This window comes from Equus caballus, chromosome 12, assembly GCF_041296265.1.
Source record: "Equus caballus isolate H_3958 breed thoroughbred chromosome 12, TB-T2T, whole genome shotgun sequence".
NCBI lineage: Eukaryota > Metazoa > Chordata > Mammalia > Perissodactyla > Equidae > Equus > Equus caballus.
In genome coordinates, this window is record NC_091695.1 from 25,756,266 (window position 1) to 25,827,248 (window position 70,983).

Below are 70,983 nucleotides of genomic sequence, written 5' to 3' on the forward strand. Positions count from 1 at the left end.
AATTCTGTCCTCCTGGAGGTGGGAGGTGAAGAGGGTGGGGAAGGTAGGGGAGTGGCTGGAATCACATTACTGAGAACCGTGAATGCCAGTCTGGAGTCTGAGCTTTGCCCCATGGACAGCAGGAAGCCTTGGAAAGTTTTGGAGCAAGACAAGATGAAAGCCGTTCACGAGCACTCTGATGTCTGTCTTCAGACCCAGGTCCCCAGGCCCCTGGAAATTACGCTTCCAGCAGTTCACAGAAGACCTGTGTTCCAGCCCCTTGTGTATCTCTGTAACCCCAGCACCTAGGACAGTGCATGATGCATTGTAGAGGCTCCATAAACATTAGCTAATGGACAGACTGATTGGATGAATGAATCTGCCTGCCAGCCCCCTCCCCCTCACTGTCCTCTCCCGGCCCCTCTCCAGGCTAAGTGGAAGAAAACACCTGTTGTATTCCAGATTGTCCCATCTCGCCCACCTACCATCTCTCTCCCTCCCGGTCCCTCCCCTTCTCCCTCCTTGCTACCCCTTTCCTTTCTGGTCATGAGGAAATGAAGGAACAAATGTGCACGTGCTCCCACCATGGGCTAGGCAGTAGCAATTACTGTAATTTCCCACTGTTGCCCTCAGGGATAGAAATGATTCATTGCTTTTTGCAGGTGAGGAAGTTGTGATCCAGAATGGTTAAGGGACTTGCCCAGTTGCTGGGTGGCAGAACTGAGACCTACCCGGGGCCCTTCTGATTCTATCTAGTGCTTCCAGCTGGGGGTGTGGAGTATTGTGGTGGGGAGTGGGATGGGGTGTGGAGGAAGGGGAGGCAAAGGAAGGGACTCCTGGGAGGGGGTGAGGGTGCAGGGGTGGAGGGGCTTCTCAAGCCCATCCTAGAACCAGGTAGCTGGATACCAGTCTGAAGTCTCCTACCCCACTCTGGGTCCAGCTGCCACATCAGGATGCTGCTGCCAGATTCCTCACTCCACTTCTGAGTCCACTCCCCAGGAAGCTGAGGCATGAGGCAGGAGCACACACACGCACACAACAGCCCCAAAGCCTGAAACGGTGAAACAGTAGTTGCCTTAAGCAGAAGGACTTTATCGTTCTACAAAATTCTTCTCCCGAGAACATTTTTATACAATTCCCGAAGTAAATCATCATCTCCCTTCTTGATGAGGAAAACATCCCTAAGAGGTTTTGTCAGAAATCCTTCAGTCGAGCAGGCCAGATGGTACCCAAGGCTCTCTGGGTGGCCTGATTCTCTGCCATTCCTATTAAAACCTTCTAGAACGTTAGCTTCAGAAAGACCCTCCAGCTCCAGAACCCTCTCATTTTACAGATGGGAAACTGATGAGGGTCTGCTCAAGGGCCTCCAGCATCAGTAGCGGAGCTGGATCTCAGGCCCAGGGGACCCCCACACACTACCCCGTCTCTCCTCTTTCTCCCAAGGCTCTCTAAACAAGCCTTTGTTGCTGCCACTCTCTAACCAAGGCTGTGCCTTTGAGGGAGAGCTGGGCACCACCTCCAAATGCCAGGGGGCATAGCTGAGGCCATGACAACCTCACCCTCCACCTGGAAATTTACCTGGCGGTACAGGGTCCAGGCACACATGGGCTTCAGGGCCAAAGAGGCCTAGAGAAGCAGGTGACACACCTCCTCTCCCATCACATCATCTCCCTTTGGGTCAAGGCTCTACCAAGGCCATGTGCTTCCTGCTCTGGGACTAAGGAGAACTTCCCCAAGCTTTTGCTTTGGGTCTGTATGGTATCAATCAGCTTGGCATTGAAATTCCTTTCTTGCCTATCAGAAGTCTCAGCTAGCAGTTATGTGTCTTCTTTTTTTTTTTAAGAAAAAGTAATGTCTGCTTAATACAAGTAGCCTGAGTGAGCAAATACTGCCTGGATAAGGGGTCCTCAAAGGTAGGGGAAGATTAGCAAAAGCATCCGCAGAGGTAAAAATGGAGGGCTTCCGAACTAAGCGATTGCAGGGGGGCCTTCTTTCCGCTGGCACTCGCGGTACACCAGGAAGGGGTGAATGAACGTGAGAAGAGTGACGAGCACCAGCATCACGTTCACATGGAGAGGGACAGGAAGGAGGGAGGTGAAGTCCGGGAACTCTGAACAGTGCCCACGACCAATGAGGGGACCAGAATTCTGCCTAGTTTATCTTCCACTTTTCACTCAGACACTCTGGTGCCCTGGAGGAAGGACTCTGCGTTACTTTTCATTCTGCCCTGTGGTGCCAGGTGGGGAGGGATATTGTGCCCAATTCATGGATGAAGAAAGAGAGGCCCAGGCGGCATTCGGTGACCAGCTCAGGGCCACACAGGAAGCTGACGGAGGGACCAGAGCTACATCGTATCTTTTGAATATTCAGTAAGGGTGCTCCGATATCACAACAAAGTAATTCTCCTCAGTCTTTCACTTCACGGATTTTTTTTTCTCCCAATGACTGATTTAAACTCCTGTTCTACACTTTGCTGATCATTTCAAAATGTGGCTAAAGGGCTGTGCCATGGTCAGAACACTGAACTCAAAGTCAAAGGACTTCTGCTCCTTTGCTGTGGGCTTCTGAACATAGAAGTCCCACAAACCAAATCTTTGAGCCTCAGTTTCTCCTATCTGCAAACAGATGGAGAGTCATGCCCACCTCCCAGGGCTGGACGGCTGAGCATCCCTGGTGGTGTGGGGATGTAGGGGCGAGAGCACAGACTCCTGCCACTCAGACCAGCTGTGGAATCCAATGCATGTTGCATCCCTAGGGCCGAGACCAAGGTCCACCTGTGCTCGTCGCAAGCAGGAAATATCTTTCAAGTCTTAGGTTTTCATGAATCATTGTGAGGATTTTGCATTCTCCTCCAGAATAAGATTACTTGTCTCCACACACATAGAAAAATATTTTCTCCCCAAGTCTCTGAGGAACCTGGACCCTCTGGGCAGCCACCCCATGATAACCCTGTGGTTTCAGGTACCCACAGCACGAGGCAGGGTGCTCCCAACTGATCCCAGTTTGAGAAGTAAGACCAAAGATGTACCCGTGTGCAGCAATGTTTCTGCAGGAAATACCTCAGCCAGATGTGGGGCGCCCCCTGATGGGTGCCCATTGAGTCACCCAGATCCGGGTGTCCTTGGTGGTCTGAGGCCCACAATACTCACGTAGAACGGGTCATTCTGGAGGGGGCCCTTGATGAAGGTGAAGATGGGGAACTGGAGCAGAGACACAATGGCTGACAAGGCCATCACTAGCCCAAAGATCTTCCCAAAGTGCTCCGGAGGGAAACTGGGAAAGAGACAAATGGGGTTCCAGTGAGACTCAGGGACCCTCCCTCCAAGCAGGGCCTGATCTGGGTGGGCCTTTGTCAGCTACTTGCTCACAACTCCCCTGTCCTCGGCCTGCCTTCACCCACCCTCACCCACACAGCCCTGTCCCCTTTGCCTTTGGTCAGGCTTTCAAACCACAGAACACAGAGAAGTTATTGTGCTTGACAGTGGGAAAACAGCAAGGACCCAGACACACGCTGCATCCCAGGGAAGTTGCAAGAAAAAGGTGAACACAAAAACACATCACTATATGCCAGATGATGTGTGCACCATCAAAGGCAGCAAGAATAGAGTGCCCAGAGCACAAATAAGGGAAGACACTTTCTTTCCAACTCTTCCCTGGGAATGTTGGAACAGAAGTGGACCTCGGAGTGTGAATAAGCATTCACCAGGTAGATAAAAGAGGCAGAGGGAGAGCTGATACGAAGGCTCAGGCGCATGAAAGCTCTACTCCTCCTGCCAGCCTCACCTCCAGGCACCACCCCCTACACCTGCTCCCAGACACTGTCTCCATCACCTGACCATCTCAGGCCCATCTTCGCCTCCCAATTTCTGTACCTCCAGCACACTTCCCTTTGCGTCGTGTGTCCCCCATTATGTAATGCACCCCAAGCCCACTTACACAAGGTTCAGGAAGGCAGCATTGCCCCCATAGAGGAAGGAGCTGCTGATCACTTGCAGGATGACGGTGACGTACTAGAGGGGGAGGACAGGGACTGAGGCACAGAGGGCGAAGCCCAGGCACAACAGAGACGTCAGGGCCAGAGAAGGAACCGTGGAGCAAAGGGCCACCGCCGAGACTGAGAAACCTGGTCCAAAAGTAAAGAGGAGAGGCTGCCTGGAGGCGGGCACAATGGAGGGCAGGAAGGAGGCAAGAGAGATCTGGGTAAAGGGAGGAGCCACCATCCATCTAACTTTCCAGGCAGAAACCCAGGGGGTCATCCTCGAATCCTCTTTCTCCCACATGCCCCATCTCCAGTCCATCAGTGAATGTTGATGATCCACATCCTAATTATCATTCAAATGTATCCACTCTTCTCCATCCCCACCAACTCATCCTACTTTTAAACCACCATCACTCACTCACAGATTACACAAATTGCAATGGCCTCCTAACAGGGCCACCTGCTCTGGCCCTTGCAACCTGCAGCCAGGCATTTTGTGTAGCACGACAGGTACTAACAAAAGACAGGGGCGATCCAAACAGCCATCCGGAGGGACAGCTGTCTTGGCTGTCCTGCAGCCCCGTCACGGATAACTAGGCAGCGTGAGAGGAGTGAGGAGAAGGCCCTGCTGGGGAGCATCCTCGGGACAGAGAGTCACATAGCAGGAAGACTGCAGAACAGCACGTGCAGTATGTGGCCTTTATCTGAGAGTGAAATTATGTCCATATAGTCTGTCTTTAAGAAAAAGATCGTTGCCTAAAGACAGAGGGAACGAATAGGGTGCAGGGAACAGAGAGGAAAACTAAACTTCTTTGAATGTATACTGTTTCATGGTTTTGGCTTTGGGAAAATGTAAATGTTTGATATACAAATATTTAAAAATTAAATTAAAATAATAGGAAGAGAACAAGCAAAGCAATCCTCCAAAATCAGGAACAAAATGAAACCAATGAACATAACTTTGTGTCAAGTTGGTGATTCTTAAAACAGTAATTTGACTGTGCATCGTCTTGTGGGACATATGCTAAGGAGGAGAATGGAAGGAAGGATGGAAGGACGGAGGGACAGAGAGAGAGAGAGGGACAGCATTCAGCAACAGTCTTGTTATTAATAGTATCGATATTGCTAAAACCAGTGATAATATATAAAACATATTTTTAAAATACTATACAAGTGTATGTCTGTATAGTATTGTTAAGAACCAACAGTTCCAGAGGAAGAGAAAAAGAGATAGAAATGTCAAATTTGAATTAAAGTATCATTATTAGGCATTCATGATGTATTTTTTCTTCCAAAAAATTATGTGTGCTTTAACTCTATCCAAAGCCCAAAAGCAATGACAACCCAGGAGAATTAGAAATGCTAGCATCCAGACTACAGTCTTTAAATACCATGTCCCATTAAAGGGACCCAGCGTTGCTTGGCGAAATGGCTGGTTTCAGTTCTGGGATCGGAAACATACCCCATGAGATGGACGTGAATATCCCATTGTGCTAGAAAGTAAAGACACTCTCTAAAACGAATGGGATTATGTCTAAAGGACACAGATACTGGATTGGTAAAGTTCCCAATGGCCAAAGATGTGGCAGTTTGAACATCAAAAGGAATCGTGGTGAAAATGGATTGAAACACATCAAGTACATTTAAAATGAGACTTTGAAAGAGAAACAATGAGTAGTCACCCCTGAAGGTTGCTAGGGCATCACTTCATTATTATCAAAACTGGTAAAAAGAAGAAAAACCAAGCATTTATGCCAGGGTAACAAAATAGTTAATAAGGGGAAGTTTTTCTTTCTAAAGGAATTCTCACTGTTGAAAGCAGAGGGAAAGATGGAAACAGGAAATCACCACTTTGCAGCCATAATAAAATAATGGGTCGAGGCATTGATCATCAATGGCTGCTACAATCATCAGGCACACAGTCGATGGGAAACTTTATAATAACTGGATGAGGCTGACAATGTCTGAGCCCATTGACCAATCTTAACATGATAAGAACAGGACAATAGGTACCAGGGGCCTGCTGACAGGAGCCCACAGGAAGCCCACAGCTCCACCTCTGAATTATTCTTGAGAAAAATATTAAACTGAGTCTCCTTGAACTTCCAACCTGTGTGATAACAGAAAATAGCCAAAGAAACATTTTAAATGACACCAAATGGATGCTAAATCCAAAATGTGGGAAATGTGACAGAGCAAACCACCCCATTTCTTCAACAAATAAACAAGGACAAAAAGCATGTGGGAGACGACGCTTATACGTTTACAAAGACATAAAAGGCACATCAACCAAATACCCTGTGTGGCTCTTAATTTGAACAAATCAACTGTAAAAAGACATATTTGAGACAATTAGGGAAATTTGAGCAGACTGCATAGTAGATGATATTAAGAAATCATTGAGGGTTTCTTGTAGATGTAGTAATGATCCTATGGTGATATTCAAGTAAAAGAAGACTTATCTGTTAGAGCTACAACCTGAAGTATTTACAGATGAAATGGTTTGAAGACTGAGATTTGCTGTAGAATACTCCAGCAGGGTAGGAGAAGCAGGGCAGGGGAGTCAGGGAGGGGTGTAGATGAAAGTCATAGGAGAAATGTTACTCTCTACTTTTGTCCCTCCCCATCCCCAACCCCTGCAGGTTAAAATACCTCAGCACCCCTCTGTTCCTTGACTCATGTCCAAGGAGCTTGTCCAAGCTCCTCGGCATGGGGCACAGCCTGCCCCTTCTCATGGCTCTCTCTCTGACCCCTTCCATACTCCTTTGTACCCTGGCCAGCCTGAATTACCTTTTTCTTTAAATTTTTTGCTGAGGAAGATTTGCCGTGACCTAACATCTGTGCCAATCTTCCTCTATTTTGTATGTGGGTTGCCACCACAGCATGGCTGATGAGTGGTGTAGGTCTGCACCTGGGATCCTAACCCACAAACCCGGGCTGCAGGAGCAGAGTGTGCTAAACTTAACCACTACACCACCGGCCAGTCCTTGAATCACTTGAAGGGATTCCTCGGATTCCTCAAGGTTTCCCTCTCTCCTTCACAACCTTGACCCCACCTTCAGCCCACCGTATTCTTGGGCCACTCTCCCAGGGCCCTCCTCTTCATCTCCTCACTTCTGACTCATCCTTCAGGTTTCAGCTTAGATGCCACTTTCTCCAGGAAGCCTTCCCATGCACCGATCTCATCCTCATCTGGAACAGGCTGTGTGCCCTTATTGTGTCCCCACAGCCCCCTGTGGGTTTCCTTCCTGGATTGTAATGCCTAATGACTTGCCTTTCTCCACTCTCTACACTGAGAACAACGACATATCTGTCTTGTCCGTTGTTGAATCTGGATCTACGTCTGGCCCATATTTGGCACTCAGTGACTAGTGGTAAGACAGACAGATGGATGGATGGATGGAGGAATGGAGGGATAGACGGATGGATGCAAGTAGAAAAAGATTAAGAACAAAAGAGAAGATGGGCAGACAGGTAAATGAAGATCTCTCCTCTCCTGGTTCCCTGATGCTCCCAAGCCCAGGTCTCACCTGTCTTGCTCGCTTTCTTCTGGTACCTCTGTTTAAGCTGGTCCATGAGCAGGCCATTCCAGGGGGCACAGGGCACTCCAAAGAACTGAGTGATGGCAAAGGCATTTGTGTAGATGCTGACTGCAGAGGGCAGAGAAGGGTTGAGAGATAAGAAATTTCCAGGACTACCTTACAGGAGGGGACCCACCCACCCTGCCCTCCCTGATCATCCTCCCCACATCCCTGCTCAGACCTTTCTCTGGAGCACATAGCCCTACTGGGCTTAGCACCCCGCGCCCCTCGAGATTCCAAGTCCCCAGCTGGGATGCACAGATGGGATGCCTCCCAGCCCCACCACATACCTAGTGCCCTGTCTCCCTTGGCCAAGGTGGTGAGTAGAGAGTTGAGGGTGCCAATAAAGAGGTAATGCCACAATTGTATCATAGACAGCCACATCAGGTGCCAGGCAAAGTGCCGAGAGAAAGCGTAGCTCCAGAAAGAGCAGAGCTTCTTCTGCAGCCCTGGATCTGGGAAGGCTGATGGAGAAAGGAGGATCTGGGCATGAATTACAAGGAAAGTGGAACACTGTGGTGAGGAAAATGAAGCTCCCCTCCCACAGGAATTCACACAACCTTAGCCCAGGGTCTCGAAGTCTCCACAGTTCAATCCCCCAATCCCCACCCCAACCCCACAGCCATTTGAAGACTGGAGATCAAAACATAACTTCTGTTTCCACATGATCCACCACTCTTATCCCCCTTACCCACATCTAACACCTCTCAGGGCCTCAGCCCTTGCTGACACCCCCAGGGTCCTCAGTGAGGAAAATAACCAGTGACACAGAGGCCGGAGACATCCCCCTCCATGCCCTCCTCCCCGCTCCAGGTCTCAGCTCAGGCACAGACCACTCACCTGAGTTTCATCATATGTCATGGCTCTCACCAACACAATAAAGTGGCAGGTCTTGCATCCAGGGATGTCTTCCAGTTTGACTGTATCCTCTTCCTTAGGACACTGAAAGTCTTCGTCCACTTCTTCTAGGGCTGAGACAGACTTGACAGCCCCTCTTCCTCGGGGTCATCTTCGCTTCCAGAGCCCCCCTCCTCCTCTCCCTCTGGCAGCATCATTCCCTCCGTAGGAGCATACATTGCCCCATGTTCTGGCATCTCCCCATCCTGAGGCAGGGTGTCATCCCCCAAGGGGCTCTCAAAGTTGGATGTTTCAGTCCCTGACAGAGAGAAAAGCCAAATGCTCATCCTTCAAATCTCTCGCCATTCCTCCACAACCATGGACAGTTTCCACCTTGCCCTAGGCATCTGAGAGCTCAGCCTTGGAAAGACAAGAACTTGAAACAAGGCTCCGTGAGGAGAACCCAGCCTCCCACATGAGTCATGGTGTTAAGAGCAAGGTGTTAGCGTCATGGTGTTGCAGGTTTGTGTACCGATTCCATCATCTACTAGCTTTACTTTACTTGTGATATGGGTGTACAAATGGGCAAGCTCCCAAGGGGAGCTCATGGGGATGATATGAGGATTAAAGGAGATGATGCACAGAAAATGTTTAGCACAGTGCACTCAGTGAGCTCAAAGGAAAAGGAAGTCATTATTGTGATCATCATTAACATTATGAAGAAAGGACAAAACTGAGAATGTCATACTATAACCAAGACTGCAGATATACGGATGCCCTGAAGAGTCCCTTTAACTCCAGGCTCTAGAGACCCTGCTCCTCTAAATGCAGAGATCCTGGAATAGGGGATAGCGAGAGAAGGAGGTGAATTTTTGACTCTCACCTTATGTAATGCAGAAAGGAGCAAAGGAGAGAAAGAAAGACTGAAAACCAAAGAGACTTACTTAGATGAAGGGCTGAAACTGCCCCAAATAGAAGAGCCAGAAGTAGGGGGAGTTTCATCTTGACTTTGTCCTGAAATGGAGAACACACTTTGTCATAAACACACAAACATCACAGCCACACCATTAGGGGAACTTGGGAGTGAGGTGGAGAAAGAGTAGGCATGAATAGAAGTCAGGATGGACTAGAAAAGCTAATGCTGAGCCCAGCCCCTGAGGCTCCAGGATGCTAGAATAGAATGAAGCAGACCATGAGGGAGAGCCAAGTTTGGCTTTCCTGTGGACCTGCGTGTGAATAAGGGAGGTATTACTTTTACTTTTTGTACTTAATGGGCCCCTCACAGACTATGAAACAAAGAGGATCCAGAAACAATGATTTTTGGCCTTCCTAGGAATACACAGCACTTAGAAAGTGGGTTCCCTCCTCAAAGCTCAAGAAGCCACATGTGCATCACTGCCTTCCCCAGACAAGGAGAGCTTTGGCATACGTCAGAAGGAACGTGAAAGGTAGAGGATGAGAATTCCTGTCCCTGCTGACACCCATGCAACCTGACAGCTGCACACAGTCCCGCCCAACCCTCCAGAACCTCCCAGTCCAGGCCAGATGTGTCCCAAGAGATTGAACATTTACTTGGAACCAGTTACACTACACCAGAAAGCACGTACCTACGAAGAAGTGTTCCCAGGTCCTGAGGTGTTCCCAAATCCCAGATCTTCTCTTGCTCCATCCCGCAGTGACATTTTATATAGTGGCCTTGGAGGAAGTTCCCCAGAGGAAGAAGGGTTTGCCACAGCCTGAGGGTTGTGAGAGGGATGAGAAGAACCCTGCATTTCTTCACTTCCATGGGGGGCCCACTCATTGCCTCCCAGCATCTCTCCTGTCACCCTTTCCAGGAACCTGGGGGCCATTCTCAGATCGCTTGGAGCCAGTGGTTCCTATCCTGTGCTGCATTGCAGAATCTCCTTGGGAGCTTGTCCAAAATGCACAGCTCTCCTGCTTTACTGGTGGGAATGTGAACTGCCACAGACATTTTGGAAATGAGTCTGCCAATATCTATTACAACTAAAAGTATCACTTGATCAATTTCAGTCTTTGGAGACTCTCCTTTGGAAACAAAAGCATCTATAAGTAAGAACACTTTTACAAAGTTGTGTATTGCTTTACATTTTGAAGAAACGAAAGTTCCCACGGCAAGAAGGAGCTGACTCCCCTCTAGATGGATTGGTAGTGAATAGAAAGGAAAGAAGCAGGGGCATTCCAGGTGGAAGGAGCAACATGAGCAAAGGTGTGGAGGTGGGGCGACCTTGACACATGCACAGGACAGTGTCCTTTCCTTCATAAGTGATGCTAACAGTGTACACATTGGAAAGGACTGGGAAGAACAGGGAAGAATACATCCCATCTTAAGCCAAGGAATGGAAATACCCTTCCTCTGTATCCACTGACTTAAGGAGATCGAAGCAGAAGTCAAAGGAATGACTCAACAAGAAACCAGACAGAAGCTTTGAGCTGGCTTCTGCTCACTCCCCTCCCTAAGCCCCGCCTGCAGGGCCACTTTGCATGTTGGATAGAGCTACTGCAGTCAATGACAAGATGGAGCTGATTCTTGTTGGCCAGTTCGCCGCTCAGGCACCTCTACCCCAAGGAAAGTCTCCTTTACGTCACACAATCCACAATCAGAAAGCCACAGCTTACTGACCCTGGAAATTCCATTTCATGAACATCCAGTGGAGGTATGGAGCAATGGCTGAGGGTGTGTGTTCTGGAGTCTGACAGTCCAGGTTTGAATCTAGGATCTATCACTTACTAGCTGTGTGACCCTGGACAAGTTCCTTCCCCTCTCTGTACTTCATACCATCGTTTATAAAGTGGGCATAACAGTACCTACCTCACTAGGCAGTCAGTGTGTAGTGGACATACTGTGAGCTGCCTGACTACCTTACCACCTTCCTGAGGTTTCTGGAACTCCTCCTCCTATGGATCTTGATGGGGAGCGGGCCTCTCATTATTGAAGACGAAAGAGCCAAATAGGTTCCCAGCCTCCTTGACAGCTAAGGGATATGACTGGACTCTACTAAACAGAAGCATCCATTCAAGCCTTTGAATCTGGACCTAATGACCAAAAGGTGGGGGCCAAGAAGACCTCTCGCTGGTTGTGGCAGTGGCAATATCACATTCCTGGCACTGCAGTGGCCATAGTGTTAGAAGATGGATCCAGAGTCCCTATGGTCCCAGCCACAAGGTCTGAATTATAGCAGCGGCAGTGGGGTCCTCCCCAGACCTGTCCTGTCTCCTGGTTTTGGTTCCAAGTCGGCTTCTGTAGCCCTTTCTGCACTTTTATTAGCTACCTCACTTCCTTTTAACAAACTCACTTTTCTACTCAGATCAACCAGGGAGAGTTTCTTTTGCCTGCCACTAACATCCCTGACCGATGCAGGAACTGACATTTACTTATTGCTCAACAAATGACAGCTACTCATATTAACAGGCAGAAGTGATCAGGGTCTTTGGGGCTGACCTACATTAATCAAACTCTCAAGAGACCAATGTCCATATCTTGTCCCAATAACATAATTTAGGTTGACCTATGCCAACAAGGGGCCCACTTCCCTGGGGCCTCTGATCAGCACATTCTCTCCTTGTATCACAAGCTACAGTGTGCTCAGTAGACCTACATGTTTTTGATTGAGGTTATGATAGTTTACAACCTTGTGAAATTTCAGTTGTACATTATTATTTTTCAGGCATCTTGTGGCGCACCTCTTCACCCTTTGTGCCCAACCCCGACCCTCTTTTCCCCTGGTAACCACTAATCTGTTCTCTTTGTCCATGTGTTTGTTTATCTTCCACATATGAGTAGAGTCATACAGAGATTGTCTTTCTCTATCTGGCTTGTTTCACTTAACATAATACTCTCAAGGTCCATCCATGTTGCTGTGAATGGGACTATTTTATCCTTTTTCATGGCTTAGTAGTATCCCATTTTATATATATACCATATCTTCTTCATCCAGTCATCAGTCAATGGGCACTTATGTTGCTTCCACTTCTTGGCTATTGTGAATAATGCTGCGACGAACATAGGAGTGCATTCATCTCTTTGAATTGCTGATTTCAAGTACCCAGTGGTGAGAGGGCTGGGTCATATGGTATCCCTATTTTTAATTTTTTGAGAAATCTCCATGCTGTTTTCCACAGAGGCTGCGACAATTTACATTCCCACCATCAGTGTATGAGGGTTCCTTTTTCTCCACAACCTCTCCAACATTTATTTTTTGTTTTGGTTATTTTAGCTATTCTAATGGGTATAAGGTGATGTCTTAGTGTAGTTTTGATTTGTATTTCCCTGATCAGTGATGATGAGCATTTTTTCATGTGCCTATTGGTCATCTGTGTATTTTGTTTGGAGAAATGTCTGTTCCTATCCCCTGCGCATTTTTTTTAGTAAGATTATGAAAGTTAACAAACTTGTGAAATTACAGTTGTACATTATTATTAGTCATGTTGTAGGCACACCACTTCACCCCTAGTGCCTTCCCCCCACCTCCCCCTTCCCCCTGGTAACCACCGATCAGTTCTCTTTGTCTATATGTTAATTACCACCTATGAGTGGAGTCCTACAGAGTTCGTCTTTCTCTGTCTGGCTTATTTCACTCAACATAAGACCCTCAAGGTCTATCCATGTTGTTGTGAATGCGATGACCTTGTCCTTTTTTATGGCTGAGTAGTATTCCATTGTATTTATATATCATATCTTCTTTATCCAATCATCAGTTGCTGGGCACTTAGGTTGGTTCCATGACTTTGCTATTCTGAATAATGCTGCGATGAACATAGGGGTGCATGGGACTTTTGGAATTGCTGATTTCAGGTTCTCAGGATAGGTACCTAGTAGTGGGATGGCTGGGTCATAAGGTATTTCTATTTTTAACTTTTTGAGAAATCTCCATACTGTTTTCCATAGTGGCTGCACCAGTTTGCACTCCCACCAACAGTGTATGAGTGTTCCTTTTTCTCCACAGACTCTCCAACATTTGTCACTCTTGGTTTTGGATATTTTTGCCGTTCTAACAGGCGTAAAGTGATATCTTAGTGTAGTTTTGATTTGCATATCCCTGATGATTAGTGATGATGAGCATCTTTTCATGTGTCTATTAGCCATCCGTATATCCTCTTTTGAGAAATGTCTGTTCATGTCTCCTGCCCATTTTTTGATTGGGTTGTTTGATTTTTTGTTGTTGAGCTGTGTGAGTTCTTTATATATTATGGAGATTAACCGTTTGTCAGATAAATAACTTGTGAATATTTTTTCCCAATTAGTGGGCTGGTTTTTTGTTTTGATCCTGTTTTCCCTTGCCTTGAAGAAGCTCTTTAGTCTGATGAAGCTCCATTTGTTTATTCTTTCTATTGTTTCCCTCGCCTGAGGGGTTATGGTGTCCGAAAAGATTCTTTTCAAACTGATGTTGAAGAGTGTACTGCCTGTATTCTCTTCTAGAAGACTTATTGTTTCAGGCCTAACCTTTAGGTCTTTGATCCATTTTGAGTTTATTTTAGTGAATGGTGAAAAAGCATGGTCAATTTTCATTCTTTTACATGTGGCTGTCCAGTTTTCCCAGCACCATTTGTTGAACAGACTTTCTTTTCTCCATTGTATGCCCTCGACTCCTTTGTCGAAGATTGACTGTCCATAGATATGTGGTTTTATTTCTGGGTTTTCAATTCTGTTCCATTGATCTGTACACCTGTTTTTGTACCAGTACCATGCTCTTTTGATTATTGTAGCTTTGTAGTATGCTTTGAAGCCAGGGATTGTGATGCCTCCAGCTTTGTTCTTCTTTCTCAGGATTGCTTTAGCAATTCTGGGTCTTTTGTTGCCCCATATGAATTTTAGGATTCTTTGTTCAATTTCTGTAAAGAACGTCATTGGGATTCTGATTGGGATAGCGTTGAATCTGTAGATTGCTGTAGGTAGCATGGACATTTTAACTATGTTTATTCTTCCAATCCATGTGAGTGGAATGTCTTTCCATCTCTTTATGTCGTCATCAGTTTCTTTCAAGAAAGTCTTGTAGTTTTCATTGTATAGATCTTTCACTTCCTTGGTTAAATTTTTCCCAAGGTATTTTATTCTTTTTGTTGCACTCGTGAATCGGATTGAGTTCTTGAGATCTCTTTCTGGTAGTTGATTGTTAGCGTATAGAAATGCTACCGATTTATGTATGCTGATTTTATACCCTGCAACTTTGCTATAGCTGTTAATTGTTTCTAATAGTTTTCCTATGGATTCTTTGGGGTTTTTTATATATATAAGATCATGTCGTCTGCAAACAGCGAGAGTTTTACGTCTTCGTTGCCTATTTGGATTCCTTTTATTTCTTTTTCCTGCCATATTGCTCTGGCCAACACCTCCATTACTATATTGAATAAGAGTGGTGAGAGTGGGCACCCTTGTCTTCTTCCTGTTCTCAGAGGGATGTGTTTCAGTTTTTGTCCGTTGAGTATGATGTTGGCTGTGGATTTGTCATATATGGCCTTTATTATATTGAGGTACTTTCCTTCTATACCTATTTTGTTGAGGTTTTTTATCATAAATGGATGTTGGATCTTTTCGAATGCTTTTTCTGCATCTGTTGAGATGATCATGTGGATTTTGTTTCTCATTTTGTTAATGTAGTGAATCAGGTTGATTGACTTGCAGATGTTGAACCATCACTGTGTCCCTCGTATGAATCCCACTTGATCATGGTGTATAATCTTCTTGATGTATTGCTGTATTCGGTTTGCCAAAATTTTGTTGAGGATTTTTGCATCTATGTTCCTCAGTGATATTGGCCTGTAGTTTTCCTTCTTTGTGTTGTCCTTGTCAGGTTTGGGGATCAGGGTGATGTTGGCTTCATAGAATGTGTTAGGGAGTGCTCCGTCTTCCTCAATTTTCTGGAACAGTTTGAGAAGGATAGGTATTAAATCTTCTTTGAATGTTTGGTAGAATTCTGCAGAGTTGCCGTCTGGTCCTGGACTCTTGTTTTGGGTGAGGTTTTTGATTACTGTTTCTATTTCTTTACTTGTGATTGGTCTATTCAGATTCTCTATTTCTTCCTGATTCAGTTTGGAGAGGTTGTATGAGTATAGGAATTTATCCATTTCTTCTAGGTTGTTCAATTTGTTGGCATATAGTTTTTCATAGTATTCTCTTACGATCCTTTGTATTTCTTTGGTATCTGTTGTGATTTCTTCTCTCTCATTTCTAATTTTATTCATTTGAGACTTCTCTCTTTTTTTCTTAGTGAGTCTGGCTAAGGGCTTATCGATTTTGTTAATTTTTTCGAAGAACCAACTCTTTGTTTCATTGATTCTTTCTACTGTCTTTTTTGTTTCGATTTCATTTATTTCTGCTGTAATTTTTATTATCTCCCTCCTTCTACTGACTTTGGGCTTTGTTTGTTCTTCTTTTTCTAATTCTGTTAGGTGTCGTTTGAGGTTGTTTATGTGAGATTTTTCTTGCTTATTGAGGTGAGCCTGTATTGCAATGAATTTCCCTCTGATCTGAAAAGATGCTCAGTATTATTTCAACCCTCTTGAATTTATTGATGCTTGCTTTGTTTCCCAAGATATGGTCTATCCTTGAGAATGTTCCATGTGCACTTGAGAAGAATGTGTAACCTGCTGTTTTTGGATGAAGTGTTCTATATATATCTATTTATATATCTATTAAGTCCATCTGGTCTAATTTTTCATTTAATTCTATAATTTTCTTGTTGATTTTCTGTCTGGATGATCTATCCATTGGTGTTAATGGGGTGTTGAGGTCCCCTACTATTATTGTATTGTTGTGGATGTCTCCTTTTAGTTTTGTTAATAGTTTCTTTACAAATTTTCGTGCTCCTGTGTTGGGTGCGTATATATTTATAAGTGTTATGTCATCTTGGTGGAGTGTCCCTTTTATCATTGTATACTGCCCCTCATTGTCTTTCTTCATCTGCTTTGCTTTGAGGTCTACGTTGCCTGATATAAGTATGGCAACACCTGCTTTCTTTTGTTCATTATTAGCTTGGAGTATCGTCTTCCATCCCTGCACTCTGAGTCTGTGTTTGTCTTTGGGGCTAAGGTGTGTATTTCCTGGAGGCAGCATATTGTTGGATCTTGTTCTTTGATCCACCCTGCCACTCTGTGTCTTTTGATTGGAGAGTTCAATCCATTTACATTTAGAGTGATTATTGAAACGTGGGGGCCTACTGCTGCCATTTTATCACTTGTTTTCCAGTTCTTTTGCATTTCCTTTGTTTCTCGTCCCATGATTTTTGGATTCCTAATTCAAGTAGGTAAATTTCTGTATTGGCTTTCTTCTTGTTTGTAATTTGTGTCTTTATTCTTATTATTTGTTTAGTGGTTACCAGGCGGTTTGTATAACACATCTCCTAGATGAGATAGTCCTTTTTCTGATAGCCTCTTATTTCCTTAAAGTAAAACTTTCCATCCCTTTTCTCTTCCCCTTCTAGGCTGTTATTGTCAGATTTTTTTTTCCTCTTCCTTTCTGTGTTGTGAGTTTGTGGTTAAAATGACCAGGTTATATTTATTCTTGGTGTTTCCGTTCCATTTATCTTTAATGTTTTGTTTAACTTTTGCTAACCTGTTCTGATGGAGAGCTGCTACTTTCTGTTATTGTCCTTCTGCTTATCTCCTTTGTTCTGGGTTTTGTAACCCCTTTCCTTTTTTTGATTTTTCAGGTATGAGATTCTTCCTGAGCATTTCTTGAAGAGGAGGCCTTGTGGCAATGAACTCCCTTAACTTTTGTTTGTCTGGGAAAGTTTTTATTTCTCCATCGTATTTGAAGGATATTTTCGCTGGGTAGAGTCTTCTTGGCTGCAGGTTTTTGTCCTTCAGAGTTTTCAATATTTCATTCCAATCTCTTCTAGCCTGTAAGGTATCTTCTGAGAAATCTGCTGATAGCCTGATGGAGGTTCCTTTGTAGGTTATTTTCTTCTGCCTGGCTGCCCTTAGTATTTTCTCTCTCTCCTTGACTTTTGCTAGCTTCACTACTATATGCCTTGGGGTTTGCCTTCTTACATTGATAAAGTTTGGAGATCTATTGGCTTCTGTCACATGCAGTTCCATCTTGCTTCCCAAGTTTGGAAAATTCTCAGTCATTATTTCTTTGAACAGGCCTTCTGCCCCCTTCTCCTTCTCTTCTCCCTCTGATATACCTATAATCCTTATGTTGCATCTCCTAATTGAGTCAGATAATTCTCAGAGAGTTTCTTCATTTCTTTTTAGTCTTAGTTCTCTCTCCTCCTCTGTCTGCAGCATTTCTGTATTCCTATCCTCCAAATCGCTAATTCTGTGCTCCATATTATTGAGCCTACTGCTCAGAGAGTCCAGATTTTTCTTAAGCTCCTCCATTGTGTTCTTCATCTCCAGTATTTCTAATTGGTTCTTCTTTATAGTATCAAGCTCTTTTGTGACATAGCTCCTGAACTCATTGAGTTGTCTATCTGAATTCTCTTTTAACCCGTTGAGTTTTTTAATAATGGCTGTTTTGAAATCATCATCATTAAGGTTATAGATTTCATTGTCTTTGGGATTGTTTTCTGGTACTTATCATTTTCCTTCTGTTCTGGAGATTTAATATATTTTTTCATACTGCTTGATGGCGTGGATTTGTGCCTGCGCATAGAGATAGAGTTTAGTTACTGCTTCCACTTGTTGCAACTGCTGTGTGGGGGGGGGGGGAGCAGCTGTTTAGACTGCACCGACCAGGAGCCCTGTCAGCTGTTACTGACTGGATCTGGGCCCCTCCTCGTAGTCACAGTGGTCCTGTGGGGTCCCTCATCAGTTGTGGGGGCAATCGCAAGGGGGCCTCAGGCTGCTGGTGCCTACTGTTGCAGACCACCTAGACACGCTCCCTCCTTGCGGTCTGCAGCGGTGTTATGGGCTTTACCAGCAGCCAGGAGCAGGATCACCTATAATTGCAGCTCTGTCACTGTCACAGCCCACAAGATCACACTTGTCCAATATAGATCCCAGCAGAACTATGGGTATCTTCTGCAGTCTGTGGTTAGCTCGCCTAGCTGTGCTACTTTTGCCCCAGGGCCTTCCAGCCTCGTGATTGCTGTTCAGGACCTCTCCACTAGTGCTGTGCAGAGACTTTCACTGAGACTGCTGTGGGAGCCTGAAGTTCCCCCCTGGGCCATGTAGCCATTCCACTGGAGCTCCACCCAGCCCCAAACTACTCCCACGGAATCTTTGGGAGCCCCTTTCCCCATCTGGGACATGGCCAGAGTGCGTGGGCCCGGCGGCGGTTGGCGGGCTGCTGCCTTGCAGGAAATTCTGCTCTTTGGGAGCTTCTGGGCATTCTGAATGCTGGGCGGGGCCTCTCTGCTAATGGCGAGCAGAGGCTTTCCTTGCTGGCGGTGCAGGACCCTGGAGTTTCCCCCTGGGCCGCGGAGCCAGGCGCTGGAGCTCCACCCAGCCCCCAAACACGCCCACGGGAACTCTGGGTGCCTCTTGCACAGTCCTGGGGACAGCTGGAGACCATGGGCACAGCAGTGGCTGGCGGGCTGGTACCCTGCCAGGGTTTCCGCTCTTTGGGATCTTCCTGGTGTTCTGAGTGCTGGGCAGGGCCTCTCTGCTACTGGCGAGCAGAGGCTTTCCCTGCTGTGCCCTGCCCATTTTTTGATCAGGTTGTTTGATTTTTTGTTGTTGAGTTGTGTGAGTTCTTTATGTATGATGGAGATTAACCCTTTGTCAGATATATGATTTGAAAATATTTTTTTCCCTGTTGGTGGGTTGTGTTTTTGTTTCAATCCTGTTTTCCCTTGCCTTGTAGAAGCTGTTTAGTCTGATGAAGTTCCAATTGTTTATTCATTCTACTGTTTCCCTTGTCTGAGAAGACATGGTGTCCAAAAATATCCTTTTAAGACTGATGTCAAAGAGCGTACTGCCTATATTTTCTTCTAGAATCCTTATGGTTTCAGGTCTTACCTTTAGGTCTTTGATCCATTTGGAGTTTATTTTTGTGAATGGTGAAAAAGAATGGTCTATTTTCATTCTTTTACATGTGGCTGTCCAGTTTTCCCAGCATCGTTTGTTGAACAGACTTTCTTTTCTCCATTGTATGCCCTCGGCTCCTTTGTCGAAGATTAGCTGTCCATAGATGTGTGGTTTTATTCCTGGGCTTTCAATTCTGTTCCATTGACCTGTGTGTCTGTTTTTGTACCAGTACCATGCTGTTTTGATTACTATAGCTTAGTAGTATATTTTGAAGTCAGGAATTGTGACACGTCCAGCTTTCTTCTTTTTTCTCAAGATTGCTTTAGCAATTCTGGGTCTTTTGTTGCCCCATATGAATTTTAGGATTCTTTGTTCTATTTCTGTGAAGAATGCCATCAGGATTCTGATGGGGATTGCACTGAGTCTGTACATTGCTTTAGGTAGTATGGACATTTTAACTATGTTTATTCTTCCAATCCATGTGCATGGAATGTCTTTCCATCTCTTTATGTCGTCATCAATTTCTTTCAGGAAAGTCTTGTAGTCTTCACTGTATAGGTCTTTCACTTCCTTGGTTAAATGTATTCCAAGATATTTTACTCTTTTCATTGTGATTGTGAATGGGATTGTGTTCTTGAGTTCTCTTTCTGTTAGTTTACCTTAGAGTATAGAAATGCTACTGATTCACGTAAGTTGATTTTGTACCCTGCAACCTTGCTGTGATTGTTAATTACTTCTAGTAGCTTTCCAATAGATTTTTTAAGGTTTTCTATATATAGGATCATGTCATCTGCAAACAGTGAGCGTTTCAGTTCTTCATTGCCTATGTGGATTCCTTTTATTTCTTTTTCCTGCCCAATTGCTCTGGCCAAAACCTCCAGGACTAGGTTGAATAAGAGTGGTGAGAGTGGGCACCCTTGTCTTGTTCCTGTTCTCAGAGGGATGCTTTCAGTTTTTCCCCATTGAGTATGATGTTGGCTGTGTGTTTGTCATATGTGTCCTTTATGGTGTTGAAGTAATTTCCCTCTTATCCGTTTTATTGAGAGATTTTATCATAAATGGCTGTTGGATCTTGTCAAATGCTTTCTCTGGGTCTACTGAGATGATCATGTGGTTCTTGTTCCTCATTTTGTTAATGTCATGTGTCAGGTTGATTGACTTGCAGATGTTGAACCATCCCTGTGTCCCTGGTATCAATCCCACTTGATCATGGTGTATGATCTTTTTAACGTATTGCTGTATTTGGTTTGCCAATATCTTGTTGAGTGGTTTTGCATTTATGTTCATCAGTGACAAGGGCCTGTCGTTTTCATTCTTTGTATTGTCCTTGTCTGGTTTTGGGATCAGGATGATGTTGGCCTGGTAGAATGGGTTAGAAAGTGCTCCATCTTCCTCAATTTTCTGGAATAGTTTGAGAAGGATAGGTATTAAATCTTCTTTGAATGTTTGGTAGAATTCTGCAGAGAAGCCACCTGGTCGTGGACTTTTATTTTGGGGGAGGTTTTTGATTACTGTTTCAATCTCTTTACTTGTGATTGGTCTATTCAGATTCTCTTTCTTCCTGATTCAGTTTTGGGAGGTTGTAAGAGTCTACGAATTTATCCATTTCTTCTGGGTTGTCCAATTTGTTGTCATATACTTTTTCATAGTCTTCTCTTATAATCTTTTGTATTTCTGTGGTATCCGTTGTGATTTCTCCTCTTTCATTTCTGATTTTATTTATTTGAGTCTTTTGTCTTTTTTTCTTAGTGAGCCTGGTTAAAGGCTTGTCAATTTTGTTTATTTTCTCAAAGAACCAGTTCTTCGTTTCATTGATTCTTTCTACTGTCTTTTTTGTTTCGATTTCATTTATTTCTGCTCTAATTTTTATTATTTCCCTCCTTCTATTGACTCCGGGCTTTGTTTGTTCTTTTTCTAATTCTGTTAGGTCTAGTTTGAGATTGCTTATTTGAGACTTTACTTGTTTATTGAGGTGAGCCTGTATTGCAATGAATTTCCCTCTTAGGACGACTTTTGCTGCATCCCAAATGAGATGGTATGATGTGTTTTCATTTTCATTTGTCTCCAGATAATTGATTTCTTCATATTTCTTCAAGGATCCATTAGTCATTCAGTATTGTGTTGCTTAATCTCCACATCTTTGCCCCTTGCCCAGCTTTATTCTTGTAGTTGATTTCTAGTTTCATAGCATTATGGTTGGGAAAGATGCTTGATATTATTTCAGTCCTCTTGAATTTGTTGAGGCTTGCTTTGTTTCCAATATATGGTCTATCTTTGAGAATGTTCCATGGACTCTTGAAAAGAATGTGTAACCTGCTGTTTTTGGAAGGAGAGTTCTATATATATCTATGAAGTCCATCTGGTCTAGTTTTTCACTTATTTCAACAATTTCCTTTTGACTTTCTGTCTGGATGATCTATCCATGGGTGTTAATGGGGTGTTGAGGTCCCCTACTATTATTGCATTGTTGTTGATATCTCCTTTTAATTTTGGTAGTAGTTACTTTACGTACCTTAGTGTTCCCATTTCGGGTGCATATATATTTACAAGTGAAATGTCTTCTTGATGGAGTGTCCCTTTTATCATTATGAACTGCCCCTCTTTGTCTCTCTTTACCTGTTTTGCTTGAAGTCTACTTTGTCTGATGTAAGTGTGGTGACACCTGCTTTCTTATGTTCACTATTAGCTTGGAGTATCATCTTCCATCCCTTCACTCTGAGTCTGTGTCTGTCTTTGGGGCTGAGGGGTGTTTCCTGGAGGCAGCGTATTGTTTGGTATTGTTCTTTAATCCATCCTGCCACTCTGTGTCTTTGATTGGAGAATTCAATCCACTTACATTTAGAGAGATTATTTAAATGTGGGGGCCTAATGCTGCCATTTTATCACTCATTTTCCAGTTCTCCTGCATTTGCTTTGTTTCTTGTCCCAGGAATTTTAGACTACCAATTCGGTTAGGTAGTTTTCCATGTTGAGTTTCGTCTTATTTGTAATTTGTGTCTCTGTTCTAATTATTTGCTTAGTGGTTTCCATGTGGTTAGTATAAAACATCTCATAAATGAGATAGTCCATTTTCTGATAACATCTTATTTCCTTAGACTAAGCTGGTTCCATCCCTTTCCTATTCCCCTTCTAAGTTGTTATTTTGACATGTTCTTTTCTTCTTGTGTTGTGAGCTTCTGGTCAAAATGACCAGATGATATTGATTCTTGGTGTTTTCGTTCCCTTTCTCTCTAATGTTATGCTTAAGTATTTGCTAACCTGTTATGATGGAGAGCTGTCATTTTATGATTTTGCCTTTCTACTTGTATCCTTTGCTCAGGGTTTAGTAACCCCTTTCCTCTTTTTTTTCTTTTTTCAAGTATGAGGGCCTTCCTGAGAATTTCTTATAGAGGACGTCTTGTGGCAATAAACTCCCTTAACTTTTGTTTATCTTGGAAAGTTCTTATTTCTCCATCATATTTGAAGGATATTTTCACTGGATAGAGTGTTCTTGGCTGCAAGTTTTTGTCTTTCCGAATTTTGAATATATCATTCGACTCTTTCCTAGCCTGTAAGATATCTGTTGACAAAGCTGCTGACAGCCTGATAGGGGTTCTTTTGTAGGTTATTGTCTTCTTCTTTACTGCCCTTAATATTTTCTCTTTTGCAATCTTCACTACTATCTGCCTTTGGATTGGGCTTTTTACATTGCTAAAGTTTAGAGATCTATTGGCTTCTGTCACATGGATTTCCAGCTCCTTCTCCAGGTTTGGGAAGTTCTCAGCTATTATTGCTTTGAACAAGCTTTCTGCTCCATTCATCTTCTCTTCTCCCTCTGGGATACTTATAATCCTTATGTTGCATTTCCTAATTAAGTAGATATTTCTTGGAGAATTTCTTCATTTCTTGTTAGTCTTAGTTCTCTATTTGAAGCATTTCTATCTTCCTATCCTCCAAACTGCTAATTCTGTGCTCCGTATTATCAGCTCTACTGTTCGGGGAGTCTAGCTTTTTCTTAATCTCTTCCATTGTGTTTTTCGTCTCCAACATTTCTGATTGGTTCTTCTTTATAGTACCAAGCTCTTTTGTGATGTAGTTCCTGAACTCATTGAGTTGTCTCTCTGTATTCTTTTTTAACACATTCAGGGTTTTTTTTGAGGAAGATTAGCCCTGAGCTAACATCTGCCACCAATCCTCCTCTTCTTGCTGAGGAAGACTGACCCTGAGCTAGCATCCATGCCCATCTTTCTCTACTTTATATGTGGGAGGCCCATCACAGCATGGCTTGACAAGCAGTGTGTAGGTCCCCTCACCCCCCGGCGTGATTCGAGACAGCAAACCCCAGGCTGCCAAAGCAGAATGTGTGAACTTAACCACTACACCTCCAAGCTGGCCTTTTGTTGAGCTTTCTAATGATAGTTATTTTGGATTCTTTGTCGTTTAGGTTCAGATTTTTGTGTCTTTGGGATTATTTTCTTGGTACTTGTCATTTTCCTTCTGTTCTGGAGATTTAGTACATTTTTTCATACTGCTTTATGGTCTGGATTGGTGCCGCCGCATACAGAGTTTGGTTGCTGCTTTCACTTTCTGCCACTGTTGGGGAAGGAGCAGTAGCCGTGTAATCTACACTGACCAGGCTCCCTGTCAGCTGTTCCTGACTGAGCCTGGGCCACTCCTTGGGTTTGGCGTGGCCCTGTGAGGTCTCCTGTAAACTGGGGGAACAATCACATGGGGGCTTTGGGTTGCTGCTGTCTGGTCCCCCAGACCAGGCTAGACAAGCTCCCTCCTTAGCGACTGCAGTGGTGTCATGGGCATTAATGATAGCTTGGAGCTGGTTCACCCAGACTCGCAGCCCTGCTGCAGTCTGGTCGTGCTGGATCTCACTTGCCCACTCTGGGCCACAGCAGAGCCAAGGGTGTTTAATGCAGCCAATGAGCAGTTCGCCCAGCCATGCCACTTCTGCTCCTAGGTCGCCCAACCTTTGTGCTTGGTGAGTGGGTCCTCACCAGTAGGGCCTAGCAGAGACTCTCCCTGGGGCCACCATGGGCTTGTGAAGTCTCCCACTCTACTGAAGAGCAATCAGGCTGTGGCTCCAGATTGTCACCATCCACCAATGCAGTCCCACTGGATCTCGCTTGCCACCTTTAGGCCACAGCAGAGCTATGGGTGTTTAATGTAGACCTAGATTTTTAATTGGAACAAAAAGCTGGAGGTCTTGGAGTTCAGTGACTTTGAGCAAGGAGGCCTGATGCCCATCATCTCTACTCCAGTCTCAGACGTGACCCCTTCCCCCAAGAAGTGTTAGATGAATACTGCAAGATCCCAAGTCTGAGGATTCCCTTTTTCTGGGCTCAAAGTTACTATAGCACCTGGATGTTCCTAATCAGACTTGGTTGCCCATTTCCATATCAGCATTCCCATGGAGGATCCCAAGAGACCACCCCTGCATTTTCTCTTTCCTAATCTCATTCTCAGGGACTCGTTCCAACTTTGGGTTCATGGGGGAGCTTGCTGTAGCCCTGCTGCAGCCTGTCCAGGAGCAGACTTGGCACTGAGGGGTCTCCCATGGCACAAGTTGGGCTGCTGCACAACACGTACAACATGTGTGTACAGAGCACTGGGTAGGGGTCACCTTGATTATGGTGGCCAATACCAAGGTGCTCAAATTTACATCCTTCCCGTGACCAACACACAGCAGCTTGAAGATAGAAAGCTCTGCAGATCCAGATACCAATGTCACACTGTTTAGACCTCACGCTAACCTGCATCCTTCCCCACACTCTGCTCCAGGGTTTATCAACCTGGAAGTGATGAGTGAGTTCAAGGGGCCATGGATTCTCCAATCCTATGATTGGACAACATATGATGTGACGTTCCTAGGGTGAGGGTACAAACCTTCCGTGACATTCTTTTATGGGCTCTCAAAAGGAAAAGGACCTCTACATTTACCAAATGATTTCTTCTCAAATCTCGTCTCAATTTGTTCATTGCCAGGAATGACCTCTAACCTTCTTCACCAAAAAAGTCCTGCTTGGCCCTTGAGATACTCGGAATTCTAAGATGTACTCCAAGATCCTTCCCCCTACCCTCATGCACACATGCTGCACAATCCCTGGGAGTGTAAATGTGATGTATTTTTACTCCTGTGGTTGTGTTATGTTATAGGGTACAGTCCAATTTAGGAAATGGAGATTATCCAGGGTGAGTCTGGCCTATTTAGGGGAGCCCTTCAAAGGGACTGAGCTCTTCCTGAAGTCAGAGATTCCACACGTGAGGGAGATTCAACTTGAGGGAGATTCTCCACTGCTGGCTTTGAGAATGGAGGGGGCCATGTGGCAAGGAATGTGGGAAGCCTCTAGGACCTGAAAGCACCCACCATCTGACAGCCAGCAGGGAAACAGAGACCCCAGTCCTACAAGTACAAGGAGCAGAGTTCTGCTACAACTAGGTGAGCTTGAAAAAACACCCTAGACGAGACCGCAGCCCAGCCAACACCTTCATTTTAGCCTTGTGAGAGCCTGAGCAGAAAACCCAGCCATGCTGTGCTCACTGCTGACCTATAGAACTGTGAGCTAATAAAGGTATGTCGTTTAAAGTCACTAAATTTGTGTCAACTTGTCATGCAGCATAGAAGAGTAATACAGCCCTCAAGTCCCATTTTCCTCCCAGGATGAAATTGATATTTGTTGCAGTTCGTGGGAAAGGTCAGGGCTGATTGACAAAGAGGAGTGTCCCAAAGGAATAGATTCGAGGACTTCCTGGAAAAGACCCCAGGGATAGCAGGCCAGGAAGCACAGACAGAGAAAAAGAGAGGTTCAATTCAGGGCAGATGTCCCACCACCCTTCCATTCAGACAATAACAGTCTGGGAAGTCACTTCTAGTTCCAACTTCTGCCCTCAGAGACCTGATGGACTTCAGGGACCAGACCTTCAGGGCCGATCAACTGGCTGCTGACTGGGCTTGGCCAATATCCCTGTGGGGCAGATAAGAGGTGGTGAAAGGACTAAGATCATCCAAGAGTGAACAGCCCAGGAGATAGAGACCTGGACCGTTGCTCTGTGAAATCACCCTCAGCAACAGCTCCTCAGACACTTCCCCATTTCGATGCTCCAATGATTGACATAGACAAGAATACTGGTGCTGGAAGGGCCCTTAGAGATGATCCAGTCCAGTGTCCATGTCTCAGATGTGTAAAGTGCCCTGAACTGGACTCAGATGTCCTGAATCCCAGTTCAGTGCTCTTCCTGCACCCTCCGTGAGATTACCCTCCTTCCCCTCCAGGCACCTCCTTCCCCTCCAGGCACCTCCTCTCCCAGAGACCTCACACACACAAGGCTGGAAGGAATATGTCTTTGCAGTCAGTGCCTCACCCTGCACCACCTTCTTCCTTCAATATACCCCCAGTCCGTCTACTTCTCTCCACATCTGCTGCCATCTCCCTAGCCCAAGCTGCCATGTTTGACAACATACATCAGAGCCCATCCTCCCCATACTTCCCATTCAATGTCTTCCCTCTGCACTAGCAATTAATCCAAACTCATCACCAATGCCTGCAAGGCTCTTCATGGCTGGCTCTTGTCTACTAGTCCAGCCTCACTGGTATGAGTGACCCTAGTCATACTGGTTTCAGCTCCATTGGCCAAGCTAGAGTTTTTGTACCAGCTCCTTCTCATCTGTCAGGTCTCAGCTCAAAGGTTGCCACTTCAGAGAACCCTTCTTTGAGAACTCTCTAAATAAAGAAGCCCACTCATCCCACTCTCGTGTCTAGTTACTTTGTCCCACATCTTCCCATTTATTTCCATCAGAGCGTTTACCTAAATGATATCATCTTGCTTATTTATTAGTTTCTTGCTTATTTTATGTCTCCCCCAGTAGGAATAAAGCTCCACGAGAACAGGGACCTTGTCTTTTTTGTTCACTACCTAGAACTCTACCCAAATCATTGGGTAGAGTTTTTAATTGTATGTTGAAATAATTAATCAACTGATTAATCAACTTCAGCTTTACCCCCTGGAGAAAGTCCAGCTGAGTTTAGGTCAAAGTATAAGTCCATTAATTTTGATTCGACAGGTATTTTTCTGAGTTCCATCTGCCATAGGCACAATCCTGAGTCAAGCTGTGTGCTCTGGATCATTCATTCATTCAACAAATACTCAGAGGTAGTCTCTACTCTCAGGGAGGCTTCATGTAGCTGAGAAAAGCATGGCAAACAGAATGAACCTAAGAGTCAGTCAGTCAGTAAGACAAGGTCCTGGATTGAGTGGAAATCTAGAAGGAGGGCACTTATATAAACTGGAAGATACAAACTTCCAGTGCTACCCGAGTCACGTTAAGGGCAAGGGCAGTCAGAGAGGGCTTCCTTGAAGAGATCTTACTTGGACTGGGCTCTGAAGGAGTGACAGACAGGATAAGAGAGACAGAGGAGAAGTGGGAAGCACTTCTAGGGTCCCAACAATGGCGGGGGTACCGCTGGAATTTAAGCCAAGATATGGATGACTTGGTGTTTCCTGGAGGTTAAATCAAAGAATGAGGTGGCTTCTCTGCTTGGCACCAAAGCCCAGCTCCTCCAGCAGTGTAGACTTGCCGGCCAGTTCCTCAAACCCCTCTTACTCCCCACACTGTAGTAATCTACTTTCTGCCCACCCTGTTGCTCCACAGAACCTACTCTTACCAAGGTCTCCACTGGCCACCCAATTGCCAAACCCAACAGACATTCTTCATTTCTTATCCTACTTGACCTCTGTCATACACAATACATCTTTACTTCTTCCTTCTTAAAAGCTATCTCCTTTCTTAGCAACTTTTCTGGTTATTTCTTCCCGTTTGGGACTGGTGGGCTCCTCTTCCTCTTCTGGAAAGCTAAATATTGGTAATCACCTCATCCCTTGGTGCTCTTTTTTCCTAACTCCACACAATCACCATGGACTATCTCATCTTCCTCTATGTCTCGAGCTACCAAACATAAGCTGATCACTGCCAAACTCCAGCCCCAGACCTGTTCGTCATGAGGTCCAGTCCCCAGCTGCAGACTCACATATACAGCCTCGCAATAAGCTTCCAAACTTGGAAGTCTCACGAGCATTAAGAATTGAACATGAGTCAGACTGAACTCACCACCCACGTACACACTCACGTGCACCTACACAAACCTGCTCCGCTACTTGTGGTCCCTTTCTCTGGAGAAATCATCCCCTTCCACCCAAATCCCCAAGCCAGGACTCTAGGGCCATCCTTGACTGGCCCTGCTCCATCACCCATGCATCCATAAGTCACAGTGCTCTCTCTTCCCCACCTTGGCTACCCACCCAGCCCCATTTCCCCTCCCTCTCTCCTAATCAATGGCTGACCATCTTTCACCTAGATCATTTCAATGGCCCACAAATTACTTTCCCTGCCTCCAGGATTACCACCTTCTCCCACCTCTGATGCATTGTCCTCCTGCTGCCAAAATGAGCTGTCTAAAACTCAGAGCTAATCACACCAACACTTTTCAATTACATCTTCTTGCTCTTGGGCAAATACTGTCTTCATGGTCTGACCCCTATGTACCTCAGCCTCAAAACTATTCACACTTTGGACTGGATACTTCTTTGTGGTAGGGGTCCTCCCCTGCATTGTAGGATGTTTAGCAGCATCCCTGTCCTCTACCCCTAAATGACAAGAGTACCTTCCTCCCAGGTTGTGACTATCAAAAATGTTTCCAGACATTGCCAAATGTCCCCTCAGGGGCAAAATTCCCCCAGTTGAGAGCCCCTGCTCTACCACCTCAACCCCCAAACACACACACACATACACACACACATTGTGCTCCAATCATTTTGAACACCATGCTATTTCCCTAACATGCCATGAGCTCTCATGCTTTTTGCTGCTTTTGCTCATATCATGTCATCTGCCCAGAAAGCCCTTTCCTCCATAACCACTGGGCTTACTCCTTCTCTTCATCTATGTCTCAGCCAAGGATTGCCTCTTCTATGACGCCTGCCCTGGTTCTCCCAGAGAGAAGTAGAAAAGAGTCTACTCAGGGCTTGTTTCTACCCCTGTCCCTGTTCCACCTCACTGTAGCTTTCCTCTGATTTGGTTTCCTCAGTGGACCAAGGCATACTCACCTGTGTATCTCTGGTAATTCCACAGTCCTAGAAACAAACTGCGGGGACAATTCATGTCTGCCAGATGAATGAATGAAAGACAAAAGGCAATTCTTGTTGAAGAGTGTCACAGACTGAACTGGGCAGAAGCTCCCTGAAATGAGATCTTCGGCAGGAACTTTAATAACAATAACAACAGCAGCAACTAGTATTTAGGAAGTAGTTTTTATGTGCTAAGTTGTCCGTATACTTTAATCTTCTAAACAACTCTGTGAGGCAAATACCATTGTCATCCGTAAATTAAAGACAAAAGGCTGAAGCTCAGAGTCGTTAAATGACTTTCCAGGTAAGCGTCAGAGCCAGGATTTCAATGGGAGCCTGCCCTCTTACCGTTCACACCTCTCACCCCGTGGTGGCAAATGACTAGCACAAAGCACTGAAGGGCATTCTCTAATGTAAGCGACACACATGGCAACCCTGTAAGTTAGTAGGACAGATGATGATATGGGAAGCAGGAAGAACGTGCTCCTTGGAATTGGAGGGACCCTGGCTCCATTCCTGGCTCTGCCACTCATGAGCTGGCCCACTTCAGCAGACACCTTATCTCCCAGTCTCCGTTTGCCCATCTGTGAGTTAAGGATGACAACCTCACTCAGGCTTTGGGGAGGAGGAATTGAGAAGGTGGTTGTGCAATAATCTACTAAGTGCCTGATACATGGTAGATCTTCAACAAGCAATCCTGAATATTATCCCTATTTTAGGCATAGAGAAAGTGAGGCTCAGAGAGGTTAAGTGATGGTCCAAATTTTACAAACTAGCAAATGATAGAGCTTGAAAAAGAACTCAAACTCATCTGTCATCCACGAGGAGAGGTTTTCTTAGCATCTTCTACGTACTCATCACTGCGTGGGACAAGTCACAGCCCAACATTGAAGAATCAAGTCATAAGCACCTGGAGTTATAGCTCTGCTCTCCCCAGCTGGAAGCTCAGAGCTGGAATGGGAGGTTCAGTTGGTGGGAATAGCCCAGGCATGGGGCTCTCACAGACACAGCAAGGGAGGTTTGCGCCCAGGCAGTGAGGGCCTAGGGATGTAAGCCAACTCACAGATTCGACAATGAACAAGAAACATGGGCTGGCCTGTGCTTATTGGTGTAGTGGGCTTCCAGGTTTGCTGGGCTCAGCACCAGGCTGGCCACACACCATCCCTGCAGCAGCTGCTGTCAGGCCCCAGGAAGACTCCTGGAGATGACTGAAGGGCCCCACAGGGGGAGAGGGGCGGGGTACCTCAGGGTCTTCCTCCTAAATAGGCCATGCTCTCTTGGTCAGCTGTAAGAGGACAACATTCTGACCCAAACCGTCCATCCTTCCATCCCTGCCCGACATGACACCCCCAGAAATGCCCCAACACTCTCCAGCGCCTTTTGGCTCACATCATCCTGCAGTTTCTGCAAGCAAATCCCTGTGATTGGGGGAACAGAAATATCAGAGTGGTGGAGGGCTAAAGAGGCTCTTTCCTTCCTTCTTTCCTTCCTTTCTTCCCTCCTCCCTTTCATCCTTCCCTCCCCCTTTCCTTCCCTTAGTCACTTCTCTCCCTCTCTTTCTTTCCTTTCTTTCTTCTTTTTTTTTTTTGAGGAAGAGTGGCCCTGAGCTAGCATCCGTGCCCATCCTCCTCTACGTTATATGTGGGTCGCCTGCCACAGCATGGCCCGCCAGGCGGTGCCATATCCACACCCAAGATTTGAACCAGCAACCCCAGGCCGCCAAAGCAGAACGTGCGAACTTAACTGCTGGGCCATGGGGCTGGCCCCTCTCTCTCTCTTTCTTTCTCTTCCTCCCTCCCTTCCTTCCTTCTCCCCCACTCTTTGTGTCTCTTTCTGTGTCTCTGTGTGTGGGTGTGTGTGTTTGTCTGTATGTGTGCATGTGTGTGTGTGTCCCTTATGTATCCGGTATTTCTTGAGCCTCCATTCTGTGCCAGGTAAGGTGCAAAGCCCTGAGGATACAGTGGGTAAACAAAGATACAGTTACTGCCCACATGCAGTTCCCAGCCTAATGGTAGACACACATTAACTCTTTTTCATCCTATGTCAAACTGCAACTGTGACAAGCTCTATGCAGAAGAGGTGCCTGGTGTGAAGAAAATCTATTCTAGTTAACAGATCAGAAAGGAAAGTCTGAGCAGAGAGGTGAAGGAACTGTAGGAGTTAACTACGGGTGGGGTGGGTGCATTCCAAGTAAGGAAAACTAAACCAGTTCACTTTTAAATGGTGCCCTTGAGACTTAATGTGATTTTGTACATATAATAAAAATTAACTGCCCTTAATTGAGGACCTATTGTGTGCCAGGGCCAAGCGCTGTTCATGTGGAGTCTCATTTATCCTTACTAGTCTCTGAGGTGGGCTCCATACCCCCATTTTAGGTGAGGAGACAAGGGCAACTGAGCGGCTATGACTCGGTCAAGGACAAGCAGCCTGAGAAGGTGAGAAGGAGACGCGGTGCTGCATGCCTGTGCTCTTCCCCAGCCCCAGCCATCTCTGCCACCAAGCCCCTGGCTCCTGAAGGAATGTACAGCCCCACCCCCGGTGATTGTCATTTCTGTGCTCATGGGTTTTCCGCATTGACTGCTGGAGAAACAGAGTAGTACAAAAATTGGATATGAAGATTGATGTTTTTCGTTCACTTTTGCTTAAGAGTTGGGGTAATTAGAAAGTCTTTTTTTTTTTGCCTTCGTAATGTTCCCATTCTAAAGGCTACAAGAGAATCTAGGCTGTTTTGTTAGGGAGAAATCAGCTTGGGCAGATGCCTGCAGAGTGGTTTCTGTCCTGAACCAGGTGGTGACATTCCAGGCTCCACCAGGAGTGAAATGTAGACAGACCTTGTGCTGCCCTCCCCTCAGGGGATCTCAGATGGTACCGATAACATCCACAGTCACACATGCCAGGTGGTTTGTATGTCCTCTTTGAAGTGATTTACGTTCACTGATTGACTTAATCCTTGCAACTCCATGATGTAGTCCTACTGTTATCCCCATTTTACAGATGAGGAAACTGAGGCACCATGAATCTCAGTCTCAGACCTTGTGTGGGGAAGAGCTGGAGGTTGGTTTTGGACAGTCCAGCTGCAGAGCCCGAGCTGCCTCCACCTTTTATTCCCACATCTTCTCTCTGGTCCACCCCACAAGTCCCGGTGGTACTTATTATCTCCATTACAGGGGAGGAAGCTCAGGCTCCACATGATTAAGGGTTTCTTCAAGGTCACACAGCTGGTCAGCGCCTGCAAAGCCCAGAGCCTTTCCCATGCACCTACTGCTTGAGTCCACCTTCAGGCCTGGGAGGGAACATTGGACTCAGGAAACAGAATGCTGAGAGGCCTATAAGCAGATATTTGAGGTTAGAAAACAGAAATCAAAACTCCTAAAGTGAGGGCTGGTGAGACCACAAGCTGTGGTCCTGGGTTTAATGAACGTGCCGGTAAGTCAGCCCCACTGTGCACAGAGACGTGGGTTGCAGTGTGCCCAGGAGGGGTCAGACGTGTCCCACCCAGGAAATTGTCATCGCCAAAGAACGGACGGATCAGAGCCCGTGCCTTGATACCTGGATGCAGTGTCCTTTCCAAAGAATGTTAGAAGAGGCACCCTCTCTGTGCCCGAGAGTCACATCCAACACATTTGGGGATCATCTATCCCCTGCGGGTCTGGCAGGAAGAGGAGCTCCAGGAGTAACCACTGGGGTCTTTGGGGGCCGGCCCGGTGGCGCAGCGGTTAAGTTCGCACGTTCCGCTTCTCGCCGGCCCGGGGTTCGCTGGTTCGGATCCCGGGTGCGGACATGGCACTGCTTGGCAGCCATGCTGTGGTAGGCGTCCCACGTATAAACTAGAGGAAGATGGGCACGGATGTTAGCTCAGAGCCAGGCTTCCTCAGCAAAAAGAGGAGGACTGGCAGTAGTTAGCTGAGGGCTAATCTTCCTCCAAAAAAAAACAGAAAAACAAAAAAACAAAACAAACAAACTGGGGTCTTTGCCCCAAACTTTAAATTTAGGGAAGAGGGTCGACAGCACCTGGGAAGCGGACAGCCAACACCTTTGGCTGAACAACAGCTAGCACCAGATTCACACATGATGATGAATGGATGGACGTCATCTCTAGAAGCTCCAAAGGTGGCTCTCTGGCAACATCTGGCCCCCTGAGTTCAACTATTAGGCACACTCTCCAGTGTGCTGACCTAGGCTGCTCTCATGATTCACCATCAGGAGGCACCCCCCACGTCAGCTCAGGCAGCAGAGGGGAACAGAACGGGTGGGCCCAATGTCCCAAGATGTGAGTGAGGGGAGCCCCCAGGACAGGGTGGGTGGGAGATAAATAAAATGTGACATCGCCTTAAGATGGGCTTGTAAGCAGCCACTTACAATCACGTTTTGGACAACTATTTGATGACAAAGAAAAGTTTATGAGATCGTTTCCCTTATCATACAAATAGTCACACGACGAGAGTGAACATACCACTATGTTAGCCATGGTCATTTCTGAGCAGCGCAGTTAACAATGATATTTGTTTTTCATGCACTTCTTTGTTTTCTGACTTCTTTTACAACCACCACATGTTTCTGACGTAACAATGAATGTAAACAGACGGTAACACCTAAAATGAACACGACCTTAGGAGAAAGACAAATCTGGGTCTAAACGCCAGCTCCACAATGCGTCAGACAGATGATCTTGGACATAACTTGCCGCTCAGAGGCTAATTCTCCTCATCTGCAAAATGCTGCGGGTGAAAGGAGATTGTCACACAGAGTTCCTAATTCATGCTGTCAGCTGTTGTTTATTTTATTTGATTTGTCCAGCTGTTCTTTAAATGGCAGGCACTCTGCTCCTCATGGAAGTGTCCTCTGCCCCAGGAGAGGCCCCGCCCGGCACCACGGCCTGTGGAGGGGGGAGACTTGCCTCCAGTTCCTCTCTGCTGAGGCTGGAGCTGGAGAGGAGGGTTGCACCAGGAACCCAAAACTTGTGAAACCCCTGTTGCTTGCTTCCTCATTTAAAAGAGCAATTGGTCCCATCTGAGGAAGAAGTTGCAGCAAGGGGCTCTTGGGGAAGAAAGAAGTGGCTGTGCACACAGCTGTGCTTCTCTCTCTCTGGATCCAAGTGTTTCCTGCACTTCCTGAGGAATCCAGATATCTTTTTCCTTTTTTGAAGTTTTTAACACAATTTTTGATCTTTTTTAATCCAATGATACTTTTCTAAGAAAACAGTAATTCTGATTTAAATTCAATGTATTTAAATGTACCACAATGATTTTTAAATATCCCATTCTATTTCTCAAACTAAAACTCAAGGAAAATGTATTCTATACCTTTAAAATTAAGGCAATTTTCCAGACATCTTTTTTTAGTATCAGCTTTATGGAGATATATTCACATACAAGCCACCCATTTAAAGTATATACAATTCAATGGTATTTAGTATATTCAGCGTTGTAAAATCAACTATCAATTTTAGAAAATTTTCATCACCATAAAAAGAACCCCTTACCCATTAGCACTCACCACCACCTCGTCCAGCTCTAGGCAATCTCTAATCTCCTTTCTGCCTCTAAGGATTTTCCTCATCTGGACATTTAACATAAATGGAGTCACACAGTATGCAGTCTGTAGCGACTGGCATCTTTCACTCAGCATACTGTTTTCAAGGTTCATCCACATTGTAGCATGTGTCAATACCTCATTCCTTTTTATTGCCAAATAATATTCCATTGTATAAATATACTACATTTGATTTACCCATTCACCAGTTGATGGGTATTAGGCATCCTTTTTGACTTAATATGTTAACTGCAATCATAGCTATCATCTGTTGAGTACTTACCATGTGCTAGGCACTTGACCTAATTTCTGACCCTTGCAACAATCCAGAGACAGGTCTATTTCTCCCTTTATACTGATAAAGAAACTGAGATGTAGAGGTGAAGTGGCCCATCCAAGGTCACACTAGTGACAGAGCCGGGATGAAAAAAGGGTTGGCCTGGCCCCCCAGTCCGTGTTCTTCCCACTACCCCATCCCACCCCCATGTGCTCTGCTCTCTCCTTCCAGTTGGCACTGAGGCCAGAACAAGAAAGAATTCACTCATTCAGTGATCTTTCATTCAACGAGCCCTAACCGGCACGACATGGACAGCAAGCACGCATGAGTCACTGAGCCAGGTAAGACCCACATGCCGCTTCCTGGAGTTTGCTGTCCAGGTGAGGAGAGGTCATCATGCAAGGAGGCAGGTGCCAGTCACCAAGAAGGGTGTGACCAAGTGCCGAGAACTCAGAGCTGTTGGAGAGCCTAAGGAAAGATTTTTAGAGAAGATGGCGTTTTGAACAGGACCCCAGTAGACCAGGCAGATTTCCCCGGCAGAGACGGGAAGAGTCACCATGGAGAGGAATTGGTGTGCTCACAGACGCCCAGACCAGGAACCTTGGTCCACCAAGAAGGAATTCTGTCCTCCTGGAGGTGGGAGGTGAAGAGGGTGGGGAAGGTAGGGGAGTGGTTGGAATCACATTGCTGAGAGCCATGAATGCCAGGCTGCAGTCTAAGCTTTGCCCCATGGACAGCAGGAAGCCATTGGAAAGCTTTGGAGCAAGACAAGATGAAAGCCGTTCACGAGCACTCTGATGTCTGTCTTCAGACCCAGGTCCCCAGGCCCCTGGAAATTACGCTTCCAGCTCTTCACAAAAGAGCTGTGTTTCAGCCCCTTGTGTATCTCTGTAACCCCAGCACCTAGGACAGTGCCTGATGCCTTGTAGAGGCTCCATAAACATTTGTTGATTGACAGACTGATTGGATGAATGAATCTGCCTGCCAGCCCCCTCCCCCTCACTATTCTCTCCTGGCCCCTCTCCAGGCTAAGAGGAAGAAAACGCCTGGTGTATTCCAGATTGTCCCATCTCGCCCACCTACCATCTCTCTCCCTCCAGGTCCCTCCCCTTCTCCCTCCTTGCTACCCCTTTCCTTTCTGGTCATGAGGAAATGAAGGAATAAGTGTGCACGTGCTACCACCATGGGCTAGGCAGTAGCAATTACCTTAAATACACACTGTCACCCTCAAGGATAGAAATGATTCATTGCTTTTTGAATGTGGGGAAGTTGTGATCCAGAGTGGTTAAGGGACTTGCCCAGCTGCTGGGTAGCAGGACTGAGACTAACCAGGGGCCCTTCTGATTCCATCTAGTGCTTCCAGCTGGAGGTGTGGAGTATTGTGGTGGGGAGTGGGATGGGGTGCAGAGGCAGAGGAGGCAAAAGAAGGGACTCCTGGGGGGCTGGCCCCGTGGCCGAGTGGTTAAGTTTGCGCGCTCCGCTACAGGCGGCCCAGTGTTTCGTTGGTTAGAATCCTGGGCGCGGACATGGCACTGCTCGTCAGACCACGCTGAGGCAGCGTCCCACATGCCACAACTAGAAGAACCCACAACGAAGAATACACAACTATGTACCGGGGGGCTTTGGGGAGAAAAAGGAAAAAATAAAATCTTTAAATAAATAAATAAATAAAAGAAGGGACTCCTGGGAGGGGGTGAGGGTGCAGGGGTGGAGGGGCTTCTCAAGCCCATCGTACAACCAGGTAGCTGGATACAAGTCTGAAGGCTCCTACCCTACACTGGGTCCAGCTGCCACATCAGGATGCTGCTGCCAGATTCCTCGACTCCACTCCTGTGTCCACTCCCCAGGAAGCTGGGGCATGGGGCAGGAACATACACACACACAACAGCCCCAAAGCCTGAAGTGGTGAAACAGTAGTTGCTTTAAGCAGAAAGACTTTACTGTTCTACAAAATTCTTCTCCCGAGAACATTTTTATATAATTCCCAAAGTCAATCATCATCTCCCTTCTTGTTGAGGAAAACATCCCTAAGAGGTTTTGTCAGAAATCCTTCAGTCGAGCAGGCCAGCTGGTACCCAAGGCTCTCTGGGTGGCCTGATTCTCTGCCACTCCTCTTAAAACCTTCTAGAATGTTAGCTTCAGAAAGAACCTCCAATTCCAGAATCCTCTCATTTTACAGGTGGGAAACTGATGCTCAGCCCAGAGGAGGGTCTGCTCAAGGGCCTCCAGCATCAGTGGCAGAGCTGGATCTCAGGCCCAGGGCCCCCGGTCCCACCCCACCCCTCTCTCTTCTTTCTCCCAAGGCTCTCTAACCAAGCCTTGGTTGCTGCCACTCTCTGACGAAGGCTGTGCCTTTGAGGGAGAGCTGGACACCACCTCCAAATGCCAGGGGGCATAGCTGAGGCCATGACAACCTCACTCTCCACCTGGAAATTTACCTGGCGGTACAGGGCGCAGGCACACACGGGCTTCAGGGCCAAAGAGGCCTAGAGAAGCAGGTGACACACCTCCTCTCCCATCACATCACGTCCCTTTGGGTCAAGGCTCTACCAAGGCCATGTGCGTCCTGCTCTGGGACTAAGGAGAACTTCCCCAAGCTTTTGCTTTGGGTCTGTATGGTATCTATCAGCTTGGCATTGAAATTCTTTTCTTGCCTGTCAGAAGTCTCAGCCAGCAGTTATGTGTCTTCTTTTTTTTTAAGACAAAGTAATGTCTTCTTAATACAAATTGCCTGAGTGAGCAAGACTTTCCGGATACGGGGTTCTCAAAGGTAGGGGAAGATTAGCAAAAGCATCCGCAGAGCCTAAAAGGGAGGGCTTCCGAAATAAGCGATTGCAAGGGGGCCTTCTTTCCCCTGGCACTCTCGGTACACCAGGAAGGGGTGGATGAATGTCAGAAGAGTGATGAGCGCCAGCATCACGTTCACCTGGAGGGGGACAGGAAGTGGTGAGGTGAAGTCCGGGAACTCTGAGCAATGCCCACGACCAATGAGGGGACCAGAATTCTGCCTAGTTTATCTTCCACTTTCCACTCAGACACTCTGGTGGCCTGGAGGAAGGACTCTGCGTTACTTTTCATTCTGCCCTGTGGAGCCAGGTGGGGAGGGATATTGTGCCCATTTCATGGAGGAAGAGAGGCCCAGGTGGCATTCAGTGACCAGCTCAGGGTCACACAGGAAGCTGACGGAGGGACGAGAGCTACATCATATCTTCTGAATATTCAGTTAGGGTGCTCCGATATCACAACCAAGTAATTCTCCTCAGTCTTTCAGTTCAGGGTTTTTTTTTTTCTCCCAGTGACTGATTTGAACTCCTGTTCTACACTTTGCTGATCTTTTTAAAATGAGGCTAAAGGGCTGTGCAGTGGTCAGAACACTTAATTGAAAGTCAAAGGACTTCTGCTCCTTTGCTGTGGGTTTCTGAACATAGAAGTCCCACAAACCAAATCTTTGAGCCTCAGTTTCTCCTATCTGCAAACAGCTGGAGAGTCATGCCCACCTCCCAGGGCTGGACGGGTGAGCATCCCTGGTGGTGTGGGGATGCAGGGGCGAGAGCATAGACTCCTGCCGCTCAGATCAGCTGTGGAATCCAATGCACGTTGCATCCCTAGGGCCGAGGCCAAGGTCCACCTGTGCTCATCGCAAGCAGGAAATATCTTTGAAGTCTTAGGTTTTCATGAATCATTGTGAGGATTTTGCGTTCTCCTCTAGAATATGATTACTTGTCTCCACACACATAAAAAAATATTTTCTCCCCAAATCTCTGAAGCACGTGGGCCCCCTGGGCAGCCACCCCATGATAACCCTGTGGTTTCAGGTACCCACAGCACAAGGCAGGGTGCTCCCACTGAGCCCAGTTTGAGAAGCAAGACCAAGGATGTACCCGTGTGCAGCAATGTTCCTGCAGGAAATACTTCAGCCTGATTTGGGGCTCCCCCTGCTGGGTGCCCATTGAGTCACCCCGATCTGGATGTCCTTGGTGGTCTGAGGCCCACAATACTCACGTAGAACGGGTCATTCTGGAGGGGGCCCTTGATGAAGGTGAAGATGGGGAACTGGAGCAGAGACACAATGGCTGACAAGGCCATCACTAGCCCAAAGATCTTCCCAAAGTGTTCCGGAGGGAAACTGAGAGAGAGACAAATGGGGTTCCAGTGAGACTCAGGGACCCTCCCTCCAGGCAGGGCCTGATCTGGGTGGGCCTTTGTCAGCTACTTGCTCACAACTCCCCTGTCCTCGGCCTGCCTTCACCCACCCTCACCCATACAGCCCACTCCCCGTTGCCTTTGTTCAGGCTTTCAAACCACAGAACACAGAGAAGTTATTATGCTTGACAGTGGGAAAACAGCAAGGACCCAGACACACGCTGCATCCCAGGGAAGTTGCAAGAAAAAGGTGAACACAAAAACACATCACTATATGCCAGATGATGTGTGCACCATCAAAGGCAGCAAGAATAGAGTGCCCAGAGCCCAAATAAGGGAAGACACTTTATTTCCAACTCTTCCCTGGGAGTGTTGGAACAGAAGTGAACCTCGGAGGGTGAATAAGCGTTCACCAGATAGATAACAGAGGCAGAGGGAGAGCTGATACGAAGACTCAAGTACATGAAAGCTCTACTCCTCCTGCCAGCCTCACCTCCAGGCACCACCCCCTACACCTGCTCCCAGACTCTGTCTCTATCACCTGACCATCTCAGGCCCATCCTCACCTCCCAATTTCTGTACCTCCAGCACGCTTCCCTTTGCCCCGTGTGTCCCCCATTATGTAATGCACCCCAAGCCCACTTACACAAGGGTCAGGAAGGCAGCATTGCCTCCATAGAGGAAGGAGCGGCTGATCACTTGCAGGATGTAGGTGACGTACTGGTGGAGGAGGACAGGGACTGAGGCACAGAGGGCGAAGCCCAGGCACAGCAGAGACGTCAGCGCCAGAGAAGGAACCGTGGAGCAAAGGGCCACCGCCGAGGCTGAGAAACCTGGTCCAAAAGGGAAGAGGAGAGGCTGCCTGCAAGCGGGCACAATGGAGGGCAGGAAGGAGGCAAGAGAGATCTGGGTATAGGGAGGAACCACCATCCATCTAACTTTCCAGGCAGAAACCCAGGGGGTCATCCTCGAATCCTCTTTCTCCCACATGCCCCATCTCCAGTCCATCAATGAATGTTGATGATCCACCTCCTAATTATCATTCAAATGTATCCACTCTTCTCCATCCCCACCAACTCATCCTACTTTTAAACCACCATCACTCACTCACAGATTACACAGATTGCAATGGCCTCCTAACAGGGCCACCTGCTCTGGCCCCTGCAACCTGCAGCCAGGCAGTCTGTATAGCATGACAGATACTAACAAAAGACAGGGGCGATCCAAACAGCCATCCAGAGGGACAGCTGTCTTGGCTGTACTGCAGCCCCATCACGGATGACTAGGCAGCGTGAGAGGAGTGAGGAGAAGGCCCTGCTTGGGAGCATCCTCAGGACAGAGAGTCACACAGCAGGAAGACCGCAGAACAGGGCGTGCAGTATGCGGCCTTTATCTGCGAGCGAAATTATGTCTATATAGTCTGTCTTTAAGAAAAAGATCATTGCCTAAAGACAGAGTGAATGAACAGGGTGCAGGGAACAGAGAGGAAAACTAAACTTCTTTCAATGTATACTGTTTCATGGTTTTGGCTTTGGGAAAATGTAAATATTTGCTATACAAATGTTTAAAAATTCAATTAAATTAAAATAATAGGAAGAGAACAAGCAAAGCAACCCTCCAAAATCAGGAACAAAATAAAACCAATGAACATTACTTTATGTCAAGTTGGTGATTCTTAAAACAGTAATTTGACTGTACATCGTCTTGTGGGACATATGCTAAGGAGGAGAATGGAAGGAAGGATGAAAAGACGGAAGGACAGAGAGAGAGAGAGGCACAGCATTCAGCAACAGTCTTGTTATTAATAGTATCGGTATTGCTAAAACCAGTGATAATATATAAAATATATTTTTAAAATACTATACAAGTGTATGTCTGTATAGTATTGTTAAGAACCAACAGTTCCAGAGGAAGAGAAAAAGAGATAGAAATGTAAAATTTGAATTAAAGTATCATTATTAGGCATTCATGATGTATTTTTTCTTCCAAAAAATTATGTGTGCTTTAACTCTATCCAAAGCCCAAAAGCAATGACAACCCAGGAGAATTAGAAATGCTAGCATCCAGACTACAGTCTTTAAATACCATGTCCCATCAAAGGGACCCAGCGTTGCTTGGCGAAATGGCTGGTTTCAGGTCTGGGATCGGAAACATACCCCATGAGATGGACGTGAATATCCCATTGTGCTAGAAAGTAAAGACACTCTCTAAAACGAATGGGATTATGTCTAAAGGACACAGATACTGGATTGGTAAAGTTCCCAATGGCCAAAGATGTGGCAGTTTGAACATCAAAAGGAATCGTGGTGAAAATGGATTGAAACACATCAAGTACATTTAAAATGAGACTTTGAAAGGGAAACAATGAGTAGTCACCCCTGAAGGTTGCTAGGGCATCACTTCATTATTCTCAAAACTGGTAAAAAGAAGAAAAACCAAGCATTTATGCCAGGGTAACAAAATAGTTAATAAGGGGAAGTTTTTCTTTCTAAAGGAATTCTCACTGTTGAAAGCAGAGGGAAAGATGGAAACAGGAAATCACCACTTTGCAGCCATAATAAAATAATGGGTCGAGGCATTGATCATCAATGGCTGCTACAATCATCAGGCACACAGTCGATGGGGAACTTTATAATAAGTGGATGAGACTGACAATGTCTGAGCCCATTGATCAACCTTAACATGATAAGAACAGGACAATAGGTACCAGGGGCCTGCTGACAGGAGCCCACAGGAAGCCCACAGCTCCACCTCTGAATTATTCTTGCCAAAAATATTAAACTGAGTCTCCTTGAACTTCCAACCTGTGTGTTTACAGGAAATACCCAAAGAAACATTTTAAATGACACCAAAAGGATGCTAAATCCAAAATGTGGGAAATGTGACAGAACAAACCACCCCATTTCTTCAACAAATAAACAAGGACAAAAAGCATGTGGGAGACGATGCTTCTACGTTTAAAAAGACTTAAAAGGCACATCAACCAAATACCCTGTGTGGCTCTGAATTTGAACAAATGAACTGTAAAAAGACATATTTGAGACAATTAGGGAAATTTGAGCAGACTGCATAGTAGACGATATTAAGAAATCATTGAGGGTTTTTTGTAGATGTGATAATGATACTATGGTGATATTTAAGTAAAAGAGGACTTATCTGTTAGAGCTACAACCTGAAGTATTTACAGATGAAATGGTTTGATGACTGAGATTTGCTGTAGAATACTCCAGCAGGGTAGGAGAAGCAGGGCAGGGGAGTCAGGGAGGGGTGTAGATGAAAGTCATAGGAGAAATGTTACTCTCTACTTTTGTCCCTCCGCATCCCCAAGCCCTGCAGGTTAAAATACCTCAGCACCCCTCTGTTCCTCGACTGATGTCCAAGGAGCTTGTCTAAGCTCCTCGGCATGGGGCACAGCCTGCCCCTTCTCACGGCTCTCTCTCCAGACCCTTCCATACTCCTTTGTACCCTGGCAAGCCTCAATTACACTTTTTTTAATTTTTGCTGAGGAAGATTCGCCCTGAGCTAACATCTGTGAATCTGTGCCAATCTTCCATTATTTTGTATGTGGGTTGCCACCGCAGCATGGCTGATGAGTGGTGTAGGTCTGCACCTGGGATCCAAACCAATGAACCTGGGCCGCTGAAGCAGAGTGTGCTTAACTTCACCACTACACCACTGGCCAGTCCTTGAATCACTTGAAGGGATTCCTCGGATTCCTCAAGGTTTCCCTCTCTCCTTCACAACCTTGACCCCACCTTCAGCCCACCGTATTCTTGGGCCACTCTCCCAGGGCTGTCATCTTCATCTCCTTACTTCTAACTCATCCTTCAGGTTTCAGCTTAGATGACACTTTCTCCAGGAAGCCTTCCCATACAACAATCTCATCCTTATCTAGAACAGGTTGTGTGCCCTTATTGTGTCCCCATAGCCCACTGTGGGTTTACTTCATGGTTTGTAATGCCTAGTTACTTGTCTTTCTCCACTCTCTACACTGAGAACAAGGACATATCTGTCTTGTCCGCTGTTGAATCTGGATCTACGTCTGGCCCATCATTGTCACTCAGCGACTAGTGGTTAGACAGACAGATGGATAGATGGATGGAGGAATGGAGGGATAGATGGATGGATGCAAGTAGAAAAAGATTAATGAACAAAAGAGAAGATGGGCAGAAAGGTAATGAAGATCTCTCCTCTCCTGGTTCCCTGATGCTCCAGAGACCAGGTCTCACCTGTCTTGCTCCCTTTCTTCTGGTACCTCTGTTTAAGCTGGTCCATGAGCAGGCCATTCCAGGGGGCACAGAGCACTCCAAAGAACTGAGTGATGGCAAAGGCATTTGTGTAGATACTGACTGCAGAGGGCAGAGAAGGGTTGAGAGATAAGAAATTTCCAGGACTGCCTTACAGGAGGGGATCCACGCACACTGCCCTGCCTGACCATCCTCCCCACATCCCTGCTCAGACCTTTCTCTGGAGCACAGAGCCCTACTGGGCTTAGCACCCTGCCCCCGTCGAGGTTCCAAGTCCCCAGCTGGGATGCACAGATGGGATGCCTCCCAGCCCTGCCACATACCTAGTGCCCTGTCTCCCTTGGCCAAGGGGGTGAGTAGAGAGTTGAGGGTGCCAATGAAGAGGTAATGCCACAATTGTATCATAGACAGCCACATCTATGTGCCAGGCAACGCGCCGAGAGAAAGCGTAGCTCCAGAAAGAGCAGAGTTCCTGCTGGTGCCCTGCATCTGGGATCTCTGACGGAGAAAGGAGGATCTGGGCATGAATTACAAGGAAAGTGGAGCACGGGGGTGAACAACAGTGTTGAAGCCTTAATGGAACAGTTTGAGGTCCACGTTCACCTTCTATTCTTGCCTCCCAGAACTCATCCGGCATGCTCTCTGAGCTGCCCGCAAGCGGGACATGCTCACCTCTATGCCTTTGTCATCCTGGCCCTAACACCTTGAATGACCTTCCCCATGTTCTTCTCATCTACTGAAATCTCATCTGTCTTTCACAGTTTGAGTTCAATGACACTTCTTGCACTAACACTTTCCTGATCTTTCTCAGCCAGGATGGTGGAAAAAAAAGAGAAGGAAAGGAGAAAGTTAGACATGAGATGAGGGTTAGTGGCTGACAGCTGTTGTCTCAGCTGCTCTGCATCCCCTCTCTTTCGGTACCAGGACCCTGGTTTCTTCTGGAAATATACCCCTGCCCTTTTCATCATGGTCCAGATGGGCCTGTGAATTAAGCGTTCTGTTCCTCAGCCAAGGTCGCCCAATCCGATCATTCTCCCTAGAGAGGCAGACTGGCTGTGACTTTTGACTGGGACCCCGAGGCGTATCCTGGTTCTGCTCATCCTGGAGTCCAGAAAGTTCAATTTTCCCTTGATTTTGTGAGCTTCCCAGAATCCCATTCTTGTTTCTACCTCAGCCAGCAGTGGTTTGTGATGTTTGTAACCAAAGACCCAAGAGATGAGGAAGTAACAGAGGCGGTGATGGAAATGGAACAGTGAGAGGGCAGACCCAGGAGACCTGCAGAAATGGGGACAAATAAGGCAGACTTAGGACTGAAGACTTGGGGGACAGGAAGGAAAATGATGGAAGATGGAATTCAGGGGGTAGTGTGGTAATAACATGAGAGAAAGAAAAGAGGAACAGAAAGCAGAAAAGAAACAAAAGTCTTGCCCCTGTCTGGACCTTGTATAAAGTGAGGGGGTTGAGAAGACCCCACAGGTCCTTTCTCCACCTGACCTTTCCTGATTGAGTCTTTAGGGGAGCTCTGGAGGTGAGGGACCAGCTCGACCTCCACGAAGACCAGGTTCTGAAGGGGTACTGGGTTCACCAGCAGGGCTCACCTTCCTTTGGTGAAACGAACTCCGACTGTCCCTCCAGCTCTTTGGACTCCACTGTCTTCTGCTCCTCCTCCCTGCTGTCCTTCCCAGAGCACAGGCTGTGGAAACAGAAGCCCCCTCAGCCCAGCCCAAGGGCTGTGAGCTGAGCCTGAGTCTCAGGCTGGAGGGAACAGTGCAGGCGATCCCCCGTTTCACAGCACAGTGAAATCACCTCTTTACAACCCCGAAGCCCAAGTCACAGCCAGACCATTTAAATCAGAGTGTCTGGGAGTGGCAGCCAGGCTTCCAGATTTTTTGAAGATCTCCGAGTGATTCTGTGATTCTGATACCCAGCAAAGTTTGGGAACCACCGGAGGCGTGGGCAGAGGAGGAGAGGCTGAGTTCACATCCCAGCTCTTGTTCTTTCTGGCTGTGGCAACACGACTCATATATAACCCTTCCAACCCCCATTGTTCCCATTTGGAAAATGGAGCTAAGGCGATCTATCTGAGAGGATCATGGTGAGATGAAATCAGAGAGCACTTGGGATCTGGCAGATAGTAAGTCAGCAGCAAATGAAAGCTCTCCCTCTACTGCTTGTGGGGAAGAGCTGCAAAAAGGGTCACATTTCTTCACTTCCTCTGTTCTCCACTCTTTGCGATGGAATTTTGCAGCTCTGACTATTTCCCCATCCCCTGAATCTGCAGCGGGTCTTGTCAGCTGCCTCAGCCAAGAGAATGCAGCAGAAATCATGCTTTGCCGATTAAAGCCCTGAACTTTAAGAAAGCTTGTGCATTTCTGCACTCTCTCTATTGGAACCCTGGAACCACCACATGGACAAGCCCAAGCCAGCCTGCCAGAAGATGAGAGCCAGGTGTCCCAGACATCCCTGTTACCCCCAGTGACCTCCAGAGAAAACTCGCGTGAATGAGGTCATCCTAGACAAGCCAGCCCCGAGCTAGCCCACTAGATGATCAGAGGCAAGAATGAGCCCTGTCAAGATCATCCGAGTCTGTCCCTGATCAGTAGAATTCGTCAGCTACCCACAGACCCAGGAAAAATAATAAATGCTTAAGGTTTCAGGACACTGAGTTCTGGGGTAGTCTGTTATGCAGCAATTGCCAACTGACACACCCATTCTGGTCTTCCTCTCCTGTGACAGGTTTCCTCTGCCCTACTGTGACCATAACTTTCCCATCCCCTGCTTCCGTCCCAGGTCACATGGGGGCTCTGGCTCACAATCGCTAGATCATAGTCCTTACCCATAGCAGTAGCTGGTGGGCAGCGCGTAGGGGATGTGCCCCCGGGGCAGAAGGAGGAAAGTGCGCCCAACATGCCAGACACTGAAGACTGAGAAGAAGAGGAAGGAGGCCCTGAGGCTGATGCCCTGTTCATAAAGGAGCTGCAGATAATGGAGGGAAAAAAGTCAGTGTAGGGGCCAGCCCAGTGGCATGGTGCTTAAGTTCACATGCTCTGCTATGGCAGCCTGGGGTTCGTGGGTTCAGATCACGGGCGTGGACGTGCACAGTGCTCATCAAGCCATGTTGCTGTGGCGTCCCACATACAAAATAGAGGAAGATTGGCACAGATGTTAGCTCAGGGACACTCTTCCTCACCAAAAAAAAAAAGGTAAGGAAATTCTGACACATGCAATAACATGGATGTACCTTGAGGACATCATGCTAAGTGAAGTAAGCCAGTTATAGAAGGATAACTGTTACGTGATTCCATTTGGATGAGGTCCCTAGAGTAGCCAAATTCACAGAGACAGAAAGTAGAAGGGTGGTTGCCAGGAGCTGGGTGGGGTGGGATACTGGTGAGTTAGTGTTTAATGAGGACAGAGTTTCAGTTACACGAGATTGAAAAGAGTTCAATCTGGAGATGGATGGTGGTGTTGCTTGCCTAACAATATGATGAACTTAATGCCACTGAGCCATACACTTAAAAATGTTTAAGATGGTAAATTTTATTCTATATATTTTACCACACCAAAGAAAAGTCCAGATAAGAAGCAGGAGCTGGAACCCCAGTTTCTAAGAATGAGTCTTGGTACAGATTGTTGCCTTCCACCCTGGAAGCTAATTAATTAAACCTCGTACACACATAGCCTCCCTGTCACCCCAGGGCCCAACCAGCAGCAGAGGAGGCAGCGTATTATCCATCCCCACAGCCTTATAGAGCCTCCTAGTGAAGTTTCTCAGACATCTTGCAGCCTGGTGCTTTTTTTTTTTTTAATGGCAGCAAAGTCCTTTTGTTCAAACCAAAATTTAAACAGAAATTCAACTTATGAAACACATCAGTGGGGAGTGGCCCGGTCATCCTGCCCCTTATTCTCCTTCGTAATCAACATAACACCAAAGGGAACCCCTCGGTGTTCCTCGACACCCAGTTTGAAAACTATTGATCTAGCCCAACCTCCTCACTTTACAGAGGGTGAAACTGAGGTCCAGAGAGGCACAAGGAATTGCTCAAGGTCAGAGTAAGCAGCAGCAAGGTCAGAGTAAACGGAGATCTCCAGCTCCTGCTCTGGCGCGCTCTCTCTCCTTCCAACTCCAAAGAGGGAAGAGAGAAAGGGAAGCACATCCAGGGGAAGGAGGAAGAACCTGGAAAGTGGTTCTTGTACGAGTGGTAGAAAGGCTTGAGTATGTGCCCCAAGGCTCAGCCTGTGGGCGACCCTCCAAGCCCAGGTGCTCACAGTACTAAGCTAGTTTCATATCTGGATAGTGACTCCCAGAGATCCTCTTCTCTTGCCCCTGGCCCACAGGCTGTGCCAGCTGCCTCTGGCCTAACACAAAGCCCAGAGGGAATTCCCAAGTCGGTCAGCTTGGGGTGTCAAGGACTCATATTCTTTTATTCCTTTCACTCATTCATCCTTAGTTTGCTAGCTTTTGTCCTCCAGCTTGTTGCCTCGTAATCACAGAATGGATGTCACAGCTCCACCTATATTCAAACATTCAAACAGTTGCCACAACATTCAAAGAGGAAGGGTGGAAAGCGGGACCAAGGAGGAAGGCTTTCTTTTTGCTCTGCTCTCATCTTCCAACAAGGAGAGAAATACCCTTAAAGTCCTCATGAATACAACCCCTTCACCTCACTAACAAGGACAGGAGAACATGCCCACCTCTACTCTCATTAGCAAGGAGGAAAGCGACTGCCTCAGTTGGCTTAGATTAATCAGGATTCATCCCCTGGACTAGGCGGATGGACGTACCCTTCTGTGGAGGACAGGCCTCTTCACAAGAAGCCGTCCCTGAGGTCCAGCATTGGTGAGATCCATGGCAAGCCCAAGACCCGTAGTCCCGTTGTCAGAGGACTGCTCATATTCAGGGAACTCAGCCCTGCTGCTTCTTCGCCACCCACCTCCCCTGGGGTTCTCCGACCCTGTCCTGTTCCACCACCTCCAACACCTTTAGAAAAAAAGCACATCTGGGAGACTGTTCTTTTTGTTCCTGAAACTCCACATCCCATCAGATGCCTGGACAGGTACACACTCATGTTCACACACAAATGTACACCTGTACATAGGTGTGCTCAGACACACACTAACATGTTTGCACACCCCAAAACATACTGGCTAAAGACACACAAGTACACACATGTGTGCACACACAGATTCAGGCATCTTACGGTGCAGGGCTTCATAGGTGTCCACAGACACACAGGCCTATCCATTAATACAGAGAGATGTACAAATGGTACAACCTCAAACAACACACAAATACACACTGACTCAAAGATTTACGCACATTTACATATACAGATTCACACATACACAGATACACACAGATATACAAAGAGTGACTCGCTTACACACCCAAATATATACACATGCGTGTGCACGTGCATCTCCAGAAATATTTGTACCTTCTCTTTGTGCTCCATGTAGAATGACAGCCAAGGAAGTATTTCTGTCTCAGAGTGCCCCCCTCATTCTCTCCCCACAGCCCAAGGCTGTCTGCCCTCTTAATATCCAGTCTCAGGTCTGAACTTCTGCTTCATCAACTCCAGGTCCTACCAGGAGCCAAGCATCCTGCCTCGAACAAGGTGAAGATCAGCAACAGTGCTCTCTCTCTATGTCCCCTGGGTCGGAGAACACGGGGTGAGGGAGAGAAGCTGAGGCCTGGGGTTGTAGACACAGCATGGGAGCCACAGGCTACCAGATACCCTGACTGGCCCAAAGACCCTCCTGCTGGGAGGCACCTCCATCTTGAGAATGTGGCCCCTTTAGGGAGGCAGGCTACAGATGGGGGAGAGGGAAGGACAGGCACCCTCCTGGGAATGGAGTGGGCAACAGATCTCAGAAGAAGTTGGGGCCTTTCAATTCACCCACAGTGGCTGGAAGAATGGAAAACAGGGGCCAGTATCTGAGGTCAACAAGACAGAGGAATAGAGGAACAGGCTTCCTGCAAGACAAGTAGACAAGACTACTTTCTCCTCCCTCCCACATGCTTATCCAGATGGCATCTCACTGCTCCACCCCAATCCTTGAATCAGCAAGATCAGCTCTGTTTTTGACAGCCACCCCACTCCCACCCAAACCCACCCTGCATACTGAACCCAAAAGAAACAGGAGGGCCAGTTCCCCACCCCCCAGCGAATGGGATCTACCCCAGAGCCCACTCCCACCCAAACCCACCCTGCATACTGAACCCAAACGAAACAGGAGGGCCAGTTCCCCACCCCCCAGCGAATGGAATCCCCAAGCCAGGGCTGAGAAGGGTCCTCCGGAGTCCATGCTCCGCCCCCAGGTGGCGCTGCAGCCCAACACCTCACCAACCCCACCCACCTCTACCAGGAGCCCTACTCCACCACCTTTTACTTTCCTCAAAGCCCCACCCTGCGGGAGTGATGGCTTCCAGGCGTTTCCAACCCCAGGGAATGCTCCAAAGTGAGCAGTGAAGGAACGAGTCAGGAAATGCTGTGGGAAGTGTGGTTTTATTTCCAGGAGGGACAAGGGGACGAGCCCAGTGTCCAGGGGGCAGACGGGAAACTGTGAAGGGAGGAGGCTTCAAGGCAGGGTCTCCGAGTCAGCGGCTTAGAAGGAGCAGATGAAGGGCATACGCGTTTCGCAAGGAGCTCCTCGCCAGTGACCATCTGGGAGTAGAGAGCACAGTGAGGTCAGCTGCCCATCTGAGTGTGGCTTGTGCCCCCCTCCGTTTCTCCTCAGGCACCTCATACCCTCCCTCGCCTGCTGTGGCTGTGATCAGTCAGCCATATGTTGCCTACACATCCCTACCAGCTAACATTTCTAGAGCTCCCACAGTGAGGGAGGCAGGGTGATTAAGTGCTTTCATCTTCACAATGACTCCAAGAGATGGGTGCTAGCTCATCCCCATTTCCCAGATGAGGAAACTGAGGCTTAGCGGGGATAATGACTTGCCTGTGTCTCAGCTGGCCAGAGGCAGAGCCGGGATGTGAACCAGAGCAGTCTTACTCCAGCGCCTATGGTCTTAGCCATTGTACTAAGCTCCCTCACATCCCTCATCCATGCTGTTGGAAGCTGGAGAAGTGTCTGTCAGCCATCCATAATTCCCACATCTTTCCTTCATCTCTCATCCACACTTAAATTCATATCTGCTATTCTCATCTGTCGCCCTCATATCAGAAGAGGGAAAGGACGCCCCCCCCCCTCACTCCAGGCCAAAAGATGGAAAGCCCGCATCTAGCCCCCACACGGGGTACCCCATCACCTGGTTTTGCTTTGAGGAATCCTTCCCTACATCTCAGCCCTTCTCAAAGAGAGGACGTTGGCTGTCCGGTTGGGTGGAGGGTGTGAGTTTGGGGAGGAGTGTTGAGACAGCTCAAAAGGATAGTATGTAAGAGTCCACATTGACCAGTTCCCCTTTCCCAGTCCCCCTCACCTCTGCTGCTTAGAGCAACACAGCCAACTCCGATAATTCCAAGCTTCTGCAGGGCCCAGTTTTTATAATCACAGCGGCTCCCATCAGTCCAGGAACATGTCGGTTTCAGGGGCTAGAGAAGGGATAGGCTGCATAAGAGGGCTGATGTCCAGGAATACATAGATAATCATGGTCTCCAGAGAATGCCCACTGAGCACCAAGCATCCCTTTCTGGACACTCACTATATGTATAATCTCTTCTCACTGTTCACCCGGCTAGAAGCCAGATATCCTAGAGATCCATCCCTGAGTGTAGGCAATGGCATCATCACACAGAGTAGGCTTCTCAAACTTCATTGTATATACAAATCTCCTGGGGATCTTGTTGAAACACAGATTCTGATTCAGGAGGTGTGGGGTGCAGCCCAAGATTGTGCATTTCAAGCAAGCTACCAAGGGATGCTTATACTACTGCTTCATGGACCACCCTTGAGTAGCAAATGTCATGGCACTTATTCATCCACAATCCCAGAGCCACTCTAACAGAACAAGGACTCCATTTGAGACATGAGACAACTGAGGCTCAAGGAAGCCATTCAGCTAGTGAGTGACCAAGATGGGCCAAGGTTCCCAAGATGTGAACCTATCTCATGACGCCAGTGGTGTGCTGGTAAGTGTTTAACAACCATCTCTGGGGGAAGGTGAGAAGGCAGAGGGACTTGTAGCGGTTGCCAATTTCCTTGGTGTAAATTCATCCACCATGGGAGATTTCAAGCTACAAGCATGAAGTCATTGAACATGGAGTTGGGAAGAGATGTGCCTAATCACTGGTTCTCCTGAGCCAGTACAAGCCAGCTCCACCTCATCACCACCTGCCTAAGGTCACCTCAGCTGCTGGGATAAGACTGGAGGCCAGCAGGTGTACCCTCGAGGTGATCAGAAAGAACTTCCTGTACCTGGGACTTGGCCCCTCACTTACCATGGGCAACAAGTAGCATCCAATCCAGGCCTGGCCTTGGTGGATATCCTTGATCATGTGCTGGAGGCGACGGTTTAAGCTGGAGCTGTGTATAGAGACAAGATGGCCTCGGTAGCGACTCCTGCAGACATTCTGCAGAGAAGAAGAGGTGGTGTAAAGAATTCACTCTCCTTTTGTTCAAGTCCATGAGTCTCCAGCAGACAGCCCTACATCCCTTTTCAGTTCATAAAGCGGGGACCTACTTGCCCCCTTCAATCTCATCGCTTGCTCCTTTTACTGCTGTCAGGAACTTCTTGCAGGAAATAATAATAATACTCAGAATCATTATAGCCCCCATTTATTGAGAGTTTACAATGACCCAGGGACTATTCTAAATACTTTCCATGTATTATCTCATTGAAACTTCACCAGAAGTCTAAGAGCTTGGAACGATATGTCTCCACTTTACAAATGAAGATACTGAAGCTCTGAAAGGTGAAGTGACTTTCCCAGGTAACACAACCATTGACAGGCAGAGCCAGGATTGAACACAGGTCTATCTAATACCAAAGACTTTGTCCAAATCAGTGGTTCTCAAAGTGCAGTCTCCAGGCAACAATATCATCGTCACCTGGGAATGTGGTATAAATGCAGACTCTTGGGCACCGTCAGAGACTTGCTAAATCAGAAATTTGGGGGTAAGGGGTCCAAAAATCTGTTTTTTAACAGATTTAATATCGCTAGGAGATTCTGGTGAACATTAGGCTTTGATAACCACTAGTCTAAATGTGTATGGAACAGGGGTTTGAATCCACTCTCTTCTTCTCCACCAAATCCTCCACAGTAGCTTTGATGCCACTCACCTCAGCAGCCCAAAACGTCGTAGGAGTTTGCACCAAGCGGTAGTGGCGGGTCTTGCACCCAGGAGAGCCAGACAATTGAACTGTATCCTCTTCCCTGGGGCACTGCAAGTCTTCACCTAGGGCAGCTGGGTGCAACTCCATGGCCTGCTCATCCTCAAAGGTGTCTTGATTGGTGGAAGCCTCAGCCTCCTCTCCTTCTGACTGAATCACCTCCTCTGTCAGAGACAACTCCCCCTCTTGTGCCCCTGAACCTTCCACATCCTGGATCAGGTCGGTCTGTGTCTCTCGGATGTCCAAATGGGGGTCATCACTCTCTGGGAAGAAGAGGCAACTTGCCATCAGATAAGTTCTCCCCTCTTCCAGTGCCATGGACAGCTCTGATCCCACTCAACCCTTCCTATGGACGCCACCTGGCACCAAGACTAGAAGGATCGCTGAGGTGTTGGGTGAGGCAAGAACTCGGGTCACATGCACAAATGGATGAGAACCTGACTTCTGGCTGACACCACAGGTGTGTATTTTGGGGTGGGAGAATGCACCTGTGAGAAGCCCTTCGCCTACACAAGTGGATGGTTTTCTCTGTGAAGGAGCCCTGACAGAAAGTTCAGGTCACAGTTGTGAGTCCAGGAGAAATCTTAACAGAGATGAGCTGGGTCAACTGAAGAGGGGAGGCTGTGGCCTCGGCCCCATGAGTGCAAAAACAGTGCAGAAAAGAGGAGAAAAGAGAAATATAGATGAGACGAGAAGGGGAGGACTTACCCAGATGAAGAGCAGCAACTGTCCCCAGCAGGAGAAGGGGCAGGAGCAGAGGGCGTTTCATATCTACTCAGTCTTGTGACAGGGACACAGCTCCACTTTTCCTCCCTGAGATGTCCAGTGTGTCTGCACAGCCCCTGTCACACGGCAAAGAAGAAGAGTTTGTTTAACTGGTTTATTAAAGGGCAAACTAGAGAGATTCCAACTTGTCCAATGAACAGACTCTGTGCTGGAGAATCAGGGAGAGGACTTGGGGGTGTCAACTCAACGTGAAAAATCCCCTTTTTCCTGAGAACTCCATCACTGCTCAACGGAAAAACACTTAGCCCAGACCCTGGAGGAACAGGTCTGCTCAGGAACAGGGCAAATTTCACTCACAGTGGAGAAAAAGAGGGAAGAAGTGTAGCCATTAGGGTCCTAAGGACAGACCTCTGAGGTGTTTGCCAGATAGGGTTCCGCTTCCTCCCAAGCCCCGGACCCGTCCTCCATGGGCAGCCAGGGAAGCACTCACCTCCTGAGAGTCTGAGGCTCTGGTGTCAGTGTCTCTGGCTGCTGGGCCCCAGAGGCAACCCTTATACTGGGCTTTTGGGGAAGTGGGAAGAGACGCAGGGAGGGGTGCGGGGCATTGGAGCTGATCAGGAGTTTGCTCAATCCTCTCCCCCCTGAGCCCTGCTCTCTACTATGACTGCAGGGACCTGCCTCCTGGGGTCTACTGCCATCCACCCTGGTGTGCTCGAGAAGACCCCAGATATCTATTGTTGAGGCAAAGTTGTTATTACTGTCCCTAAAGGGCCCCATCTGAACAATAGTCCTTAATCCAAGGATCAGCTTCCCTTTGGTCAATATCCCAACAAACAGAGTGGAGAATCCAGGGATCCAGGAGAAAATGAGAGGAGTAGGTAGGAGGTGAAGGGAGCCTCAGCCCCCCTTGGCCCTTATCTACAACAAGCACTTTATATGCATCACATCCCTGAATCTTCACTTTCATCTCTATCCCATGAGGACATATGATTATCCCTATTTCACAGACATGGAAAGTGAGATTCAAAGAGGGAAACTGACTGGCTAAGATTTCACTCCAAGCGGGTGAACCCGGATTTCGAAGTCTTTTTTGGCGCTGAAATCTCTGTCTCCCTCTCTCCCCCTCCCTCCCTCCTTTCCTCACTCTTATTCTCCCTCTTCCTCCCTTTCTCACCTTGAATGTGTGAAAGACGTATGCTCTTTCTTCTGTACGGAGGATCTAGATCAAGATGCACAACCTTTGCACTCTATTTGGAGTCCATTCTCTGTTGTGAGGGCCTGCCCTGTGCATTGTAAGAAGTTTAGCAGCATTTAGTAACATAGACCACTGTCTACCTACCAGAGCCCAATAACACCTCTCCAAGTCATCACTACCAAAAGGGTCTCTGCATATTTCTAAATCTCCTCTGGGGAGCAAAATGACCCCAGTTGAAGACCACTGATCTAGAATATGCCATTTTGTCCAACTTCAGGTCATATCTTTCCAGCAAGGAGGCAACAGCTCGAATGGAAAGCCTCAGGCAGAGTCATTCAGACATGGGTGGACCACCCTCCCCACCCCACCGCCCTCCTCCCACCAGACATCTATTATCACAAGGTCAGGACTAGGGACAAGTGAGTGAAGCAAGATTTAAGGATGCAGAAGGCAAGGCAAACAAAATTTCACTGAAATCTTTCTTAAAAGTCAAAATAAATGCAAAAATATCAAAACTTCCATCAACAAAGCTCCAGCCAAATTCAGTGCAGTCCAAGGAGAGACTAGCAAGTGCTAAGCAGTGACTTTGCTGGATATCACTGCCAAGAGCTAGTGGACTTGTCGGGGTGGAGGACTCAACTCTGTGACCTCCTGGTTTTCCTCAGATCCAGCTCAGCCCCCAAGTTCTCAGGGCACCAAGAACAGGTTACCCAAAGTGTGAAAAGGCCTGGATTCCTTCTCCTCTGTTCGCTCAAGGCACCTACAAATGGAGAAGTATCAGAGAGGTTACTTCTGGGCCTGATTGCAGAGTAACCGTCCTTGCTGCTATCTCGACAGCCCATCGGACCAGATCCTCAGTTTATCTAGCTGACTAGGGGGATTGGCCAATTCCAGGGCCCCCAAACCCTGGTCTCGGGGTTTCAAACTTCAGACCTCTTAGTGGAGGAGGGGGTAGAGGACAAAACCTCCTCCTCATTGTTCTCCCCCGTCCTGGGGCCGAGGACAGGGGCATCATTTCACAGAGTGGTTGGGTTGACCAGTAGGGTCAACCACTCTCTTGAACCAGCATTACAAGCTTTGCATGTGTTGCTTCATTTCAACATCCCTGTTTTACAGATGAGGAAATGACATCTCAGAGCACTTAAACAAGGTGCCCAAGATCACACAGCAAGTGAGAGACAGTTCTAAACCAGAGACAGGCTCCTTTTGGACTCATGACTACCTTCCCTCTGCCTTCTCTCACTCACCTCCGTTCTCCACAGCCGGCCCCTCCTCTGCATTAACCCAGTTTTCTTTGCACACGGACCCTGGGCAAAGACATTCCAATGACTTCCTCAGTGACCACAGTGATGTCCATCCATTAGCTCACACAACTCATAAGAAGTAGCATTCTGTCCGTACTCTGTCTGACTCCCAAGTCCTCGCGTTTTTGGACACACCCAAATGTGTTACCTCCAGACACTCTAGCCAATGGTGCCAACATTTTCAACATCCGTCACCTTCCAAGTCTCTGGCTTACTGTTTGCATTTATGCTCATAGGGTTTTCACACTCTGCCTCCCCAGAGTCTTTCCACCTCCACATTATGTAGAGGGTGTGTTTTGCCATCTTGAGAGGCAGTGTTGTGTGATGTATAATGAAATCACAAGTCCCAGAGTCAGCCCTCTGTGTCTCAGTTTTCTCATCCGTAAACTGAGGCTAATGCCAGAACCTACCTCTAATGAGATCAGCTTCAGTACAGCTCTCAGAACTGTCCCTGTAGGATGGTGTTGGGAGTGGCCCTTGTCAGGAAACCAGGGCTACAACTGTGACCCTGATCAACACACAAGCCCTGAGTGTTACTTGAGCTCTGCACTTTGCATGATGTGAGGAGCTCCACAGGTTCCATTGTAAGCACACCATCTTCCTTTCACAGAGCTTAGCTAATATCTTGTTGGTCAGGAAAAATACACACAGAAACCTGTATTTTGAAATGTAAAGCCAGTGCCCTTATGTCATTATTTTCATGTTTTACAACATTTTTTGTGGATGCATAACATGCATTTTGTCAAGTATGGCACACTGCTCAGGGAAGTTTTACAGAGTGAATGCTCTCCCATAACTGTGCCCACAAGATACAGAACGTTCCCGGGAACCCAGACGTCTCCTTCATTCCCCTCCTTGACATTAATCCCCCGAAGGGGATCTCCATGGACTGGAAGTCACGCTTCTGTCACAACACATGCCCCCAACAGAAGAGATTTGTGAGGGACAACACAAAATCCACCTACCACTTAGCACAGAGCCTGGCACCTAGTAAATGCTTAATAAACGGGAGATTTTGTTACTCTTTTTATTAATACAGGAATAGAGGGAAATCATGCCTTCCCACACCAGAATATAAAGTCCATGAGGGCAATGAGTGAAAATTCTACTTCAGCTGCATCCTCCACAGTACCCAGCACAGGGCTGAATTCATAACAGTGTTTCAGAGTTCCAGTATCTTTGAAATCAACAGACTATAATGGTACAATTACAATATTACAATGAACCTGTTTGATTTCTATCTCTTTCTCAATTTACTGTGCAAACTTGAGCAAGTAGCTTCTCCTGTCTGGGCCGTAGTCAAAATATTAAAGGTCTTGATTGGCCTCTCTCTATGACCTTGATCCCATCTGTTATTCTCTGGATTTGAGGGGTCCTGGAGGAAAGGGGCTTCAGGACACTGACCCCTTACTTTCTGCTTACCTCCCTAGTGGAGAGAGGATTCAGAATGCCTTCCTTCCTCATCTCTGATTGGGACACCCTCACCCCAGCTGGGTTGGAGTCCTATGCCCCAAGATGAACCCAAGGTTAAGGGAGTCCGTCCTGCCGCAGCCCACCCCCCATGCACTGTGCTCCACCCCACAAGATCGTGTCCTGGAGGGGAGAGCAGCCAACGCCTCCAGCCAGAGAGTCATAATGGTTAAAGCAACATGCTCTGGAGCAGATAGTAAAATCACAGCCTTGCTCGCATCTGGGTATTCAGCCTTGGGAAAATCTTTTAACAGGTCATCCCTTCTCTGAGCCTGGCTCTGTAAAATGGGATAATAATTATTGATCACACAAGGTCATCTATGTAAGATGCCTGCCACAGTAGGGGGTCATTTGTAGGTGTACAATGTGGTAACAATTTGTAGCTATTGCTGTACTTATATTATAAACAAATGTATGTTCCCCAACAGTAAGGGGCTGTGTCCTAACATATTCCCAGGCCTTATATAGGGTTGAACATATAGCAGGTTGTCTGATATTGGGTTTCCCAAGGAGCAGATCCTAAGTCAAGAATTTGTGTGCAAATTTATTTGAGAGGTGCTGGGGCACTTGTAGGGAAGAGAAGAATTCACAATAAAATGTCTGTTGTAAAGACAGCTACCTCAGTGGGTAACTGGAAGTTCATTCCCCTGGGTAAGTGTACCCGGGTCATGCCTTAGAATTATTCCACCCGAGGGACTGGGGTGCTCAGATACCCACTCCTGAGAGTTGTCGGCTGTACCTGGGACATGTTAATTTCTTAGCACATTAAGGTAACCACAGTCTGTAGGAGAGAGAGGCCAGGACATTGAGGGTCCACCGTGAAAGATTCAAGAGGGATGGATGGGGTCCTGGCAGAACCTGTACATAGGCGCCCGGTAATTCAGTGTTGTATGAAAAGAGCTAGCTGAGTCCATTCCTCTGTCTCCAGGACAGCCCCACCGACCCCATCCCATGTTTCATGCTCCGTGAGAGTGATAACTTCTGGTCCTTTGCATGACAGACAGTGGAGTAGGGAGTCACTGTAGGGCAGAAAGTTCTTGAGTGGGGCTAAACCGAGTGGATCAATGATCAGAGGAAAAATAAATCAATTTCAGCAAAGCAGTTTTACTGCTGAGGGTGAAGGGAGCGGAGGCAGGCAGGGGAAAGGAGGCAGTGTCTTAGGAGGGAGCAGCTCTGAAGTCTTGACTGGATCCCACTCAGAAGGAACAGACAAAATGGAGGGCCGTGATGCAATGAGATAGTCTCCAGTGACCTGTGAAGGCAGAACCAGAAGGGGCCTTCAGCCTCTTGTTTCCCCTGACTCAGCCCCAAGAGATTTCACTCCCCACCCCACCCCACACTCCAGTGGAGATGAAGTCTGTAGATTCAGGAGGCGTCTCCCTTGAAGGGTCCAGCTCTTCCTCGAAACTCCTCTAGGAGCCCATCCCACCTCCCCAGGCCTTTTCAGATTTCATCCCCACTCCCACCTTACCTTGGGTATACATGAACACACAGTTGCCACCAGAGGCCAAAGGCTCGCCAGTAGCCCAGAACCAAAAATCCCAGGCACTGCCATCCAACCAGTAAAATCTCCTGCAGCTACCGTAGAGGATAGAGGAGGGAGAAGTGGGTTGGAGCATGAGGCAAAAGGAACACAGGTAAGAGAGCTGGCCCTTTCCCTGTCTGGTCCTCCTGCTGTCTGCCAGGTGTGTTCCTTGACTATTGGACCATGATGAACACTGTTCTGGTCAACTGAAATGTTGACCCACAGTGATCATCACCATCACATTCTATGCATCCCTGTGATACATTCATCCTTCTGGCCCTAACAAGAGGAGTTTCAACCTCATCCTAGAAATGAGGAACCTGGCTCACAGTCCTGCCCAAGTCATAGAGATAGTCAGAGGCTGAGCAGAACTTGAACCCAAACCTCCTAGTTCTAAATCCTTGGCTCTTCCTGATACCTAGGCAGCCCCTTTGATGTCTTGCCCAGGTGTCCATTTATCCCCAGTTCTTCAGGGGATCATAGAGCAGAAGCACACAGAATTCTGCAGTAACTTGTGCGCTGACTTGGGTCAGGAGGGGCTCCCTTAAAGCTGGAACCGGTCTTACCGAGCCTCTGACTGCACCTCCGATCCAGACTTGACCATTGTTGACACATCTGGCCGAGGACGGGATCTGGTAGTTGGAGGTGTGGCTATAGATGGAGACGAGGAAGCCCTGGTAGCAACACCAGCAAGTATCCTGCAAGCCAGGATAAAAGAGGAAAATGAAGCGTCCCTCCCACAGGAATTCACACTACCTTAGCCCTGGGTCTCGAAGTCTCCACAATTCATTTCCCCACTCCCCACCCCAACCCCACAGCCATTTGAAGACTGGAGATCAAAACATAACTTCTGTTTCCACATGATCCACAGCTCTTATCCCCCTTACCCACCTCTAACGCCTCCGAGGGCCTCAGCCCATGCTGACTCCCCCAGGGTCCTCAGTGAGGAAAATAACCAGTGACACAGAGGCCAGAGACATCCCCCTCCATGCCCTCCTCCCCACCCCAGACCTCAGCCTCAGCCACAGGCCACTCATGTGAGCTTGATTATGTGTCCTGGCTGTCATCACCACAATAAAGCAGCAGGTCTTCGATCCAGGGATGCCTTCCAGTTTGACTGTATCCTTTTCCTTAGGGCATTGAAAGTCTTTGTCCACCTCTTCTAGGGCTGAGACAGACTTGATGAGCCCCTCTTCCTCACGGACAACTTCACTTCCGGAGCCCCCCTCCTCCTCTCCCTCCAGCAGCGTCATTCCCTCCATAGGAGCCTCCATTGCCCCACGTTCTGGCATCTCCCCGTCCTGAGGCAGGGTGTCATCTCCCAAGGGGCTCTCAAAGTTGGATGTTTCTGTCTCCGACAGAGAGAAAGGCCAAATTCTCCTCATTCACATCACTCTCCCTGCCTCCACAGAACCATGGACAGTTCCCACCTTGCCCTAGGCATCTGAGGGCTCAGCCTTGGAAAGAGAGGACTTGAAAAAGGGCTCCTTGAGGAGAACCCAGCCTCCCACATGAGGTCATGGTGTTAAGAACAAGGTCTTACTGTGAGGGGGTTGTGAGTGTGCGTACCGATTCCATCATCTACTAGCTTTACTTTATTTGTGATATGGGGGTACAAGTGGGCAAGCTCCCAAGGGGAGCTCGTGGGGATGATATGAGGATTAAAGGAGATGATGCATAGAAAATGTTTAGCACAGTGCACTCAGTGAGCTCAAAGGAAAAGGAAGTCATTATTGTGATCATGATTAACATTATGAAGAAAGGACAAAACTGAGAATGTCACACTATAACCAAGACTGCAGATATACGGATGCCCTGAAGAGTCCCTTTAACTCCAGGCTCTAGAAACCCTGCTCCTTTAAAGGCAGAGATCCTGAAATAGGGGATAGCCAGACAAGGAGGTGTCTTTGTGACTCTCACCTTAAGTATTGTAGAAAGGAGCGAAAGAAAGACTGAAAACCAAAGAGACTTACTTAGAGGAAGGGCTGAAACTGCCCCAAATAGAAGAGCCAGAAGTAGGGGGAGTTTCATCTTGACATTCTCCAGAAATGGAGAACACAGTTTGTCATAAACACACACACATCACAGCTACACCATTAGGGGACCTTGGGAGTGAGGTGGAGAAAGAGTAGGCATGACTAGAAGTCAAGATGAACCAGAAAAGCTAATGCTGAGCCCAGCCCCTGAGGCTCCAGGATGCTAGAATAGAATGAAGCAGACCATGAGGGACAGCAAGGTTGGCTTTCCTGTGGACCTGAGTGTGAATAAGGGAATTATTACTTTTACTTTTTGTACTTAATCGGCCCCTCACAGACTATGAAACAAAGAAGATCCAGAAACAATGATTATTGGCCTTCCTAGGAGTACACAGCACTTAGAAAGTGGGTTCCCTCCTCAAAGCTCAAGAAGCCACATGTGCATCGCCGCCTTTCCCAGACAAGGAGAGCTTTGGCATACCTCAGAAGGAATGTGAAAGGTAGAGGATGAGAATTCTTGTCCCTGCTGACACCCATGCAGCCTGACAGCTGCACACAGTGCCAGCCAGCCCTCCAAAACCTCCCAGTTCAGGCCAGACGTGTCCCAAGCGATTGAACATTTACTTGGAACCAGTTCCACTACACCAGAAAGTGCTTATCTACCAAGAAGTCTTCCTGGGACCTGAGGATTTCCCAAATCCCACATCTTCTGTTGCTCCAACCCACAGTGACATTTTATATAGTGACCTTGGAGGAAGTTCCCCAGAGGAAGAAAGGTTTGCCACAGCCTGAGGGTTGTGAGAGGGCTGATAAGAACCCCGCATTTCTTCACTTCCCTAGGGAGCCCACTCATTGCCTTCCAGCTTCTCTCCTGTCAGCCTTTTCAGGAACCTGGAGGCCATTCTGAGATCGCTCGGAGCCAGTGGTTCCTATCATGTGCTGCATTGCAGAATCTCCTTGGAAGCTTGTCCAAAATGCACAGCTCTCCTGCTTTACTGGTGGGAATGTGAACTTCCACAGACATTTTGGAAGTGAATCTGCCAATATCTATTCAAACTAAAAGTATCACTTGATCAATTTCAGTCTTTGGAGACTCTCCTTTGGAAAGAAAAGCACCTACAAGTAAGAAAACTTTTACAAAGTTGTGTATTGCTTTACAGTTTGTAGAAATGAAAGTTTCCACTGCAACAGGAGCTGACTCCCAGCTAGATGGATTGGTAGTGAATAGAAAGGAAGGAAACAGGGGTATTCCAGGTGGAAGAAGCAACATGAGCAAAGGTGTGGAGGTGGGGCGACCTTGGCACAGGCACAGGACAGTGTCCGTTCCTTCATAACTGATGCTAACAATGTACACATTGGAAAGGACTGGGAAGAACAGGGAAGAATACATCCCATCTTAAGCCAAGGAATGGAAATATCCTTCCTCTGTATCCACTGACTTAAGGAGATCGAAGCAGAAGTCAAGGGAATGACTCAACAAGAAACCAGACAGAAGCTTTGAGCTGCCTCCTGCTCACTTCCCTCCCTAAGCCCTGCCTGCAGGGCCACTTTGCGTGTTGGACAGAGCGACTGCAGTCAATGACAAGATGGAGGTGATTCTTGTTGGCCAGTTGGCCACTCAGGCACCTCTCCCCCAAGGAAAGTCTCCTCTAGGTCACACAATCCACAATCTGAAAGCCACAGCTTAGTGACCCTGGAAATTCCATTTCATGAACATCCAGTAGAAGTATGGAGCAATGGCTGAGGGTGTGTGTTCTGGAGTCTGACAGTCCAGGTTTGAATCTAGGATCTATCACTTACTAGCTGTGTGACCCTGAACAAGTTCCTTCACCTCTCTGTACTTCATACCATCGTTTATAAAGTGGGGATAACAGTACCTACCTCACTAGGTATTCAGTGTGTAGTGGACATACTGTGAGCTGCCTGACTCCCTTACCACCTTCCTGAGGTTTCTGGAACTCCTCCTCCTATGGATCTTGGTGGGGAACGGGCCTCTCATTATTGAAGATGAAAGAGTCAAATAGGTTCCCAGCCTCCTTTACAGCTAAGGGATATGGCTCGACTCTATTAAACAGAAGCATCCATTCAAGCCTTTGAATCTGGACCTAATGACCAAAAAGTGGGGGCCACGAAGACCTCTCTCTGGTTGTGGCCAAGGCAATATCACATTCCTGGCACTGCAGTGGCCATAGTGTTAGAAGATGGATCCAGAGTCCCTATGGTCCCAGCCACGGGGTCTGAATTATAGCAGCGGCAGTGGGGTCCTCCCCAGACCTGTCCTGTGTCCTGGTTTTGGCCCCAAGTCTGCTTCTGTAGCCCTTCCGGCATTTTCATTAGCTACCTCACTTCCTTTTAACAAACTCATTTTTCTACTCAGATCAACCAGGGAGAGTTTCTTTTGCCTGCCACTAACATCCCTGAGCGATGCAGGAACTGACATTTAGTTATTGCTCAACAAATGACAGCTACTCATCTTAATAGGCAGAAGTGATCAGGGTCTTTGGGACTGACCCACATTAATCAAACTCTCAAGAGACCAATGTCTATATCTGGTCCCAATAACTTAATTTAAGTTGACCTATGCCAACAAGGGGCCCACTTGCCTGGGCCCTCTGATCAGTGTGTTCTCTCCTTGTACCATAAGCTACAGTGTGTTCAGTAGACCTAGTTTTTTTTATTGAGGTAATGATAGTTTACAACCTTGTGAAATTTCAGTTTACATTCTTATTTGTCAGGCATCTTATAGGTGCACCACTTCACCCTTTGTGCCCACCCATCACCCCCCTTTCCCCTGGTAACCACTAATCTGTTCTCTCTGTCCATGTGTTTGGTTATCTTCCACGTATGCATAGAGTCATACAGAGTTTGTCTTTCTCTATCTGGCTTATTTCACTTAACATAATACCCTCAAGGACCATCCATGTTGTTGTGAGTGGGACTATTTTATCCTTTTTCGTGGCTGAGTACTATCCCATATATATATATATCATTTCTTCTTTATCCAGTCATCAGTCAATGGGCACTTATGTTGCTTCCACATCTTGGCTATGGTGAATGATGCTTCAATGAATATAGGGGTGCATCCATCACTTTGAATTGCCGATTTCAAGTTCTTTGGATAGATACCCAGTAGTAGGATGGCTGGGTCATATGGTATTCCTATTTTTAATTTTTTGAGAAATCTCCATACTGTTTTCCATAGTCAATGCACCAATTTGCATTCCCACAAACAGTGTGTGAGGATTCCTTTTTCTTCACAACCTCTCGAACATTGATTTTTTGTTTTGGTTATTTTAGCCATTCTAATGGGTATAAGGTGCTATCTCAGTGTAGTTTTGATTTGTATTTCCCTGATCAGTGATGATGAGCATCTTTTCATGTGCCTATTAGTCATCTGTATATCTTCTTTGGAGAAATGTCTGTTCATATCTTGTGCCCATTTTTTGATCAGGTTATTTGATTTTTTGTTGTTGAGTTGTGTGAGTTCTTTATATATTATGGAGATTAACCCTTTGTTGGATATATGACTTGAAAATATTTTTTTCCATTTAGTCCATTGTGTTTTTGTTTCAATCCTGGTTTCCCTTGCCTTGTAGAACCTGTTTAGTCTGATGAAGTTCCAATTGTTTATTCTTTCTATTGTTTCCCTTGTCTGAGAAGACACGGTGTCCGAAAAGATCCTTTTAGGACTTAGGTCAAAGAGTATACTGCCTATATTTTCTTCTAGTATCCGTATGGTTTCAGGTCTTACCTTTAGGCCTTTGATCCATTTGGAGTTTATTTTTGTGAATGGCGTAAAAGAATGGTCCGTTTTCATTCCTTTACATGTGGCTGTTCAGTTTTCCCAGCACCATTTGTTGAACAGACTTCCTTTTCTCCATTGTATGAGCTCAGCTCCTTTGTCGAAGATTAACTGTGCATAGAAGTGTGCTTTTATTTCTGGGCTTTCAATTCTGTTCCATTGATCTGTGTGCCTGTTTTTGTACTAGGACCATGCTTTTTTGATTACTACAGCTTGTAGTACATTTCGAAGTCAGGGATTGTGACACCTCCAGCTTTGTTCTTTTTTCTCAGGATTGCTTTAGCAATTCAGGGTCTTTTGTTTGCCCCATATGAATTTTAGGATTCTTTGTTCTATTTCTGTGAAGAATGTCCTTGGGATTCTGATTGGGATTGCATTGAGTCTGTAGATTGCTTTAGGTAGTATGGACATTTTAACTATGTTTATTCTTCCAATCCATGTGTATGGAATGCCTTTCCATCTCTTTATGTCTTCATCAGTTTCGTTAAGGAAAGTCTTGTAGTGTTCACTGTATAGGTCTTTCTCTTCCTTGGTTAAATTTATTCTGAGATATTTTATTCTTTTCGTTGCAATTGTGCATGGGATTGTGTTCTTGAGTTCTCTTTCTGTTAGTTTATCTTAGAGTATAGAAATGCTACTGATTTATGTAAGTTGATTTTGTACCCTGCAACCTTGCTGTAATCGTTAATTACTTCTAGGAGCTTTCCAATCTATTTTTTAAGGTTTTCTATATATAAGATCATGTCATCTGCAAACAGCAAGAGTTTCACTTCTTCATTACCTACTTGGATTCCTTGTATTTCGTTTTCCTGCCTAATTGCTTTGGCCAAAACCTCCAGGACTATGTTGATTAAGAGTGGTGAGAGTTGGCACCCTTGTCGTGTTCCTGTTCTCAGAGGGTTGCTTTCAGTTTTTCCCCATTGAGTATGATTTTGGCTGTGTGTTTATCATATGTGTTCCTTATTATGTTGAGGTACTTTCCCTCTTATCCATTTTATTGAGAGATTTTATCATATATGGCTGTCGATCTTGTCAAACGCTTTCTCTGGGTCTATTGAGATGATCACGTGGTTCTTGTTCCTCATTTTGTTAATGTGGTGTATCACGTTGATTGACTTGGGGATGTTGAACCATCCCTGTGTCCCTGGTATAAATCCCACTTGTTCATGGTGTACGATCTTTGTAGTGTATTGCTGTATTTGGTTTGCCAATACTTTGTTGAGGATTTTTGCATCTATTTTCATCAGTGATATTGGCCTGACGTTTTCCTTCTTTGTATTGTCCTTGTCTGGTTTTGGGATCAGGATGATGTTGGCCTGGTAGAATGGGTTAGAAAGTGCTCCATCTTCCTCAATTTTCTGGAATAGTTTGAGAAGGATAGGTATTAAATCTTCTTTGAATCTTTGGTAGAATTCTGCAGAGAAGCCACCTGGTCGTGGACTTTTATTTTGGGGGAGGTTTTTGATTACCGTTTCAATCTCTTTACTTGTGATTGGTCTATTCAGATTCTCTTTCTTCCTGATTCAGTTTTGGGAGGTTGTAAGAGTCTAGGAAATTATCCATTTCTTCTAGGTTGTTCAATTTGTTGGCATATAGTTTTTCATAGTATTCTCCTATAATCTTTTGTATTTCTGTGGTATCCATTTCTCCTCTTTCATTTCTGATTTTATTTATTTGAGTCTTCTTTTTTCCTTAGTGAACCTGGCTAAAGGTTTGTCACTTTTTTTATTTTCTCAAAGAACCAGCTCTTCGTTTCATTGATCCTTTCTACTGTCTTTTTTGGTTGGATTTCATTTATTTCTGCTCTAATTTTTATTATTTCCATCTTTCTACTGACCTTGGACTTTGTTTGTTCTTTTTCTAATTCTGTTAGGTGCAGTTTGAGTTTGCTTATTTGAGACTTTTCTTGTTTATTGAGGTGAGCCTGTATTGCAATGAATTTCCCTCTTAGGACGACTTTTGCTGCATCCCAAATGAGATGGTATGATGTGTTTTCATTTTCATTTGTCTCCAGATAATTGATTTCTCCTTATATCTTCAATGATCCAGTGGTCGTTCAGTATTGTGTTGTTTAATCTCCACATCTTTGCCCCTTGCCCAGCTTTATTCTTGTAATCGAATTCTAGTTTCATAGCACTATGGTCAGGAAAGATGCTTGATATCATTTCAACCCTCTTGAATTTGTTGAGGCTTGCTTTGTTTCCCAACATGTGGTCTATCTTTGAGAATGTTCCATGCACACTTGAGAAGAATTTGTAACCTGCTGTTTTGGGATGGAATGTCCTATATATATCTATGAAGTCCACCTGGTCTAGTTTTTCGTTTATTTCAACAATTTCCTTCTTGACTTTCTGACTGGATGATCTATCCATTGGTGTTAGTGGGGTGTTGAGGTCCCCTACTATTATTGTATTGTTGTTGATATCTCCTTTTAGTTTTGGTAATAGTTGCTTTATGTAATTTGGTGTTCCTGTTTTGGGTGCATATATATTTACAAGTGTTATGTCTTCTTGATGGAGTGTCCCTTTTATCATTATGAACTGCCCCTCTTTGTCTCTCTTTACCTATTTTGCCTTGAAATCTACTTTGTCTGACATAAGTGTGGTGACACCTGCTTTCTTATGTTCACTATTAGCTTGGAGTGTCATCTTCCATCCCTTCACTCTGAGTCTGTGTCTGTCTTTGGGGCTGAGGTGTGTGTCCTGGAGGCAGCATATTGTTTGGTCTTGTTCTTTAATCCCTCCTACCACTCTGTGTCTTTGATTGGAGAATTCAATCCACTTACATTTAGAGAGATTATTTAAATATAGGGGTATAATACTACCATTGTATCACTCATTTTCCAGTTCCCCTTGTTTGCTTTGTTTCTTGTCCAATGAATTTTCGACTACCAATTCATTACGTAGTTTTCCATGTTGTGTTTCTTCTTCTTTGTAATTTGTGTCTCTGTTATAATCATTAGCTTAGTGGTTTCCATGTGGTTTGTATAAAACATCTCATAGATGAGATAGTCCATTTTCTCATAGCCTCTAATTTCCTTAGACTAAGCCAGTTCCATCCCTTTCATTTTCCCCTTCTAAGTTGTTATTGTCACATGTTTTTTTCTTCTTGTGTTGTGAGCTTGTGGTCAAAATGATAAGATTATATTTATTCTTGGTGTTTTCCTTGCCTTTATCATTAATGTTATGCTTAAGCATTTGCTAACCTGTTCTGATGAAGAGATGTGCTTTTCTGATTTTGCCTTTCTCCTTATATCCTTTGCTCAGGGTTTGGTAACCCCTTTCCTCTTTTTTTTTTTCAACTATGAGGGCTTTCCTGAGAATTTCTTATAGAGGGTGTCTTGTGGCAACAAACTCCCTTAACTTTTGTTTATCTTGGAAAGTTCTTATTTCTCCATCATATTTAAAGGATATTTTCACTGGAGAGAGTATTCTCGCCTGCAAGTTTTTGTCTTTCAGAATTTTGAATATATCATTTGTCTCTCCCCTAGCCTGTAAGATATCTGCTGAGAAATCTGCTGACAGCCTGATAGGGGTTCCTTTGTAGGTTATTGTCTTCTTCTTTGCTGCCCTTAATATTTTCTCTTTGTTGTTGACTTTTGCAAGCTTCACTACTATCTGCCTTTGGGTTGGGCTTTTGACATTGATAAAGTGTAGCGATCTATTGGCTTCTGTCACATGGAATTCCAGCTCAATCCCCAAGTTTGGGAAGCTGTCAGCTATTATTTCTTTGAAGAAGCTTTCTGCTCCATTCTTCTCTTCTCCCTCTGGGATACTTATAATCCTTATGTTGCATTTTCTATTTGAGTCAGATATTTCTTGGAGAATTTCTTCATTTCTTTTTAGTCTTAGTTCTCTCTCCTCCTCTATCTGAAGCATTTCTATATTCCTATCCTCCAAACTGCTAATTCAGTCCTCCATATTATCAGCTCTACTGTTCAGGGAGTCTAGATTCTTCTTAATCTCCTCCATTGTGTTTGTCATCTCCAACATTTCTGATTGTTTCTTCTTTATAGTATCAAGCTCTTTTGTGATGTAGCTCCTGAACTCATTGAGTTCTCTATCTGTATTCTCTTTCAGCTCATTCAGGTTTTATTTATTTATTTTTTTTTTTGTGGAAGATTAGCCCTGAGTTAACGTCTGCCACCAATCGTCCTCTTCTTGCTCAAGAAGACTGACCCTGAGCTAACATCCATGCCCATCTTCCTCTACTTTATATGTGGGAGGCCCACCACAGCATGGCTTGACAAGCAGTGTGTAGGTCCTCACGCAGGCTCCGAACCAGCAAACCCCAGGCTGCCGAAGGAGAATGTGCGAACTTAACCACTGCACTTCCGAGCTGGCCCCTCATTGAGCATTTTAATGATAGCTATTTTGGATTCTTTCACATTCAGGTTACAGATTTCTGCGTCTTTGGGATTGTTTTCTTGGTACTTGTCATTTTCCTTCTGTTCTGGAGATTTAATATATTTTTCATACTGCTTTATGGTGTGGGTTTGTGCCTCCGCATATAAAGTTTGGTTGCTGCATTCACTTGCTGCCACTGTGAGGGAAGGGGCAGCAGCCATGTAATCTGCACTGACCAGGATCTCTGTCAGCTGTTCCTGACCAAGCCTGGGCCACTCCTTGGGATTGCAGTGGACCTGTGGGGCCTCCTGTAAACTGGGGAAAGAATCACATGGGGGCTATGGGTTGCAGCTGTCAAGTCCCACAGACCCACTTAGACATGCTCCCTCCTTAGGGACTGCAGTGGTGTTATGGGCTTTCATGGTAGGTGGGAGCTGGTTCTCTCCGACTTGCAGCCCTGCTGCTGTCTGGTCCTGCTGGATCTCACTTGCCCACTCTGGGCCACAGCAGAGCCAATGGTGTTTAATGCAGCTGATGAGTATTTCACCCAGCCATGCCACTTCTGCTCCTAGGTCACCCAGCCTTTGTGGTTGGTGAGTGGGGCCTCTCCACTAGGGCCAAGCAGAGACTCTCCCTGGGGCCAGCATGGGACTGTGGATTTTCCCACTGGACTGAAGAGCAATCACGCTGGGACTCCAGATTGTCACTGCCGACCCATGCAGTCCCACTGCATCTCACCTGCCACCTCTAGGCCACAGGAGAGTTATGGGTGTTTAATGTAGACCTAAATTTTTAATTGGAACAAAAAGCTGGATGTCTTGGAGTTCAGTGACTTCGAGCAAGGAGACCTGACACCCATCATTTCTACTCCAGCCTCAGACCTTCCCCCAAGAAGTGTTAGATGAATACTGAAAGATCCCAAGTATTAGGATTCCCCTCTTCTGCCCCCAAAGTTACTATAGCACCTGGATGTTCCTAATCAGACTTGGTTGCCCATTTCCATATCAGCATTCCCATGGAGGATCCCAAGAGACTACCCCTGCATTTGATCTTTCCTAATCTCATTCTCAGGTACTCATTCCAACTTTGAGTTCATGGGGGAGCTTGCTGTAGCCCTGCTGCAGCCTGTCCAGGGGAAGACTTGGCACTGAGGGCTCTCCCATGGCACAAGTTGGGCTGCAGCACAACACGTACAACATGTGTGTACAGAGCACTGGGTAGAGTTCACCTTGATTATGGTGGCCAATACCAAGGAGCATAAGTTTATATCCTTCCCATGACCAACACTAGCAGCTTGAAGATAGAAAGCTCTGCAGCTCCAGATACCAATATCACACTGTTTAGCCCTCACGCTAACCTGCATCCTTCCCCACACCCTGCTCCAGGGTTTATCAACCTGGAAGTGATTAGTGAGTTCAAGGGGCGATGGATTCTCCACTCCTATGATTGGACAACAAATGATGTGATGTTCCTAGGGTGAGGATCCAAACCTTCCGTGACATTCTTTTATGGGCTCTCAAAAGGAAAAGGACCTCTACATTTACCGAATGATTTGTTCTCAAATCTCATCTCAAATTTGTTCATTGCCAGGAATGACCTCTAACCATCTTCACCAAAAAAGTCCTACTTGGACCTTGAGATAGTCAGAATTCTAAGATGTCCTCCAAGATCCTTCCCCTAGCCCCATGCACACATGCTGCACAATCCCTGGTTCTGTAAATATGATGTATTTTTACTCC

General features: G+C 46.4%; 2 protein-coding genes, 1 long non-coding RNA gene and 1 pseudogene across 3 annotated transcripts; all 4 read right to left on the bottom strand.

Annotated features, from left to right (window-relative positions):
* Positions 1-3,071: 3,071 nt before the first annotated feature.
* Positions 3,072-48,465, bottom strand: LOC138916467 (equilibrative nucleobase transporter 1-like; annotated as a pseudogene).
* On the bottom strand, positions 8,386-10,083 carry LOC138916407 (uncharacterized). Its single transcript, XR_011423647.1, has 3 exons — positions 9,984-10,083; positions 9,321-9,390; positions 8,386-8,695 (listed from the first exon to the last, which is right to left on the bottom strand). It is a non-coding gene; the product is annotated as an uncharacterized lncRNA (long non-coding RNA).
* LOC100147418 (equilibrative nucleobase transporter 1-like) lies at positions 37,515-44,108 on the bottom strand. Its single transcript, XM_023654886.2, has 5 exons — positions 43,938-44,108; positions 43,597-43,716; positions 40,014-40,200; positions 39,227-39,350; positions 37,515-38,150 (listed from the first exon to the last, which is right to left on the bottom strand). Exons 1-5 carry the CDS (start codon positions 44,029-44,031, stop codon positions 38,028-38,030), a joined length of 648 nt encoding a protein of 215 aa, XP_023510654.2. The 5' UTR covers positions 44,032-44,108; the 3' UTR covers positions 37,515-38,027.
* A 1,639-nt stretch (positions 48,466-50,104) lies between the features above and the next one.
* Positions 50,105-54,193, bottom strand: LOC100147109 (proteoglycan 3). The gene is made up of 6 exons (XM_001917289.5): positions 54,117-54,193; positions 53,609-53,742; positions 52,850-53,163; positions 52,008-52,139; positions 51,050-51,161; positions 50,105-50,282 (listed from the first exon to the last, which is right to left on the bottom strand). The coding sequence occupies exons 2-6, from the start codon at positions 53,667-53,669 to the stop codon at positions 50,224-50,226; spliced, it is 678 nt and encodes a 225-aa protein (XP_001917324.3). The 5' UTR covers positions 53,670-53,742; positions 54,117-54,193; the 3' UTR covers positions 50,105-50,223.
* Between the last annotated feature and the right edge of the window lie 16,790 nt (positions 54,194-70,983).

Coding starts and splice junctions, on each gene's coding strand:
- LOC100147418 (XM_023654886.2), bottom strand. CDS start 44,031: ATGTGGCTGTCTATGATACAATTGTGGCATTACCTCTTCATTGGCACC. Junction 40,201..43,596: donor GAAGAAAGGGAGCAAGACAG/GTGAGACCTGGT, acceptor CTTTTGGACCAG/GTTTCTCAGCCTCGGCGGTG. Junction 39,351..40,013: donor GCTGCCTTCCTGACCCTTGT/GTAAGTGGGCTT, acceptor TCTCTCTCTCAG/TTTCCCTCCGGAACACTTTG.
- LOC100147109 (XM_001917289.5), bottom strand. CDS start 53,669: ATGAAACGCCCTCTGCTCCTGCCCCTTCTCCTGCTGGGGACAGTTGCT. Junction 52,140..52,849: donor CGACGTTTTGGGCTGCTGAG/GTGAGTGGCATC, acceptor TCTTCTCTGCAG/AATGTCTGCAGGAGTCGCTA. Junction 50,283..51,049: donor TGTTGCTCTAAGCAGCAGAG/GTGAGGGGGACT, acceptor CTCTACTCCCAG/ATGGTCACTGGCGAGGAGCT.